Consider the following 72,089-nt stretch of genomic DNA (forward strand, 5'->3'; position numbering starts at 1 on the left):
TATCGTTAAAATAAAGTTATTTTCTCAGATGTGTGGGGCGTGATTCCTTGGTCACGTCTTTACTTTTGTTTACATATATTATACTTTAATCCTATAAAATGTATTTTTAACACTGTCAAGTATCAGCTTCCCTCACTATTATACCTTTATAGCTATATTAGGGGAGTATATAATCTTTAGGCAACTATTATACCTTTATAGCTATGTTAGTTAGGGGAGTATATAATCTTTAGCCACGTGATACGCAGTTCCTTAATCGCGTATCTACCATTATACACGTAATTTAATTTCATTAAATCCATGTTTCTATGTGAATTACATTATTTACATCCTACTCGAATCCATGATTGCGTATCAACTTTGGTCATGTATTGTGCTTTTCTGGTGTTAAATGAATAAATGTATTTTTTCCTAGTACCTTATATCGGATGTGATGCACTTTTTGTTCCACCTTTTGTCAAGAAAAGTTACATAACTTGTTTAAATAGCAATATATGGTTAATCAACTCAACAGTGTTAGAATTTATTTATTTATTTATTTTGTAAAAGACGTTTTTATGGTGACATACACCCAAACCAAAGTTATGTGTGATTTGTTTTATATGATAATAAATTAATAAAAATAACACGATACATCCAAAAATTTATATGATGTGTCCATGGTGACGAAGTACAACACGAGAAGAAAGTTCACAAGTCAAGTCACCAGAGAGTCGGTCCAATACAAATTACCCAACATGAGCACTAAACTAGCTGTAGATTCCACTCATGTTATGCTCAACTTCTGATCAACTCACATCGGCAGCCAATCAGGACCAACCATGACAGTTGATCTTGTGATTACATGGAGCTCATATATGTTTGGAGCATCTTCACTCAGTGATTAAAAAAACCCATTGGCATAATAATCTCTTTGTATGTGTTTAAATAAGTCAGTGGTTAATGATACTTAATTGGGGTTAGTGATAAGACCATGCGTAGTGGTAAGGGTGAATAATGTCCTCATCCTTGGGCGTTTTCCACCATGTGACAGTACAGTCAACAAGGGGCATTATTGGGCGTTTTTCTAAAATGGTTGTAGTGGGGATGTAGGCATTATTGTTAAAGGGTGTAAAGAATTAAATAAAAATAAAAAAAAAACAACAAAAAAAAAAAGCTATTTGACTAAAAAAGAAAGATTAAATGCTATTGGCCAAACAAAATTGTTCAAAGCGTGATTCAAAACATGCGGCCGGACATTTTTTGAAAGAAAACGCCCAAACACGCCGGCGGGGGTGGGGGCGGTGGCGTTTTTGGGCGTGTTTGGGGGGGGGGGGGGAGAAGACGCCCACTACGGGTAGTCTAATTGTTAAAATTCCATGCTTGATTGTCTTGTCATGTTAGTTCATTTCAGAAATGTACGAATATTGTTGTATATGCAAGTATACAACTGGAAAGTTGATACACAATAGTCCTTCACAAATGACATGATTTTTAGCATCAACTAAGACTGATTTAAAAATAAAGTTCACAATAGTCCAAGCCACTACACCTGGTCTAATGAGACTTTTTTAACCTAAATTAACAGGATTAAAGCATGATAAACAAGTAAATAGGTGTCGGATTACAGTTTGCTTGTAAAATAAAATGTTGCAGCTTGCACGATCACTTTTATCTCGTCTATGAGAAGTGTAACGTACTTGGCTCGAAAGGACATAATCAAACATCTAAATATCTGTAGGTCGTAACTTGCACGATCACACATGAATCATTGGCGTTTATGGTCGTAACTTTTAACAAAAAAACAATTTGTTCCATGCCTTCAAAACATGAATAATCAACATCGTCCTAGATTTTATGTTTTCAAAACCAAAAAATCATCCATTACAATATCCAGTTGCATCTTGGGAGCTACTCAAGTCACCAAATGCACAGCGTCTCAACACATACAATCATCCATCTACAATCAAACAATTTACCCGAATGAAAAACCGTAGGGAAACATGGAAATTCTTCATGCCGAAAGAGACCCAATCACAGCCCTAAACAAACAAAACTCAATGTCAAATAATATATGCCTTCGCAACAATCTCAATCATGTAAAAAACACATGACATTAAGTCGATTTATGAATATTATCATATCCTAAAAGGTCCAGGTAAGACGAGAATTAAAAGGTATAACAATCAAAGTGAATCCAGACTTGCTTCTAGTTATCATGCATTCTTGTAGCACGCCCGGATCCTTCCAACAAGTCATCATACATCGTCGTTCAGATCTGATTAAAAGTATTGCATCAGCAGCATAATTGTATAACTAAACTTAATGAAAAAACCCTACTTATACTCTGCTCAAGTGCTCAACATAGTGTCATCAAAATTCAAGACAATCAATAATTGTGTGTTTCTTAATGTCTAGTGTTCTACACAGCACATGAAACAACCAAATATCTTAAAAAAGCCCATTTTTTCACCTGAAAACCTACAGGGCCCCACCAATGCCCTACTAATTAAAAGAACCGGGTAAAACTCAGCTTGCGCAGGGCAGATGGCACTTCAGGGATTAACAAAATTTCAAAAATAAGCCAAATACGTTTTTTTACACAACTATGCCAAGAAAACTCACGAGCCCCACCAGTACCCTGCTAACCAATGGGACTAGGTAAAACGCAACTTGCACTGGACAAGTGGGCTTAAGGGTTTAACAAAATCTTGAAACAGTTAAAAAGAAATGTTAGATAATGTCGTTAATATAAATAACTGAACTACGACAGAATCATTTACAGACACTACTAACACCATGTAAGAATACAAATAGCATCACTTGTAACATTCAACGTTTCTTTCAACACATTTCAAGAACCACATAACATAAAATTGGAATTTGGGCATTGAATAAGATGACAGATACAAGCATAATAAATGTAGTAAACCAAACATACCTTCAAGAGTCCAACCACAGGTCCTGGGAGCCAAAAGCATTGATGTCAGCAACGCAGAGGCAGTAGCTGTGTGAAACGGTAGCATTGATTCCACAGACACACAGCTCATTTCAACCGGTGACCTAAATTAATCAATTTACATCCAAAGTAAGAGCCTCAATAAAGCATTTTACATAAACTCCACCATTCATTTGGAGGCATACCGCATAGGGCTGCAAATGAACCGAACGAACACGAACGAGACCTTGTTCGTGTTCGTTTGTTAAAGAATATATGTGTTCAAAGAACGGTTCATGAACACTTACCAAACGAGATTTTATGTTCGTGTTCGTCTGTTAAGGAAATAAACTTGTTCGTGTTCGTCTGTTAAGGAAATAAACTTGTTCGTGTTCGTTTGTGTTTGTTAGTTTTAGGCAACGAATGAAAACGAACGTTGATGAATAGAAATGAAAACAAACACACGTTCATGAATAGATCATATAATACACTAACACTTATTAAATATTTAATTTGTCAGGATTTTGTAATATTTAAATAAAATATAAAAACAAAAGACTAATGAACTATCGAACACAAACAAACACATTACCGAACGTTCACGAACATAAATGAACGAACACGACCTTTGTTCATTTAGCTAAACGAACGAAATCTCTTGTTCGTGTTCGTTTGTTTAATAAACGAACGAACACAAACAAACTTCCCGTCGAACGGTTCCGAAATGTTCGCCGAACGTTTGGTTCGTTTACGGTATGTAACTACTAAAAAAATCACTAGTTATCTTTGTATAACATAGTTAGTTTGAAATCAATTGTCAAGCAAAGCTATTTATTCTAACCCTAGGCAATCTAACCTAAAAACAATTGCAGAAACAGATCATAATCAGCAGTTAAATCAACGATGAATGTTTGAAACTGAAGATGTGAATACAAATTATGATATTACATTATTAACTGAAGGGATAAGCTGTAAAAACCTGAAAATGCGATGAGAAAGGGGTTTTTGTGAGGGGAAGCGGAAGGCCGAGCGTGTGGACGATGTGGCATTGGGCTTAGCCGCACCGGCGGAGATTCTAGAAGCAGCCGAGCGGACGGCGGAGGCGTGGCGGAAGACGGACCTAGCTGCGACGGCGGTTGCCATGTGTAGGGGTTTGGGTTGTGGTCACCGGGGTTTTTGGACTTTGGGGATGGAACTAGATACGTATTTGCCACCCTTGGGTTTCTCTGTTTTTCGGAATTATACCTTTGCTTTTTCATTATTTGTAAATATAGTCTTCTTTGACATTTGCTATGTTTATGTTAGTTAATTTTTTGAGTTAAACGTCTGATTGGTCCCTATGGTTTGCAAATTTTATAGAGTTGGTTGTTGTGATTTTGAAATTACACAGTTGTTTCAATTGTCTCAAGAGACTAGCATTTTTGGTAAGGAATTCTACGTCGAATTCCGACGCAGGTTGACTTGGCATCATTACAAATGGCAATGATGTTCCTGATCCTGAGCTCAGAGGAGCTGAAACCATGATCGTAGTATTCGTAGGAGTTGTAGCCTGTGAGCTAACAGTAGATCCCAGATTCACAGAACCTGGGGCCGTCATAGATTAGATGATTTTTCGCTCAAGAAGTTCAACTAGTGAAAGACTATGATCTTTTAAATCGGATGGTGCCAATTGAAGATCCAAAAAGTGGCCGGACACTGTAAACCACGCTTAGATCTTGTTAAGAACACGAGGATTCGAACCTGCAAGATGAACAAACCGTTAGGCTTGTCGCAGAAATGGGAGGGCCACTCTGCGACCACCCTCCGGCGTGAGGATAAGTATTTGCTAGAGAGAGAAAGTAGGGACGAAGGTTCAGAAAATCGTACTTGTAGTGTACTGGTGGGGGTATTTATATTAGTCAACTTGATGACGTCATTCGGTAGGACGCACCTTTTGAGGTTGCGTCCATTTGTGACTGAGCGGCGGAGCTTTTCGGGATATGCGTTCCTTATGTTTTCGTCCGGCCCTCGTGAGGAAGGTCCGGTCTCGGCTATGTATCTTCAGGTTTCTCTGTTTTTGTAAATTATGCCTTTGCTTTTTCATTATTTGTAAAATGTGTAGGAATCTATACTATATAATAAAAGAAACCACTTTAGGGACACTTGTCATTATATTAGGTCATCTCTTATAGATAATTAATATAATACAATGAAAAATCAAAAAAAAAAAAAAAGTTACGATATACATCGCATTATAATACACAATTATGGGTGAGGAATTGCGTATTTCCTTTTATCTTCTCAAAACCGAAAAAATAAAATTTTAATTAAGTTACACAAAATTCCAAATTTAATTGTAAGCCATACAATATAATATAAAACACTATTAACAATTACAAATGTTATATACAACTAGGTGATGCCCCGCTCGCGTTACGGGGTGGTAGCCGAATAATTCTCAACCAACTAAAAAAAATAGTACTATAGTTTTGCTAGAAAGAAAAAGTTAAAAGAATGTTAGGCAACTACTTAACACGATTTTTAGCTGTGGGCAAAGTCATATTTTTACTTTTACTTGGGGGAAAATCAAAATTTTTTTCCTGAGGGTAAAATCCTAACTTTTAGCTAGGGGAAAACTATATTTTTATTTTGTACTGGAGGCAAAAACGTAATTTTGAATTGAGAGTGATATCTTAATTTTGAACCGAGGGGAAAATCGTAACTTTTAGCTGGGGGCAAAAGCATAATTTTATTTTAAACCGGGGGCAAAGACGTAATTTTAAAATGGGGGCAAAACCGTAATTTTAAAGTGAGTATAAAATAATAAACTGGTGTAAAATCGTAATTTCTAGCCGGGGGAAAACAATATTTTATTTATTTATTTTATTAAACTAAAGTAGTTAAGAATAGAACCTATTTCAAAAATGTTTATAAGAGGTAAACAAAAATATTAATCAATGTTTATTGGTTCTATACTTTTATTTCCGTGTTCAATTCTCAACTTAAATACGGTAATCACTATGTTTACGTGACATTTATAAGAACCATTACCACAATCAACTCATTTATCGTATATCGAGTATATCCGTTAGTTTTTTTTAAAGATATTACTACACAAAATTACATTTATGCAACTCGTGTAATACACAAGGTTTTTAAAAAATATAAATTTTTATTATGTAGTATATAAAATTAGATTTATTCAATACATATAATACATAGGGTTTATAAAGATATAACTTTTTATTGTTTGGTATATAAAATTACATGTGCTCAACCCGTATAACACATGATGTTCTTAAAAATGTAACTTTTTTCATTATTTAATATATAGAATTAAATTAACTCAACCGGTACAATACATGGGGTTTTCAAAGATATAATTTTTTTATTATTTAATATATAAAATTATATTTATTCAACCCGTGTAATACACGGGGTTCTAACCTAGTTAGAAAATATAGTCTTCTTTAACATTTGGTTAGTTAATTTTTTGAGTTAAACGCCTGGTTAGTCACTGTGGTTTGCAAATTTTATAGAGGTGGTTGTTATGGTTTTGAAATTACACAGTTGGTTCCAATGGCTGTAAAAATTAAACACGGGTGGTCCTTAGTATGGATGCCAGTTAAATTTCTCAGTTAAATAGGTGTAAAATGTCAATTTTACCCCTGGTAGAAGAAAAAAGATATAAAAAATATAAATGCGATGATTTGTTTTCTTGAATAGTATAATTGGTACATTCTTGCTTAGATTATTTGATTTGTCTGTCGCTTTTTCTTGTTTTTAGGTATTGTGTAACCATGGTACCATTTGTTCATGTCAAGCTTATGAGATGCATTATTGTACATAGGCTTATTATTATTGACCAAGTAAATATTATTATGTAACCATGGTACCATTTGTTCATGTCAGGTTTATGAGATTTATTATTGTACATATACTTAATATTATTGACCAAGTACATATTGTAGTCACGATGCATGCTTGTGACTCATTGACATAACGATCTTGTTAGTGCACCATGATCACCATCTGTCAGACTTTAAAACTCGGACACGTAACTTATGTTGGGTTTACATATCATACAACCAAAAACTTTCAAAAACTTAGTCTTATATATAAGCTTCACCTGACAAAAAAATTGTAATTAGTGTATTTAAAGACTTTCTTAAAAATAATTTTAAAAATCCTTTTCAATATTTATATATTTTAAAAATGTCTCGTGATTGTAATATAACATGTTATATCACAACTATCGTTAACATGGTGATAGTTGATGCATACATGGTCTTATCTACCAAAATTGCGTTGTTCATTTGGGTAACTAAACTGGTAACGCCTACGTTTCCCCGTGTAATCATTCTGACATGATCTTAAAAGCATTATTATGAATGGTGTTTTTATATAAAAATTATGGATACTTGTGCGCACACTATATGTTGTAATACAAGAAAGTAAAAGAAACAAAAATATCTATTAAACATCATCGTTTTTTACTAAAGATGATAAACACATTAAGCTCTTGGTTTTAAATATTGTTAAAAGACCATAAACATTAAAACTTGCTATATATTACAAAACAAAAGGAATAATTGTCCAATTAATTACAAAATTACAAAAAAATGAAGATGGAAATTTGATCATAAAACATAATTCTTTCTATGTAATTTGCTTTAAACTAATTAAAAATAACTAGTGGTATACTCCCGCACGTTGCGGCGGACACTCGTTTTATTACGCGTGAGAAATTCGGTTGAAATCGATTTAGTTCGTTACGGTGGCGGAAACTGGTTTATTCCATGCGGGAAATTCGATTGAAATAGCCTAAGTTCATTATGGTATTGAGTTCATTACGGTGGCGGAAACTGGTTTATTACACGCGGGAAATTCAGTTGAAATCGATTAGGTTCATTATATAGTATTGATTATGGTATTAATTCTTATAATTTATAAAACTATAGAAAATAACACGCAAATTATTAGAAAGTTCATGTTTTGCTGTACAAATTTTCTAGTATCTCGCATAATTACCATTTTTAATTTAAAATAACAATCATATATTAATTTATAAAACTCGCATAATGTCTAACACTACAAACATGTACAAACAACCAAAGAAATGGTACAACTAAAAATAACATAAACCATAACTAAAACCACACTTACAACACTACATTACACTAACATGTTGCAAATTGATATATTATAAGTATAAATATATAATATGTCAAAGAACAAATGACTAAACTACTTTATTATTTTTTTCGATGAAGTATAAAATAAACACATACAATAAAAATATAAAATAACCCTTATTAGAGAATTTTTGGGTCATCTTGAAAAGGATCCCATAACAAAAAAGACATCAAGATAAGATTAGGCAACAAGATAGGAATCCAAGGGTTGATATCATTCCCTAGCTTCTTCCTTCTAAGCCTTTTCTTCACATACTCTCTCTTATCTTCATCACCCCATTTGGGTGGTTCTACACCCTTAGCAAGCACCACTGGTGGTGGTAGTTGATAGGGGCACTTTGACCTCCAAGAGCCTTGGTTAAGCCCACCACCTGCCCTTTTGAGGAAAAGCCCAATAGCCCATTGGAGTTGGTGGTGTTTGGGGCAGAACATTGGAGGGTATTCCCAGTTGTGGTAGCAGCAGGGGATTTGGGTTGAGATGAAGAGTTGAGAGTGGAGAGATGGGGTGGTTGTTGGGTGGGTTAGGATGTGAGTTAGAGCATTGTGTCTTTGTTCCCATGTGGTTTCTTCCATTTTGAAGGGGTTGGTTTGGATTGGATAGGTAAGTGAGTGAGTGAGTGAGTGGTCTATTATGGTTTAGGTAGGTGTGAAATTACTATAGTGGACATGGTGGATAGGAAAGCACAAATTATTTTGAGGGAAAAAAATAATAGTAGAAAATGTAAACAACTATTGTTTTTCAAGTCTTAATCGACAATCAAACTAAATACAAAACAGAAGAAAAGAATTTGTGAATAACTCTCACGTATATTAGTTAGTAAATGATGTAAAACTGATTACACTTCTTTTAACCTTAATCACAACTTTGATCAGGTTAATAGGTTATATAGGACATGATTTGGTTATAATTAGAGTACGAATCACGTTTATCCAACCTATCTATTATAATTTAAATATAACCCATTTATTATACTTCCAATTAACTTAACCAAATAAGCGTATTAATCCATAACCTGTAAATATAACCCATTTGTTATATTTCTAGCCAAATAAGCGTACTAATCCATAACCTGAATTAACCGGCCCAACCCGTTTCATATGCTAGAGGAAGGGAATTAAGTCCAACAGTTTTAACTTTTGTATATAGAAATACCTCAATATGAGACATGACCCATCTTTTACAAAACTGCAGCCCAAATAGCTAGTTGACTGTCTGGCAGTAGCCCAAATATCTAAGAACTTGAAGAATCAGCATAGTTGACTGTGTTTTTTTTTGAAGGGTTATTGGATTTTATCACCTTTAACTATTGGCCATTGGCCGCTGCCACCCTCAACTATCACTTTGACACCCGCCACCCCAAACTTAACACTTAGTGTGTTCTGTCACCAGATCACTAACTTTTGATCATGTTATTATACTTTTGGGGGGGTGTCCTAAGATCCCTAAAACCTTCCCAAGATCCCTATGACACAAAAATGTGTAATAACATGATCAAAAGTTAGTGATCAGTTAACGACGTGGTGACAGAACACACTAAGTGTTAAGTTGGGGGTGACAGGCGTCAAAGTAATAGTTGGAGGTGGCAGCGGCCAATAGTCAATAGTTAGGGGTGATAAAATCTAATAACTAGCGAAACCACCCGATCATATCCATCTCCACTAGGCATAAAATCTAATAACGGCAAATTTGGATCATTGACAGACATCTGGAGTATCATCGTGTAACTAGCGAAACCACCCGATCATATCCATCTCCACTAGGCATAATGCATATACAGTTATACACCAATTCAGAAGGAAACTCAATAAATATGGGAAAAACTGTCTTGTGGGAATCGAACTCAGGACCTATTGGTCCCAAAGTCTTATCACACCCCCAAGATGCCATTGGGCTATAAAGCCACAGACAGCATAGTTGACTGTCTGGCAGTAACTATATCCACAATAATGAATCTTCCTTTCTTTTTTCTCTCAGGTCTACAATTCTTATGGTATCTCCCCCAATTACTTGTGTATCTACCTGTTTTTAAATATTTGTTTGATCAAATGTACATGTTTGATAAAATGTGTTGAAGAACATATAACAGGATAAGTAGTATGTTACTTCTATCCATCTACATGTAATGCATTTTTCAAACAAAACCATAAAACTCCAATTACTGAAAATCAAACCCAACATAAGTATACCAAAAAATACATTAAACAACAGAAGCTAATTCACCTAACTCTAAAACTAAAGGGTAAAACCAAAGAGCCTGCAACTACTTCTACATGTCGAAACCGATTCTTGTGGCCCAATGTGAGATAGTTTCAGGCTCAGGCTTGGGTTCGGGTTTGGGTACAGACTCTTCTCTGTCAAAAGACTAGAAATCGTTTCTCGTTCATTGTGGCCATTATGCTGCCCCAAATATCCCTGACCGAAACCCAGATGCCGTGAATCATCAGCAACGATTATGGGACGAGAGTAAGTAGGCTGCAAGATTACATTCGGGAAATGTATAACCGGTAACGGCTGCATAGAGTTGTTACAAACTATTTCTTGACCTTGCAAGACCTCACTAGATCGTAAGGCTCGGTTTCTGAGATCGTTCCTTAATATGGATATCATTGAGTTTCTTGATCCAACGATTCCGTAAGGATAATGATCATAACTGAAAATTTCTTGACCTTGCAAGACCTTCGGAAATCTCGAAGATTTCTTGAAGTCTAATGATCCTCCTGCCCCATCTGTATAAAATAAAATAAAAAAGTTAAAGTTTGAACACTTTTTAGCATGTGAAACAACCCACAAATGATTCTCGAAATCGACCTTCGGGGACATGAAATTCAGGCCGAAGATCGGTCTTTATCCTTTTGGAAACGGGTGACGAAATGCTGTTGAAAGCCGAACCAGTAACGGAAGTATGCCCCTCGATTTCCCATGGTGAAACTCGGTTTTGCCTTGTGGCTTCCACACCATCCCACTTTACCTTTAAACATGAAAACACGAAGATTATTCGATGAAACCGAAATCAAAATGAATATGAATATTAACTTTGACCCACCGTCAGACACCTCCACTTTGATCCAGGCCAGTTAACAGGATCAATGTCGCTGACCCCAGTTATGATCCCTCTGCACCGTCTCTCCGTAGCATCTTCGGTTTCAAAACGCAGATTAAACCTCGTTCCCAGCGAGAATTTGTTTGTAAGAGACTTGCGAAACCGATGATACGGTACAATGAATTTTGACCCACTCCTACAAGATGTCAGAAAGTTATGATTCTGTGACATAATATGGTCATACGGGCCGTGTAATATGGGCGAAAAGTGGTCATATGATAGTCATACGGGCCATATGATAGGCCGATAAATGGTCATATGGGTCATATGAGAGTAAAATCATACAGCGTGTATGATGTATCTGACAAAGAAATAACTGATGTGACTACTAAATGACCCATCTGGCCTTTTTTGCCTAATTATACGACTTGTATGACCCATATAGCCCGTATGACCTTTTTCCCCTAGGCTACGGCTTGTATGACCCATACGAGCCGTATGACATGACAGGTAACCTGGTGTACACTTGTGAGGGTGGTGTATCTTTAACAACACCCTTTTGTGAATCGAATGCCGGAAACTGAAGCTTAAAAGTTGAAATACCTTGGATTGTAGCAGACGTTGAAGACGGTTTTCTGAGATATGGATTTGACAATGGTGTTGAAGTTGGAATCATTCAACTGTCTGGCGAAATTCGCTGGAAAATCATAAGAGGATTTCAGTTGAACGGCTCTACGCACACCCAATCTTAACACTCCATCGTCACCCCTGAGAAAAAGAACAGCATCCCCACACACAAGTTTCTTATGGTTTATGAAAGCACTCCAACCGGTAGTCAACAAATGCCGCCGCGGCTGCCCTCTATAAATATGCCGAAATTTCCATTCGGTCCCATGAAGATCTTTTGCTACAAGCTCTTGTGAAGGCCTTGGTTGACTATAATCCTACAAAAAAAAAAAAAAAAAATTTCTTAACTAATGTTTTACAATGCAGTACACATGAATTAGTGACATGTGTAATGTGAAATACCAAAGGGGGGAAACAATCTTCTGCAGCTCTGCGCGGAACCGAGAATCCGCCATGGGTGCTGGTATCAGAAGCTGTTAAGGTTTTGCAGAACATGTGTGGTGTTGTTGGTTTTTCATCTGTGCCTCCATTGTCATCTTCTTCAGCCTCTGTTTCACCCAATTTTTTCTCCAGCTGTTAAGACACAACCACAATTAAAACCTTATGTGTTTTGATCCCAAAAGCCGATTAGTTCATCACACATATGAGGCGTTAGTTATTTTAAAATAAATATATATATTAAACAATTATTTACACATAATATTTGAACTTAGCTTTGCTATCGGTGTAATTTACTAAATATGAAAATGATTTTAACTTGCTAACTAGTACCACTAATATACCAAGATATTTCCGTCCTCTCTAGTCAAATGTGTCCGTTCCATCGATGGTTTAATTTGTTTAAATACTTTGTTTAATGAGATTTGAAAAACTCAAAATCATTGCAATCGATGGTCTAATTTGTTCAAATTGGAAAAAACAAAGCACAAGTCCAGGGCAATAAAATATCATATTTCTAATATGAAACAAAAGGATATTACGCATTACACCGAGTCACCGAACAAACACGGTCTCATGCGCTTGTGATGCGCGCATTTTATCAAAAGAAAACTCACCTGAGAATCTGGAATTAGTGAAACTTGAGCAACCACTTGGTCGGATCCTTTCTCAGCCTAATTAGATAATATTTAATAATAATTTATTAATATAAACCAAGCAAAACCTTAAATAATTAGCTTTTTAAAGAAAATGAAAAGAAAATACTTTACATGAAGCTTAACGTCAACAACACGGCAAAAAACGTGAGAAGGGAGATTAACGCCGGTGATTAACGGAGAATCATAAATGCGGTGTTGTTCAAGGTGGCCTTGTGGCAGATAAACGACGGCGTTTCCTTTCTTCGGCAACGAAACCAGAGGTCCGGCACACGCATGCCATAACTCCAAAGAACACACAACCGGAGTAGAATGAGACGACGTCGTTTTCGTAAACAGAGACAAATTTACCGACGGAGATGCATACGAGGTCGTAACCTCGACTGTATCGTCGTTCAGATCAATCAAACCACACATCATCGTAGATGTTGGAAATGAAAGGGGGAAGAAACATAAATGGGTATGTATGTATAGAGAGAGTTTGAGGTGTAAAGCAATAGGTGGTGGTGTAAAGAGGGAGCGGCAAAGTGACTGCAAAATGTGCAGGTGGCGGTGCTGCAACAACAGCAGAAAGAGGAGAGAGAGAGAGAGATGAGAGAGCCCTGTAATTGCGGGAGGATGGTGGTGTGTCCCCTCCTTATTCTACAAAACTGTCTTGTATTTTGTTTCTTTTTTCACATACAATTTCTCAATAATTCATATCTTATAACACGATAATTACCTAATAGAATTATAAAACCGGGAGGTCAAAAACGTATATACCTAAAAAAATTCTATACGAAACTACATATCAGACACTAATGATCAAAAAGTTCGAGGGGTCCTCCCGGGCCCCTACAAAGTTGCGCCCCTGTCTAAAGTATAAAGGAAGATGACAAGCTAACATTTTGGTCTTTAGATGGATAGAAAGGATTTACACTTGTATGGATCTAACATCGGTTTTTCTTCTTGTGGGCTTGGAGAGCAATGTTCTTATGGTGGGTCAGGTTGTTTTCTAATATGTTTAATGCAAAGTGACCATACATGAGACGTGTTTACACTAATATGTTTAATGCAAAGTGACCATACATGAGACGTGTTTACACTAATAGTTTAAAATCAACTTCTAGGGTATTAACTTTTCATTTTGTCACGTTTGAAGGTATTAACTTCTAGGGTATTAACATAGTTAGTCCCTGTGGTTTGCACAAAATAACATCTTTAGGTATTAATAGTTAAACAAACAATTAACGTTAATACCTCCAAACGTTACAAAATGAAAAGTTAATACATCTAGGTGATTTTAAACTATTAATACCTAAGTATGTTACTTTATGCAAATCACAAGGACTACTATGTAATTAACTCTATACTTTTATTATTTTTCAAAAACTACGCCATTAAATCTAAAATGTTATTCTTTTCTACTATGTACGGTCACCATATGTGAAGTGTTTTCATTTTTAAGAAAAAGAAAAGTTCTACAAGGGAATGAAAAAGTAAAACTAAATAAAACAAGTAAAGATGAGGAAGAGTACAAATTTTATGATTATTAATGTGTTTTATCATAATTTCCATAGTTTATAATAAATCACAAAGATACTCTAAGGACATGTGGTGTGGCTTAGCGTCACCTCGCCACATCGACATGTATAGCGCTTCGGGACGCCATCGACCACCCCGTGGTTGTTAAAAGGGGGGCGCCAACCCTTGTTCGCCAACGTACTAACGAACCGAATTGAAGGGATCAAAGTGAATATAGTTTAAAGGGGGGCACTATAGTTTAAAGGGAGACTTTATACCACACCCTGCAAGTTAAAGGAAGGAGCTTTAAAGCCCCATGTGTGACGTGGAACTGAGGTGGCGTGATAAAGCCCCTAGAGGCTTTAGGCCATCCGTAGTCATAAAGCCCCTTGTGGATGCGACACGTGTCGTGCCACGTCACACGGGGGCTTTATGAGGCGTTATATCACTAGAGCCGTAGTCATAAAGCCCCTACCCATCATTACCTAATTCTTAATTTTCAATTTTATTAGAATATTATAAAAACCCTTAATAATTTTTGATTGGTCAACACTTCAAAAGCAAATCCCATACCGCCGTTAAAATTCTCGCGCCACACCCCCAATTTTCATTTATAGCGCCCAAAGTTTTGGTGTTTGAGCGTTTTGACGGCGCTATCTTCTGGCAAAGCGCCCCACTACGTATTGACTTATACCACACCCTGTAGCCTAATAATTTATTTAATTTTTTTTTTTGAACGGCAAATTTGGATCACTGACGGACCACTGGAGTATCATCGTGCCACCAGTAGAACCACCCGATCATATCCATCTCCACTAGGCAATAATGTCTATACACCAATTCAGGAGGAAACCCAATAAATCTGGGAAAACCCTCTTTGTGGGAATCGAACCCATAACCAAATGGTCATAAGCCTTATACCACCCTTAAGATACCACTAGGCTATAATTTCATGGTTTATTTAAAATTTTAAAATTTTAAAATTTTAATCTATACTATATAATAAAAGAAACCTGTTTTGGGACACTTGTCATTCTCTCATTTAATTGATTAAAATTATTAATAATACTAATAATAATAATATTTAATCTAAATTAATATAAATTTTTATTATTAATAATATTTAATCAAATCTAAAATTTAATCTAATACGAATTTTTATTATCAATAATATTTAATCAAATCTAATAAACGAATTCCAAAGTAATATATATTTATAAGCTCAGACGGTTTTTTTTCCCTCATGGCACATCTAGATAATTACATCTAAATTTTAAACAAGGCGGAGGCGGCGGAGCCGTTTAAACAGTCTCCGTCAGCCACACTATGTATCTCTCTTCTCATTCTCCTGAATTGTAACCAGAGGGTTTTAATGAGAGAAAGGAAAACCTCTTGATCTGGTGGGAGGTGGGAAGGAGGCAGTGGAGGAGAAAATTCTGTGAATCAGCTCGTTTTCTGATTTAAAATAGGGGGTTGGGGAAAGAAAGAGGTTGTTTACATGTGTAAACAACCGTCCAACCTGCCAATAACAATGCTCCACAATGATAAATCACTATTCATTTCTCTCATCTATTAATAGATATAAATATAAATATAAATATAAATTTGAATTTGAATTTATTCACATGCATTAGCACATTTGTTACGTAAACTGTTTAAAAGCATAACATTTAAAATTAAAGTTAGTCCATAGTTATTTAAATTTGAATTTTTCACTTTGCATGTTATCATCTTTAAAAAACTCATGTATAGTCGTGTTGAAAATCTACCAAATAATAAAAAATATATATCCTTAAAAAACCATGTGTATTACACGTGTTGAATAAATCTAATTTTACATAGCATATGATAAAAAGTTATATCTTTAAAAACTTCGTGTATTACACGGGTTATATAAATGTAACTTTGTATAGTAAATAATAAAAAAAATATATTTATAGTAAATAATAAAAAAATTATACCTGTTTTGGGACACTTGTCATTCTCTCATTTAATTGATTAAAATTATTAATAATACTAATAATAATAATATTTAATCTAAATTAATATAATTTTTTATTATTAATAATATTTAATCAAATCTAAAATTTAATCTAATACGAATTTTTATTATCAATAATATTTACCAAATCTAATAAAGGAATTCCAAAGTAATATATATTTATAAGCTGAGACGATTTTTTTTTCCCTCATGGCACATCTAGATAATTACATCTAAATTTTAAATTTGAATTTGAATTTATTCACATGCATTAGCACATTTGTTACGTAAACTGTTTAAAAGCATAACATTTAAAATTAAAGTTAGTCCATAGTTATTTAAATTTGAATTTTTCACTTTGCATGTTATCATCTTTAAAAAACTCATGTATAGTCGGGTTGAAAATCTACCAAATAATAAAAAATATATATCCTTGAAAAACCTTAAGTATTACACGTGTTGAATAAATCTAATTTTACATAGCATATGATAAAAAGTTATATCTTTAAAAACTTCGTGTATTACACGGGTTATATAAATGTAACTTTGTATAGTAAATAATAAAAAAAATATTTATAGTAAATAATAAAAAAATTATATTTTTAAAAACCCCGCGTTTTACACAAGTTGAATAAAAATATATTAAATTAACAGTTTAGATTTGAGGATAATATTTTATTAAAGTACGATAAGATTTAATATTAATTTATTATTTATTTATTTAATTAATATAAGATAAGTATAGATTTAAGAATATATTCAATGAATGATACGTGTCCAAAACTTGGTTTCTTTTATTATAGTTGCATGTTAGCATCTTTAAAAAACTCATGTATAGTCGGGTTGAAAATCTACCAAATAATAAAAAAATATATATATCCTTAAAAAACCCTGTGTATTACACGTGTTGAATAAATCTAATTTTACATAGCATATGATAAAAAAGTTATACCTTTAAAAATTTCGTGTATTACACGGGTTATATAAATGTAACTTTGTATAGTAAATAATAAAAAAATTTTACATTTTTCAACCCGTGCAATAAAGGAGGCTTTTAAAAAGATAATGTTTTATTATTTGGTATATAAAATTCATTTATTCAACCCGTGTAATACACGGGGTTATAACCTAGTATTTATTATAAGAAGTAGCACAGTGTAGGGTCAGTCATAGGGAAGGGAAGAATGATGATGCGAATGATAAATTTGACAGGCAACCCGGACAGATCGGGTTTCCCTTCCAATCCTATATCGATCTTTGACTTCAATTACATCAATTTATTTTATTTTTATCTTTTACGGAAAAATTTTAAATTGAAACTGGTACGACAAATATTTTTTCAATTTACATTTATATTTTTTAATTAAAAAAGTAGGAGGAGAAATTATTTACATATCTAAAAAACCGATGTAATCTTCAAAAAATTATTTTTTATTTGATTACATTTACTACTTGTTTATATATTTCTTACCAATTTATACAAATTGTTATTAGAATCAGTTGCGTGAAGAGTCCCGGTCGTATGAGCATATTCTGGTTTTGATTTTTATATTTTAGAATTACACATTTAAATCAGTCGTATGAGCATATTCTGGTTTTGATTCACGAGAGTTTTTAATAAGTCGATTTCAAATAGCTTACGAACAACTCTACTTGTTTACACTCTCTAATTAATATTATATCGTTTAAAACGAAAAGGTAAAAGTGATTAAAAAATGGTTCATTTTATTTTTCCAACCCTATTTTCTTTGATATTATAATTCTCTCCTTTGTAATATTTAGAAAAAGGTACATATGGATAGAGATCAAGGAGGAAGCCCTTTGAGTTATTGGAACTTTGAGAACTTCTACTTCACGTGCGAGTTTTGTCATCATTTTTTGCACAAAAGTAGATGAACATGTTACAAATACATCTGTAAGAAAATTTAATGAGCGGTGTTTTACGCCATATATAGTACTGTAAAAAGATGCTGACATCAGCATTTACCCCGTAGTAAAAGCCTTTTTTATCCGAATTTTTGAAGTTCTCACAACACGGGGGAGTTTTCATTTTACATTAACCTAGATACACATACCCATATACATATATACATATAGTTTATATGGGTTAGGTTCAATGAGGAACACTAGAAAAGTAGGGAACCGAGTGTAGGCCTGTAAATGAATTGAACGAACACGAACGGGGCATGTTCATGTTCGTTCATTTACCTTTAACCGAACAAACGATCGGACACGGACATTTAAATGAACAAATATTGTTGTTCGTATTCGTTCGTTAAGAAAATGAACATGATTCGTTCGCTAAAAGTATAGACGAACGGTTCACGAACATAAACGCACACATAATTGAACATAAAAGAACATAACAAATCAATAACGAACATAATTGAACAAAGCTTTGAATTGTATAGCAATAGTAGAAGAGAAGAAGAACATAAATATAGGTAAACCTTAATTGATGTTTCATATGATAGAAAAGATTGCTTTTAAATTGGAAAATATTAATCAAATATATTAATACCATATAAAAGGAAGTTTTGAAATCGGAAAGTGAAAGCTAGTTATGGGATGATAAAGAAAATTAAATAGATTTTTAAAAAAAATAGTAATAACTAACTTTAAAAGATGAACATAAACAAACGGATATAAACGAACACGAACAAACAAATTTAAATGAACGGACATAAATGAACGTAAATGAACGAAAATAAACGATCGTTCATGAAAGTAAATGAACAAACGGGACATTGTTCATGTTCGTTTGTTTATTTAAATGATCAAAAAAAATTGTTCATGTTCGTTAATCTATTAAATAAACGAACATGAACGAATTTCTTGCCGAACAATTCATGAACGGTTCACTGAATGTTCGATTCGTTTACAAACTAACCTAGGGGAACCAACTCAAACAAACTCCGTTGAAATCGGCTCGTCGAACCCTAACTAGAAACTCTAAACCAGAAGCCCAAAACCCTAAAGCTTAACTATAAGACTAAACTAAGCTAAATCGTAAAATCTAAATTATAAACCCTAAAACCTAAATCGTAAAGACTAAAACCTATAGCTAAATCCTAAACTTTAAAGTTAAACCCTAAATCCTAATGATAAACCCGAAAGCTAAACCTTAATATAAAACTCTAAATCTTAAAAGCTAAACTTTTATATATATATATATATAGATATATATGTGTGTGTGTGTGTGTTTGTGTGTGTGTATATATAAGGGAAGTGTAACACCTTGTAAAATTGTGTCCAGTAATGCACTGACACGTGTCCATATTCCTAATTATGCCTAATGTTGGCTAGGAGGGACTAATTTTCCAATTGTGGAAAGTATGAATGTGGATGGACTAAAGGTGTCAACATGTTGAAACTATGCCTCTGAGTTACCCTTTACGGTGTCCGTACTCTCAAATGAGCCACTTGTTGGACGAGAGGGACCATTTGTGAATTTATATGAAAGTGTAATATTGGAGGGACTAAAGGCATCAACATGTTAATTTATACCGCTGAGTGACCCTTTAACGGACCGGGAGCTTGATGCTATACGATCATACTCTCGGGTGTGCCAAACATTGGCCAAAAGAAGCTATTTATGCTAATATATGAAGTATGGAGGTTAAGGGACTAAATGTGCCAAGTTACAAAATTTATTTTGTTGGCCGAGACCTCTTACGGACCGCAAAGGGAGGTCTTTACGGTCCGTAAGGCCTCCCCAACTACGAATTTTTGCTTGCAGCCCACATAATGCTGCCAAAACCTCCAAATTCGATACCATGGGCTGCATGGCTTTTTAGGACACGTATATAGACACTTGTACTAATCTCTAGGTGACCCTTAACACCTGGAATCATCACATTAAACCTCCAACACTATAAATTGAAGTGTTTGCAACACTTTCAACTTGCACCAATTCTCAAATCCTTCTCTCTTCACTTCTGGAGGTTCCTGAGCTATAGGAACATCCTAATCAAGTTTATTTTCATATGAGGATCACTAGTAAGTGCTCCTTTCAGTTACATTTTCGTTTATTAGGCTTTTAAAGCCAAAAGTCAATCAATTTCGATAATTGCTTTGACTTTCGGTTTAGACCTTTATGGTCCAGCCATTGTTCGAGTCGAACATGGCTACGTGATCGTAATTAGGTATGTGTTAATCCCTCAAAAGGGCACCTCCTGAAAATCACGTTTACTAGGTCAATTAACGGGTCAAAGTTTATTGTTTTAAAAAGTCAAACGGGTCAGATTTGATAAATGTTATAATCTGATTATATATATATGTTATAAAATATGTTTTGACACTTAAACAAGTTGGTAATAATTATTAGAACATGTGTGAACATGTTCGGCTCGTCAATTCCAGTTTTAAGATCGGTTCGCAACCGAAAGTCGCGAAGTTTGACTTTTGCTTTGACTTTCGATTCTGTCCCGATTTAGCCAAGTTTGCTACTGATTTAAGGTTGCATTATGATCGTAAGTTAATGTAGCATAACCGTCTGAGGTTATATTACATGATCATAATCATATTCTGAGTTTTTGTACAACTTTCGATATTATGCCATACTTTGATCAAAATGCCCTTTTTGCAAGAAATAAGGTTTTAATCAATAACGGACTTGCAAATGATTTACGTACTGATATATTAATATAATTAATATATTTTGATGTTATTAGACTGATCATAAACTGAGTTTGCATATAAGATAGTAAATTATGTTTTAAATTGACCAAAGTGCCCTTTCGGCACATAGTATGGTTTTAAACATGATTTATCATATCAAACTTATTATCTACTGATATGATATCATAATTAAAATATTTTTAGGTATCAAATCAATTCATAATCTGAGTTTGTGTACAAGTCTTTAAATTATGTCATTAAATGACGAAAATGCCCTTTTCTTTAAATTATGTCATTAAATGACGAAAATGCCCTTTTGGCACATAAAATGATTTTAAATCATAAATATGATACAAAACTAATTATCTACTATAATGCTATTATAAATGACATATTTTGACACTAAGAATCTGCTCATAACTTCAGTTTTGATAAAAGATCGCAAATGTCGGTATTAAACGACCGAAACGCCCTTTTGACGCATAGTATGGTTTTAAACCATAACTATCAATCAAAACTTGATACCTACTGATATTATAACTTATTTAAAATGTTTTCACAGTAGTTACATGGTCTTAACTCAGATTCATAAACAAGTTCTCAAACTATGTACATAATGACTAAAATGTCCCTTCGGTGCATAGTTTGGTCTTAAATCATAAAACCCACATATGTTTGATTACTTACTGATATTATATCACAAATAAATTATTTTTACAAAATTAATATGTTCATAACATCAGTTTATACACAAGTTCCTTTAATACGTCGCTTAATGACTAACACACCCTTATGAAGCATAGTTTGATTTTAAAACCTTCATGGGCATATAAGTTGATATCCTACTGATATTACAACTTATTTAAAGTATATTGGCATATAGAACTTGTTCATGACTCATCCGGTTACCCGTTATCGCTTATACGCGTACAGTTAGGCTTATGTAACTAGTTTACTTAAGTTTACCGAAACGGGTCAAACCTTATCATTTTTACTTCAAATTCCAGAATGTTAATTGTTTTCCCATATTATACAAGTCTTAGTACTTGTTGGGTTTAAACTACATTTTATTCCGGTCATCGCTTAATCGAGCGTATCGTACCGTTTTCGATAATTTAAGTTAACCGGTCCAAGTCTATGACTTGAATAAGACCCGTTAACATTCTAATTGGTTAATTATACCATCATTCTAGACTAGGGCCATCCGGTAAATTGCTACCTACCTTAGTTATTTGTTTAACGGCTGAGCTATTTATAAACCTTGCATACTAAGACGAGCATTAGCTCAGGTAAATACTCTTAACATATTTTCCCTATACAGGCTTGGGATACGGTAAATTATTACCGCTTGGTCGGGTATGGGATCATATGCCGGATTGTGGCTACAAAATCTTCATATCCCGTTTTAATCTGTTTTGTCTGATAACTTAAACATTGGGGGTTAACGCGACCGTGTCCTGGATATCCTCGGCTCATTTAAGTTACTAATGGCCACGACCAAGCACGAGGTGTAGGCATACACCCGACAAATGCTTAATGCTATATTAAAATGTTTTTCTTACCCACAAGTTGGGGATAACTCCTTTGTGGGTTTAAGTGGCGTGTCGGTTAATCATGTCTCGGTGTTTTGTATTGGGCCCCATATGTATTGACAGGCAAGTAAAACTGTATATAAGTTCATTTTGAATTGTCCCAAGTTATTTATAAAATCACGTGCCTTGTGCACTTAAATCAATTTTGAAATATTTTCAAAATGCATCAGTTGATTGTATTTACCAGTGTAAACTGATGTATTTTCAAAAGATTAAGTTACAGGTGCAAAGACGTAAATAGGCTGGACGTTGCTCGATAATGCTAGAAGAGGAATGTGCAAATCCTTTGCATAAGCCTAGTAGTCTGATGATCTCCCTTTTATAGATTACAGTATGACAAAAAATGTAAAGTGTTACACTTTTCTCTATCATCTCTCCTCTCTCATCTGACACGTAAAAAAATGTGACAATTGTATTGTTACATAAAAAAATGTATTGGGTGTGGGGTGGGAATTGAGGGGTTTAGGTTTTTCATAATGTTGCATATGTGTAGTAAGAAATAGTAGTATTGAAAAAAATACGATACCTTAAATCGTTTTTATGTCATAAAAATATGCCCGAATATACTCGAATGAAAGATAAGAAAATTTGTGATCTTATGGTGCAATTTTTTTTAAATAATAACATATGAAGAAGATAGAAATGTTTACAAAATATATGTATTTTTTTTCTAACTTTACCATTACTTCATTAAAGTCCACTTCCCCTACTTTTTAGTGGTTTTGATGGAGTTTTTTAATTTCTCATTAAGAGGAGTTTTCTTATGATCCATTATATATATATATATATATATATATATATATATAGGGTTAGGTTCATTTGTGAACAACCCCCTTGATAGTGAACTGTGTGAACTAATCCTAGCCCTTGATTATCAATATACAAATGTAAATCAATGGCCAAGATTTGATAAGGATTGATGATGAAAATACACTAGTGTATTATACGATTTGATGATGTAAATCAATGGCCAGGATTTGTTCACTCAGTTCACAAATACACTAGTGTTCACTCTAGAACCCCACCCTGTATAGGGTAGGGTTATTATAGAAATGGTGTGTTTTGTGAGAAGTGTAGAAAGGAATCTACACCATTTGATCTATAATCTAATGGTTGAGATTATAAGGCTAGAGGGTGTGTGAGGGGCTTTATCAACGCCACGACAATGCCACGTCACACAGGGGCTTTAGGACCCCCCCTAACTTGCAGGGTGTGGGATAAAGCCCCTTAACGCTATAGCGCCCCCTCCTTTAACCAATCCCTCCTCGTTCTTCGCGATTGAAGCTCGTTAACATGGTGGAGCCATGCCTATAGCGCCCCGAGTTGAATTGCTAGGTGTGAACGATGGCGCCGAGTGGCGCTATAGGGACTGAGGTGGCCCTGGTGGCGCCTCCACACCTTCCGGCCTAATGAAAAAATGTAAATAGTGTTTGCCATTAAAATAATTATTTTTCTATATTAAGAGTATAAAGGTAAATTTAATATTTTTAAATTCAAAAATCCACATGCAATGCACGTGCAAGTTCCCCTCGTCTTTTTTTAAACGTCAATAACTTTTTATACGTAACTTTTTTTTTCAAAAAAAAAAAATACACCATAATAACGAGTGTTTTTTTATCTTTAATATGAGTACCATATTGCTATACTTATATAGAGAAAAAAAATTACGTTTCGATCGTATGTTTTACTCCATGGTGTTTTGTCTATGTTGTTATAATTGTATATAGTGTTTTAATTGTATAGTGATTCAAGGCGTTGTGTTTTACAGTAAAATACCATGAACGTATATAAGACACCATAACATTGCAAATACCATTTACCTTCAATCTTGTTTTCTATGGTGTTTTATTTTACAAGACACCATAATTTGTTTTGAATTCCTAAAATAAAACACCATAGAAAACAAGACTGAAAGATTGAATGTAAATGGTATTTGCAATGTTTTGGTGATGTATATATACATTCATGGTGTTTTACTGTAAAATACAACATCTTGAATCACTATACAATTAAAACAAAATAGAGAAAACAACATGGACTAAAACTTTCGATTGAAACGTAATTTTTTCTCTATATAAGTATAGCAATATGGTGCTTATATTAGAGATAAAAAAACACTCGTTATTATGGTTTATTTTTTTTAAAGTAAGTTATTGACGTTTAAAAAAATACGGGGGAACTTGCATGTGCATTGCATGTGGGTTTTTGAATTTTATCTTTAATTATGTTTATTTATTAAATTACTTAATTGCCCTCATCAAAATAAATTAAATAATGACATGCGTCCTCATCATGTTCTTTCTTATCCTTCTCACAAATTTCATCTTTTTTACAGGATCCTAAACATATATATATATATATATATATATATATATATATATATATATATATATATATATATATATATATATATATATATATATATATATATATATATATATGGGTTAAAATGAGAACCGTGAGAACTAGGCCATCCAAAAGGTTTTTCCGAATTTTTTTCTCAAAAGTCATAAAAAATCACTTGTTTCAGCATAAAAATAAAAAAATTAAAAAAATGCCGCATACCCACATTTACATGAGTCGTAAAAAGAATATTTATCTTCGTACAAGATTTACACCAGCGCGTAAAAAAACTTGCATCAGTCAAAATTACTGACTCGACAATTTTTTGTTACTTTTTTTTACAGATGTGTTTGTAATATTTTCATCTACGTTTGTGCAAAACAATTTTGGCCCAACTCGAGCGAGAATAAAAAGTTTTCACGGTTCTCACAACTCGTGGTGGTTCTCATTTGAACCGAGCCCTATATATATATATACAGGATTAGGTTCAAGAGGGAACACTAGTGTATTTGCGAACAGAGCGAACTAATCCTGGCCATACACGTGTGTAAATCAATGGCCAGGATTTGATGATGAAATGCACTAGTGTATTTGCGAACAGAGCGAACTAATCCTTGTCACACCCAACCAATGGCGGAAAACGTCTGAGTGAGACGAACGAGATTGCTCGAGACTTCATAACACTATTTGCGACAAAAATTATAACAAAAACTGATTTCATTTCAAATTGTCAAGTTACAATACAACGAAATCAAATTACAACAACTGTTTCAAATACGACAATAAGACAATAATCAAATACAACAACCTAACCTAGTATAACAAGGCGTGTATCTAAAGTATCCCTACTAAGTTTCATCATCTCAACTTCATCAACCTGCAATATGTTTAAAAATACATGGTTCAGTACAAAAGTATTGGCGAGTATACAAGTTTGGTACATAGCATAAGTATAAAATGATTTATTCGAATCCACATGGCGAACTTAGTTATCATGATTAACGTATAAACTGGCATGCGAATATTCAAGTCGATCCTCTGATTACCGCATGTATTAATTTAACATGACCACAACTCTACGGGCGATGTGTTACTCTATACATGTTAAATGGAGGCTCGTACGAAGTTAATGACAAGTTTATCACACAAAAGAATCATCCAGTAAACGAATCAACTATAACATATTAGCATGCATGTATTGGATTGTTTGTGCATTTGGATAAAAGTCTAAGTGTAACTGTGTAGGTTTAATAGTAAACATATTGCACCCAAAGTGTGAAAAGTAAAAAGGGTGTTCGAGTATACTCACAGTTTTGCTAAATCTTCTTTAGTAATTCCACGAGGGTTGAGTTGTTGGAGATTGAATAGAGGATTTGGATTAGGAATTAAAGTACATAAAAATATAGTATGAAAGTATGATTAAAACAGAAAGTATATTATGTCCAGGCACTCGTTAAGACACTGAGTTTTATGTGATTGCACGGATCCTGATTTGCCCATCAGAATCAGTAACGAGGACCGAGGAAACAGGATAAATGAAAAACCGGAACACAAACTGTTCGGGCGAAATTACAGTTCGCACGACATAAGGCCTTTCGCGTGAAAGGAATCACCCTTTCATGCGACAGGGTCTGTTTTGAACTGAACTTCGTCTTTGAACGTTTTTAACAATTAATTATGTTTGTGAGTCCAGTTAAGTTATATGTATAGTATAATAATAGTCTAAAGTGTTATAGAGTTCATATAAGTCATGCATGGAGTAACAACCTCGTTATAGTTCACCAAAGCACAAGTTAGTTAACTTAGTTAACTAACCGGTTGGTCATGAATACAGAATGTAAATAACAGAAATGTAAATAACCAAACAACCGAATAAGAACAACCCGGGTGCGCCGACGCAACATGGAAGGAAGTGAATCCAAGTGTTGGAGGCTGGGCGGGGTTAGTTTATTCTAGGTCTAAGAGATTGTTTGGGTGTTCGTTTTACAAGTGCAAGTGCGGTGGTGGAACTAGATTGGAAGCCAAGGCTTCCACGGTTCACACACTGTTTTTATCAGAATCGTTCATATCGAAAAATGAGGGTCGGATCAACATACAACACTTAGAAAATGTCGGAACAAGTGAAACCAGAGCCTTTCGTGCGACAAGACTGCCTTCCGTGCGACAGGTTCTGTTTCGAGATGAAAACAACTCGGTTTTGGTTAAACTGTTCATCTTATCGGCTGGAATCAACTCTAACACTAACCCACAACTATGAACCTAGCTTGTGAGCTCGGTGAGCCTCTGATTCGTCCAAGTTTATTAAAAGAAAGTTGTTTTATAAAAGTTTGAAATATAGTCTTCACTTATTCAGCTTGGTCCTCATCATTTTAGAGTTATTAGCAGATTGCTAAGGCAAATCTACATAACCAAGTGATTAGGGTCGGCTCAACCATTCCGGAGGCCCAAAGCGAATTAAAAACCTGAGGCCTTTTCATTAGAGAAAAAATTAACTTCGAGTATTAATTTATATAAACAAAAGTGTTCGCAGTTTTGGTTTCTCAAGGTTGAAATGCAACTAAATTTTAACATAATGGATCGTATATGTACAGTTAACATACGAAAACCATGAAAATATATAGTTGCGACATTATGTGTAAACCCAAATAAAAATGTATCTAGAGAATTCCTATTCCTAATATATATAATATGCAAAACGAGACGAAATGAGGGGCCTTGAGGAAAGTGGTGGCCCTAAGCCACCGCTTCACTTAAATGGGGCTAGAGCCGGCCCTGCAAGTGATGTAGTATGAAGAATGTAGGAAAGTTCAGAAAAGTAGAAGAAATTAGAAGAAAAGAGAGTGTTAGTGAGTTGCAAACTCACTTAGAAAGTTGCTGGAAAATGCTCAGCTGTAATGTTCGAGTTCAGGATTCTAGAGAGAATTTCGGAGTTGTGGAAGTGGAAAAATGAAGTGGTGGGTTTGTGCTTATAGTATGCAAACAGATTTGGGACGACAGGCATTTCGGGCGAGAGGCCCCTTTCGCACGATAGGATGCCTGTCGCATGAGAGGTGCCAGTTTGTGGGATTTTGGTCGGTTTCGCGTATAATTAACTCGTTTCAAGCGTTTTATACGTGCATGTGCAACGCATGAGTGTAATGTATAAATAAATGAATGTATAAATGAATTTTGTATGTATAAACAAGTATGAATTTGCATATAAATTGTATCAAATATGCACGTATAATGAATGTATAACAAGTATTTATGAATTATGAATAACACAAGTGTATAAAAGTATAAAAACATCGAGTTCCCATTATGTATCAAGTCTCGGATTACAACGGTTGAAATGAAAGGCGAACACAAAGAGAATACAAGTTCCTATAAACAGAAATACATTTAAACTTGCTAAATGATGAAAGTTACAAAAAGCGAGGCGTTACAATCCTAGCCATACACTTGTGTAAATCAATGGCCAGAATTTGTTCACTCAGTTCACAAATACACTAGTGTTCACTCTAGAACCTCACCCTATATAGGGGAGGGTTTAAATGAGAACACTAAATATTGTGAGAACCATGAGAACGAAAGAAAAAACTGTAACAACTTGGTAAAAACAAATCAAATTCAAAATTTCTTTTTATATAGCGTTGAATGAATTCAATAAAAATTCGTTTGAGACTTTGAGTGGTTTCCTTATTTCTCATTGAACCTTGCACTAGTATATATTGTAGCAGAGTTTCTATACTTTTATTTATAGAGTTGGATACCAATGGGGTAGTGGTCCATTGGCAAAGGTAAAGCCTTTAAAACACCTAAGTTGAGAAGGAAAAGGTATTGGGTTCAAGTCCCATAGATGACAGGGATTAAAGAAATTAACCGTTAAAAAAATTATAGAGTTGGATTGAAGTTACTTTAGTCTTTGACTGTTGTGCTCTTGTTCCTTGCTACTTTTTTTCCTTGTTTGTTTCAACCCCCGGCTGACTTTTGATTAATAAAGTGCTGTTAAAAAAACAATATAATTCATTTTAATCAATGAAAATAATAAGTCAGAATCAGACACGTTAAAACAAGGCGCGTGTGGATAAAACGTGAAGGTGAAAAAAGGATTGTACACTAGAGTACAAGTGGGTAAAAGGATGTGTCGCAGTCACTTTAGTTAATTTTGCAGACGAAGCCCTCGACTTTTTCGCCGGGGTTGTTGGCCCCCCTCACTTTTATCGCTGACATTATTATTAAAATATAATTGCTGGAAATCTGTAGGTCCATTTTTCATCTCACGTCACTGTTCCTTCAGCTGAACAATGTCTTACCACTTTCACTTCCTTTTATTTTATTTTTCTATTTATAATACTTTTTTATTGTAGTGTTTCGATAAGACTTTTATGTCATCTTTTAAACATACAAATTTTTAAGGGTGAACGTTGTGGGTGTGGGGTGCCCTTTATTCGCGTGGCAACATGGAAGTCGGGGAATGTTCACCGCACAAGTTGAGAGGAGGGAAGAGGAGAGAGAGAGAGAGGTGTATAGTAGGCCCTACTTTCTTCCAACCAATTATACATTTTTCCATTTAAAAAAAATGGTTTGGGTGAACCACCCATTGTGTTTAAGGGCAAGAGAGGAGTTGGAGAGAGAAATTGACATGACAATAAATCATTGGATAGGTGGAGAGTTTACCTCTCCTCAAGAGGTGAGGTGAATACCCCTCTCATCCTAATGTAAATATTGTGTGTTTGATTACACACTATAGTTCAGAACATATCATATACACGATTCATACTGCAACAAATCCATTTAGGAAATCAGATCAATAACTCTATTTAGTGTGAAATGATTTGAAAATTCAAATTTTGCAGTCTATAAACAAAATTAAGTAATTATACAATCCGGTTATGTCAACAAAGTGAACATCTTTACCTTTTGACGGTATGACATTTTAGAGTAAACTGCCATTTTGGTTCCTGAGGTTTGGTTACTTTTGCTGCTTTAGTCCAAAACTCAAACCTTTTGCATCTAGGTCCATGTGGTTTTAGTTTTATTACCATTTTGGTCCAAAAGTGAAATCAAGTAGGGGTGTTCATCGAATTGAATATCGAATTTTCGAATTATTCGAATCGAATTATTCGAATAATTTTTATTTTCCCTTGAATTCGTATTCGATTTGAATTCGATTAAAACTTGCCGAATTCGATTCGAATTCGTATGCGATTAAAATTCCAATTCGAATAAGTTCGATTTGATTTAGATTCTTTAAAAACATGTAAATAACTATCAAAATGAAATATAAATTTTAAAGCAGCCATAAAGCACGATATCACATTAAAAAGTTCCAAATAAAGTACTATAAGTCTAAAATTCAAAACGAGAAGTCGGGAATAACCACTTCACATTACAAGTTAATATTTAGGGTTAGAAATCTATTGATAGATTTGTTACTTAGGTTTTAGTTATGGGTCATGTAGTGGGTTTGGTAATGGGTAATTTTAATACTTGAATAAATTTTGAAAATAATTTATAGTATAGCCTAAAAGTTATATATGTTTTATATATAAAAATAATAATTAAAAATGTATAATTTTTATTCGAGTTTCGAATTGAATCGAATTTGAAATTATAAATTCGTATTCGATTTACTTGACTCGAATTGAATCGAATTCGAATTCTTATAATCGAATCGAATTTAAACGAATTTCGAATTTTTTCGAATTAAAAATGAATTCTGAACACCCCTAAAATCAGGTCATATTTGTCTTATAAAATCCTGCTATTTTGTCCTTTTCCTCAGGGGCAAAATGATCATTATATAGAAAATTTATATAATATATTTTCCTTTCTCTCCCATCTCAAACTCTGCACTATCTCCCTCTCTAATCACAGTAAAAAATTGTACAAACTCTCTGTGATGCCTCCAATCACAGTTCATAAACAACAACTAATTCAACTCCATAACATCGAGATCACAAATGCAACACAAATCCTAATCAAATAAACCATAAACAAACACGAATCCAGTAGATTTCACGACGTTCATAACCTAACCCTAACTGATTAACTAAAAAACACAAATTCAATAACAAACCGAAATCAGAACACTTACTCGTAATCGAGGCTTTCGATAGGGCAAGGATTGGAGCCGACGATGGCAATCTAACTGGTGGTGTTGGAGGCGGAATGACGAAGACGGAGGAACGGCGCCGTGCCGGATTCTTCGTTCGGCAACCCGTTGGTGACGTAAGCATAACCGTTCGTCATATACCTTCAAAAGCCTACAAAATTGACCTCATTTTCAACTAAATACCACTAATTAATATCCATATGCCTTCAAAACCTACAAAATTGACATCCACCACCGCTATCATCTCTACCATTATCATCCACCACCGTCTCCACTATTGAGCTTGTGATATTGTGATAGAGAAAGCGAAGAGAGAAAGACAGAGGGGTGTTTAAAGAGAGAGAGTGTAGAGTTTGAGATGGGAGAGAAAGAAAAATATATTATATAAATTTTCTATATAATGACCATTTTGCCCCTAAGGAAAAGGACAAAATAGCAGGATTTTATAAGACAAATATGAACTGATTTCACTTTTGGACTAAAATGGCAATAAAACTGAAATCACAGGGACCCAGATGTAAAAGATTTGAGTTTTGGATTAAAGTAATAAAAGTGACCAAACATCATGAACCAAAATGGCAGTTTACTCGACATTTTATTATGTAAAGTTATTAACCACAGAAATATACCCTTGAAAGATAAGTGTATATAAGTAGTGAGATCTCTCTCACCCTAAATATTATTATTTTTTTAATTCTATGAGCACGCGACAAATTAAATTGCAGCAATTGAAACGTATTCTGATTTATTTAACCAATATATAGTAGTTAAAAGAATGATTTTTTTTTTCATCCTTAAGATAACTCTATAAACTTACCTTTCATTTATGGTTCATCATGTTTGTAGGCTGAATTTGTATATTTAAAAAAATTTATTATGCTAAAACATAAATTTAAATAGTTGATCCATGAAGTTTGTTAAGGTGTTCAATGATTATAAGTACTCAACAGGACACTCTCGTGGTAAGTGATATGATCTATAAGTAAAAGGTTGGAAGTTCAAATCCTATAGAGTATATGTTGTGGTGTATTTATTCTAGAAACTTTTGAAGTAGACTGTGTATCCAACATGTTTTGGCGACAACGTTAGGAATTCTACGACATTCAACTTCAACAATGAAGTGAGAGACAATAGCCCGATGCTTGGAAGACCATACATAACAACTTAGCCCAAGAACACACAACACTCATAAATGGATCGACGAGTATCCAGACAACTACCCCATCAGCTTCAGAATATACTAGAATATACTGTGAGGCGAGATGTAGATGATACATATATTTGTAGGCTTGTAGCCCAGTAATACGGTCGAGGTCATTAAGGTGTGATTCTCAAGAATCATGCATATATAAAGCAAACATGGTGAACAACCTACGAGACGTCTAGTTTAGTGAACATTAAATACCGGATAGCACTAACAATATTTCGATACAATGTCCTCAATTGTGAGTAGGAACAACATGTCATATCATCGGCTAAGGTCCATAGAGTGTCACAAGAACAAGTATCAACAAAGATCAATCGAAGAAATTTCACATACCCAAACCAGATTGTTATTATCCCTTCGATTAATACCGATAGCAAATTACAAGAACAAATCACTCACAAAATTCCTCACAACAACTCGAACTGATTATCAACACGATAATCACTAACTGATTAACAGGAAACACTCAACCTAAACTCAGATTCAAGGTGAATCTGAGATATATGCGAAAACCCTAATCAGAACAGGAAAGAAATGAAAACAGATGTGAGAGAACAATAATGCAGTTAGGTGAGCACACACGATCCCAATGCACCCTTTTATATCTGGATATAACTGGAGAGACTTCATGTCTTCATACGCGAACAGAGTCTTCACTTAAGCCCATATGTCCAGCAAGCCCACTTTAGCCCAATATCATTTAGATCAATAAAGCAGCCCATCTCGCCATCAGCCCAACGATTTATATGCAGAGAATATAACACATATTAGAATGAACAATAAGGAAACTGATATGGATATATAATAAACTGTATTTATTATGTATGTGTAAGAACGAAATACACATTAAATTTTTTATATAAGTCATTGATATGAATGAGATGTATAATTTTAACACCCCCCCCCCCCCAGATCAATGACTGAAACGATCCTGCATGTTCAATTTTTCACACAAAAAATCATGTTGAGTATCCAACATACCTTTCATAAAAACATCAGCTATTTGATCTTCAGACTGAATACCAACTGGTTTAAGAATACCTTTTGATATCTTTTCTCTCAGGAAGAACAAGTCAAGCTCAAAGTGCTTCGTTCGATCATGAAACACTGGATTAGCAGCAATAGCTAAGGCTGCAGAGCTATCACAAAATAAACATACAGGAAGGTTTACGTTGACACTAAGTTCACTTAGGATATTAATAAGCCACAAAACCTCGCAAGCAACAGCACACAAAGCTCTATATTCGGCCTCAGCCGACGACCTAGAGACAATGCTTTGCTTTTTACTTTTCCAGGATACTAAATTGTTTCCAAAAAAACGCAAAATCCAGTAACAGATTTTCTAGACTCGGTAACAGATTTTCCCCAATCGGAGTCAGCATATGCTTTCATATCAAATGAAATATTCCTTTTAAACATAATACCTTTTCCAGGAGATTTTTTCAAATATCTTAATAACTTATATGCAATTTCCAAATGTCCAACAGTTGGACTGTGCATATATTGACTTGAAAAATGCACACCATAAGCTATATCTGGTCTTGTATGAGACAAGTAGATTAGCTTACCAACAAGTTTTTGATAGAAAGTAACATTTAACAGCAATTGATATTTTTCTTTGCAAATATTTGCAACCACATGATTCTGTTCAATAGGACAATTACTAGGCTTACACCCAAGCATCCCATATTCACTTAGTAACTCCATACAGTATTTCCGTTGTGATAAACAAATACCATTTTTATCTTTTATAACCTCAATACCCAAAAAGTACTTTAACTCACCCAAGTCTTCAATTAAAAAATTAGATTTAAAGCCTTTTTTATTTCGGTAATTTCATCTAGGCTATTTCCAGTTAAAACAATATCATCAACATAAACAAGAAGTACCACAACAGTACTATTATTATTTTTCACAAACATAGAATAATCGCACATACTTTGCACAAAACCAAAATCAATTAAAACTTTAACAAGCTTTTCATTCCACATTCTAGGAGCCTGTTTCAAACCATAAAGAGATTTCTTTAACTTGCAAACCCTAGACTCATCCTTAGAAGAATAACCTTCAGGAAAAGACATATAAACATCTTCATGAAGATCACCATATAGAAACGCATTGTTAATGTCAAGTTGAAATAGTTGCCAACCATCATTTTGAACAGCAAGTGATAAAACACATCTAATAATAACCACTTTTACAACCGGTGCAAAAGTTTCATCGAAATCAACACCCTCTTTTTGGCTATACCCTTTTGCAACTAACCTAGCCTTAAACCTCTCAATCTCACCGGAAGACTTGTATTTAATTTTATATATCCATTTACACCCAACTAGACTTCTGCCTTTAGGTAAATGAACTAAATCCCAAGTCCCATTCCTATTTAGTGCTTCAATTTCATCATTCATGGCTGTAACCCAATTAGGATCCTTGACAGCTTCATTGAATGATCTAGGTTCAACACTTTTATTTAGACAAGTAGCAAAACATTTATTTTCTATAGACAGGTTAGAATAGTTAACAACTTTTTCAATCCCATACTTAATTTTCCGTCTACAACATAATCCTCAAATCTCTTAGGCATGTTAGTAACCCTACCAGACCTCCTATTTACAGATCGAGACTCTAAAGCAGAACTTGTTCCCTCAGAATTTATCGCTTCTACACAATCTTCACTCACACCCTCAACCCTACCAGACTCACCATCTCTACTCCTAGGCTGCTGAAACTCAGCCATGCCTCTAGAAGGGACAGTTTGAGTCTCTGGTTGTTGAGACTGATGTGGTAAAGATTCATCAGCAGACGCATCCCTTTCCTCATCATAGGGTATTCCTGATTGTTGAGTCTCGATGTTATCATACAAGTCAAAAAAATTAAGTGTATTGACTTCAAGATGTGTGTTCATATCAAATGAATCAAAAACAACTTTTTCTTTAAAAGGAAACACATGTTCATAAAACTTAACGTCTCTGGAAAAAAACACAGTTTTACTATCCAAACTAAAAACTTTATAACCTTTTTTTTCATTCGAATATCCAATAAACACACATTTCTCAGCCCTACTACTTAACTTATTTGACTCATTTAGGACAGTACAAAAACAAAGACACCCAAACAATCTTAAATGATCTAGAAAGGGTTCAAATTTATACAACATCTCATATGGAGTTTTTCCATTCAGCACGGAAGCAGGAGTCCTATTAATTAAGTAAGCAGCAGTTAGAATGCATTCATCCCAAAACCTAACAGGCAAACCACTTTGAATAAGTAACGCTCTAGCAACATTAAGTAGGTGTCTGTGCTTTCTCTCCACAACACCATTCTGTTGTGGAGTATAAGCAACAAATGTTTGATGAATTATACCATTAAGTTTACAAAACGAACTCATTTTGTTATTCACAAACTCTAGTCCATTATCACTTCTTATACATTTTACCAACCTACCAAATTGTGTTTTAACAATTTTTACAACAGTTTGGAAATAATCAAACACTTCAACTTTATCCTTCATCAAACACACCCACACAGCCCTTGTGTAATCATCAACAATAGTGAGAAATATTTAAAACCTTCCCTACTAACCACCCTGTAGGGACCCCAAACATCTAAGTGAATTAAATCACCTAGTTGTTCTGTTTTATGATTACTCAAGGGAAATGGCTCTCTATGTTGCTTAGCCTTATGACATATTTCACAAGGAAAATCATCCTCACTTATAGTGACATTTAATTTACGAGACAATGGTTTCAAAGCTTGAAAAGAAGGATGACCTAATCTAGCATGCCACAAATTACACAAATTAACATTACTGCTACACACCTTAACAGATTTACAGGAATTTCCACAGAAGTACAGACCATCTAACTGTCTACCAGTCACCAGGATTTTCTTTGTTAACAAATCCTGAATATAACAAGTATTTTCATCAAAACCATCATATAGTTTATTATCTTTAGCAAGCTTATGCACAGAAATTAAATTGATAGAATACGCAGGTACAACAAAAACATCTTGTAAAACGACCCCTTGTGTAAGTTTTAAACTACCTATTTTAGTTACCAAAGCATCAGTTCCATTTGGGTGTTTAACCTTAATATTCAAATTTGAGACATCAACAAAATCAGAAAGCATTTCATGACTTTTAACCATATGTTGATTGGCACCTGAGTCAACTATCCACCCACTATCCCCTTTGTTATCAAACAAAGTTGCAAAATTATAAACAGGTTTATAAAACACATTGGAACAAAAAGAACTAGTTACACTACCTGACACATTGCAGCTCTGACCAGCAGCCTCATAAGTTCTATCAGATAACAAACTCAATAACCTAGACACTTGTTCAGCAGTCAAAGATGCAACACCAGACCCACTAGTATCATTAACAACACTAACAGTATTACTACTACTAGCAATTGCCTTCTTTCCTTGTCCCCCTCTTGGCTTCATCCAAGAGGGATATACAATAATTTCAAAACATTTTTCAACGGTATGACCCAACTTATTACAATTAGTACACATTAAAGATTGATTAGACACTTTATTAGTTCTCTTTGTTAAATCGGATTGACTAATTTTAGAAACAAACCCTACAGTTTGACTTTTCTTATCACCACCAGAGTTTCTATGAGATTCTTCTCTGGAAACAATGGCAAACGCCTCTTTCACAGTAGGAAGACTTTCTTTAGTCAATAGATTAGTTCTAACACTTTGGTAAACACTATCTAATCATTAAAAACTGCATAAGTTTTATCATCTGATTGAAGTTATTAAACGAAGTTGAAGCATTACAAGTACAGGAAGGCAACTGTAGTATTTGATCCAACTGTTTCCACATAATATTCAGTTTATGATAATACTCAGACACAGACAACCCATTTTGATTAAAACCATTAATCTTTTGATACAGGTTAAACACAACAGAACCATCAATCTTATCATAGGTCTCCTTTAAATCTTTCCACACTTCAGAAGCTAATTTTGAATAAACTTGACCCAAATATAGTTCCTCAGACACAGAATTTAAAATCCATGTTAAAACAACCGAATTACATCTTTCCCATTGAGCAGCAAGTACTTCATCATCAACAGGCTTATCAATAGAACCATCTACAAAACCTAGTTTATTTTTAACTCTTAAAGCAAGAAGCATAGCATTTGCCCAAACTGTGTAATTCTCAGTACCTTTTAGTTTTATATTTACAATAGTTAAATGTGTTGAATCACTAGCATGTAAATACAAAGGATTATCAGGTTCAAGTTTACTAATCAAAGTTTCACCAAACAGATTAACAAAATCAGCCATGTGTAACAAGATTAAACAGAACAAACCTCACAAGAAAAGATAAAACAAACACTAAGGAAAACAAACCAACAGCGGCAGATCTGTGCCAGGGGCCAGATGGTAGGTTCGTCACTCAAGGTGCCTACCCAAGTCTTTGCACAGAAGCCAACCCTAATAGAAACAACACTAGTTAAAAATGCAAGAAACAACAAGTATTGAGCACAACAACAAACAAGAGAAAACAATCAATAATCACACAAAACACAAAGCCACAGAGTGTACCCTCTCTGTATCCCCCCAATATCAGTAACCGGTCCTCACTACCCCGGTATCAACAACTACAACAAAAAACAATCACAAACAAAAAATAATAACGGAGAAAACAGATCGGAACAAACTCACAGATTTGCGCAGCAAACAAGACCGATCTTGTAACCTTCTAGGGTTACACAGATCTGATCAGAAAACCGAATAATAGCAACAATCTGTTGGTTTGCCTCACAACTTTCTAGAGTTGTAAAGACCAACAAGATTCTTCACCTTGATAAGCTGACAGGAACACCGGAAAGAAATCTACCAGCAATTTCCGGTCAAGAAGAAACCCAAACTCCCATATCCGAACCGGCAGAAGCTAGTACTACCAAGGTTCTATGCGACTGTATCACAATCGAGTAGATCTGAACCAGATCTAACCACAAAACACAGCGGACAATGGTCAGAAACCCTAAATCTTCAAAGATTACCCCAAGAGCCCTTATGGCTCTGATACCATGTCACAAGAACATATATCAACAAAGATCTATCGAAGAAATTTCACATACCCAAACCAGATTGTTATTATCCCTTCGATTAATACCGATAGCAAATTACAAGAACAAATCACTCACAAAATTCCTCACAACAACTCGAACTGATTATCAACACGATAATCACTAACTGATTAACAGGAAACACTCAACCTAAACTCAGATTCAAGGTGAATCTGAGATATATGTGAAAACCCTAATCAGAACAGGAACGAGATGAAAACAGATGTGAGAGAACAATAATGTAGTTTGGTGAGCACACACGATCCCAATGCACCCTTTTATATCTGGATATAACTGGAGAGATTTCATGTCTTCATACGCGAACAGAGTCTTCACTTAAGCCCATATGTCCAGCAAGCCCACTTTAGCCCAATATCATTTAGATCAATAAAGCAGCCTATCTCGCCATCAGCCCAACGATTTATATGCAGAGAATATAACACATATTAGAACGAACAATAACGAAACTGATATGGATATATAATAAACTGTATTTATTATGTATGTGTAAGAACGAAATACACATTAAATTTTTTATATAAGTCATTGATATGAATGGGATGTATAATTTTAACATAGAGATTAGAGAATGAGAGATGGAGAGAGAGGCTAAGAATGGATGGGAGAGGGTGAGATGATTGAACGAGATATCATTAGACTACCAAATGTGTTTTTGAGTTATGTGGGCAAGATTAAGCGGGTAAGTGGGTAAATAGAAATAATTTGAGCAAGCTAACGAGCAAGTCAACTTCGGTTTGAACTTGGTTCGTTTAAACCGAACCAATTTAGGGCGAACGTTTTTCAAACTAGCTTTGAGCTACGAGTTATTTAAACAACCATAGTGGTGACAGTTTCATCGAAATCGCAATGACAACGGTGTAAGCAGCTGAATAGACAACGGCACTTGGGATTCCGATAGAACTATGGTGACGCGTGACTTTACACGGGATCGGTGGCCTTTAATGAGATTACCACTTAAGAGTTGAGAAGTATAAAATTCTTAATCCATGTAAAAGAATGTAAAGTTGTAATGTAAAATTTGAACACAAGATGTTACAATTTTATATATTTGTAATTGTAGGCATGGGATCAAATACAAACTCTTGTTTTTGTAAGAACCATAAGAACCAATACATAAATGACAAGTGTTATTCAATTAAAAATTAGTTTAGGGGTAATTTAGACATTTTGACCCTATTTATTTATAATTAATTAAAATTAATTATCAAAATATCCCTAAATCCATGCATATTAATTCAAACCAAAATTTGAAATTTTGTAACATATTCAGATAAACAAACCTTCAGGAACCACAAAAAAAAACATAAGCACACCCACATAAACGACATTAGAACAATCAAAAAAGGAACTTCCATTATTAGCACTCCCGTTTCAATAAAAAAAGGAACTTCCATTATCAACGACCTTAGCATAATCAAAAAACGACATTAGCATAACGTAAGACCATCCACATTATCATCATTCTCGTTTCAATCAAAAAAGGAACTTCCATTATCAACGACATTAGCACAATAAAAAAACGACATTAGCACAATCAAATAACGACATTAGCACAATCAAAAAACGACATTAGCACAATCAAAAACGACATTAGCACAATCAAATAACGACATTAGCACTCTCTTAACACCACCGTCTGGGCATCCGACTGTAACACCAACAAAACAACATTAGCACAATAAAAATACGACATTCCAACGAATTTATTTCTAAATAGGCTCCCGATAACAACATAAAAGGAAAAAAATAACAACAGATACTATTACATAACTAGCACAATTTCATTTTTTTTAATTTTATAAACAACACATATTGTTCTATACTAGCACAATTTCATTTTTTTATTTTATAAACAACACATACTGTTACATACTAGCACAATTTTTTTATTTTTAATTTTATAAACACATACTAGCACAATTTCATAATTATTACATAATTAGCACAATTTCATTTTTTTTTATTTTATAAACAACACATACTGTTACATACTAGCACAATTTCATATTTTTGTTTAATTTTGTAAATAACACATACTATTACATAACTAGTAGAAAACAAATTTATTTATAAATATGCTCCCAATAACAACACAAAAGGAAAAAAAATAACAACACATAAGAATTACATAATAAAATAAGAGCATACGTATAGATTTAAAATTAACACAATACATTTTCATATTAGCACATTCCAACTACGTAACTAGCACAATTATAAAACATGTTTTTGTAACTTTTTAAAAAGTCATTTTAATAAATAAAAAAAAGTATATCAATATGGTACTTATATTAAAGATAAAAAAATACTTGATTTTATGGTATAATTTTTTTCCAAAATTAATGAAATATATAAAAGTTATTTTAGTTTAAAAAACTTGGTGGAATTAGTATTTTATAGGAAATGACTAAATGACTAAAATACCCTAACTTGATAGTATTAATTATTAATTATTGGGGTTTTATTTGTAATCAATATCAACCCTTAATTTAAACTATCAATGGCTCAGATCTGTTCTTATGGTTCTTACGGTTAGCATTGTTTGTACAGGATCTCAACCCTGTAATTGTAATTTTGTAGTATATAGGGGATTTTTTTTTTTTTTTTTTGCTTTAGAAAAGATAAATCAATTAAAAGCAGTAGTTATTTCACATTTCACCCTATTTACCTTTTTCACCAAGGGTGGACCAAGTACTTTGACCAACAACGAACACCATCTTAAATGTTAAATGGACATAAGTTACATAACTATAGATTATTTGAGCAACTTTTTTATTTTATATAATATATATATAAAGGCATACAAATTATTATAATATATATAAAGACATATAAATTATTAAATAAATAAAAATCTAAAGGGCTTGTATCCTCTAATGCCATGTGTAGTGAGGAGTTATGTAAATGTGGGTTATAAAACACGTGTCAAATGTGTAAGAAAAGGAGGTTATATAACTTGAGTGTGTCGTGAGGGTTATGTAGATGTGGGGTTATATATATATATATATATATATATATATAGTGGAGAGTTCAAATGAGAAGAAATTTTTTGTAAGAAGAAAAAAGAACAAATTTCAACCAATAAAAATGCTTTATTTTACTTCATTTAATATAAGTATTTAATGTTACTATAAGGGTACATTAGTAAATCTACATAGGTCATTAATTTGTAGTCTTCCTCTTTAATAGCTAATACATTAATTTTTTGTGACTTAATTTCAAAATATATATTTTTTCAAAAAAATTAAATAAAATAATTTAAAGTGTAGGATAAATTAGAAGTTGTGTAGGATAAATTACGAGTTGTGTAAGATAAATTTCAACGTGTAGGATGAATTTTGAAATATGTAGGACAACTTTTTGATGTGTGTAGGCAAAAAAAGTTAATGTGGAGGATAATAGTCTTTATGACTAATTAATTAGTCAAAAATGATAATAAATGAGATAAGTGAAAAACTATTTAATATTTTACAAAATTACCCTTTGTTCTTTTTCTTCTCAATTAAATTTTCTTCTTAAATGAACCTTCCCCTATATATATATATATATATATATATAGGGAGCCGCTAGAATGAGAACCACCTCGAGTTGTAAGAACCGCGAGAATTACACCCCACGGAGCGCCGTTCGCCATGATTTTTTTTTACAAGTAGATGTGTATATTATAAACACAGCCGTAAAAAATCATGGCGAACGGCGCTCCGTGGGGTGTAGTTTTTTACACCACAAGTTTGGTGAAAAAAAAAAAGAAAAAAGAAAAAAAATTAAAAAACACCAAACTTGTGGTGTAAAAAACTACACCCCACGGAGCGCCGTTCGCCATGATTTTTTACGGCTGTGTTTATAATATACACATCTACTTGTAAAAAAAAAATCATGACGAACGGCGCTCCGTGGGGTGTAGTTCTCGCGGTTCTTACAACTCGAGGTGGTTCTCATTCTAGCAGCCCCCTATATATATATATATATATATATATATATATATATATATATAAACGGGATCAGTAGAAAACGCTCAAAAGTGTGAGAACGGTGAGAACGCTTCCTGGCCTAACACGAGTCGCGACGCTTAGAGAAAGGCGGAGGGGCTTTTTTGTCCTTTCATATTTCTTTTTTTTAACGCGTGTCACTTCATCTTTCCATTTTTTTGGCGTTTAATAAATACGCGGCGTTTTTATTGTTTTTAGATCAGAATCATAGTTAATATTTTGGCGTTTTAAGTATTGTTTTGGCGTTTTTATTGTTTTTTAGATCAGGATGCAGGCTTTTAATATAAAAAACATCAGTAATTTTCTTGATTTTATTATATCAAGTGTTTTGCCATTTAGGATACAGGCCTATAATGTGACAGGCAATTATGGCGTTTTGAAAAGATAAATAAATTTCAATTTTCCATGTAGTGGCATTAATATAACTATAATGTTTGGCAATAGCTCAAAAGCGTGAGAACGGTGAGAACGCTTCTTGGCCTAACACGAGTCGCGACGCTTAGAGAAAGGCGGAGGGGCTTTTTTGTCCTTTCATATTTCTTTTTTTTAACGCGTGTCACTTCATCTTTCCATTTTTTTGGCGTTTAATAAATACGCGGCGTTTTTATTGTTTTTAGATCAGAATCATAGTAAATATTTTGGCGTTTTAAGTATTGTTTTGGCGTTTTTATTGTTTTTTAGATCAGGATGCAGGCTTTTAATATAAAAAACATCAGTAATTTTCTTGATTTTATTATATCAAGTGTTTTGCCATTTAGGATACAGGCCTATAATGTGACAGGCAATTATGGCGTTTTGAAAAGATAAATAAATTTCAATTTTCCATGTAGTGGCATTAATATAACTATAATGTTTGGCAATAATGATCCCGTCTCTTTGTTTTACTGTTTCTTTCAATTTTCATCTGTCAATTCGTGTTGATTTTTCCAGTAATACTTTGTTTGCGTTTTTGGCGTTTTATATAGCAACCTCATATTTTGCTAGCATTCGTTCTCACAGTTTTCAAACTATCAGGCGTTTTGGTGTTTGTAGTTTTTGGCGTTTTATACTCAATTCTTTTTAAAATAGTAGAGAATTAGATGATAAACAACAGAGAATTACATAACAAACACTAGAAAATGAAAAAAAATTAAAAATTATAATCTAATTTCTCATTCAAATCTTCACTGTCATCAGCCTCTTCTACTTTAACATTTTTGGCGTTTTGAACCTGTTTTTGAATGCCTTATGTAGATCCTTATTTTCCGACATAACGGCCGTCTTTAGAAGATGCTTATTTTTTGTGGCATCCTTTATGGTGGGTGGATATATACTTGTTTGATGACATGTTGAAGACCAACGCCTGCTCGAATGTATTGATCCCTTCATGCCATCAATATATCCATCAAGAACAAAGTGACATGATGTCATATCAGTGTCATCAGTCCTTTTATCTTGAATATTTGTCCATCTCATTCAGCAAAAGATTATAGAGATACCCAACTTAGAGAATAATCAATTCAGTGAAACTTCATTCAGATCAATACTCAATATAGCATAATCGAGGTTCTGCATCTGTGGCTTTTTTAAGTATTATTTTTGGCGTTTTTAAAGTGAATGGTTTCTAGGAAATATGGCGTTTGTTTCTGGTTTTGTGATAAGTTGTTTGTGCAGAGAAGTCTCTCTTTATAGGATGTTTTTGGCGCGTAGTTTAGGCGGGATTTTTTTATAATAAATGATATTAAAAAGTAGCCGTCTTTTCAGTTACTATGTATTTTTACTGTTTTTGTTCATCTTTTTATGAGTTTTTAGGGTAATAGACTTTCCATTTTGGCGTTTTTGAATTGGTTTAAGTAGTTTTTGGCATTTTTTTTTCATTTTTAGCTTTTATTAATTAATACTTCTGCAAATTACTTTCATTATAGTTTGGGAGTTTTTGGCGTTTTTACTCCATTTATGGCGTTTCATATGCATTATGATTGTTTGGCGTTTTATTAAGATAATGTATTTTTTTTATTCTAAGTTGAAAAATACATAGCAAACAACAGAAAAAGAAAATTAAAAAAATAAAAATAAAAACAATTCATCTTCAAAATCTTCACTGTCATCAGTCTCTTTCTTCTTTGAATCGTGTTCGCTGGTGGTTTGGCTTAGCCATGCTTGTGTTTTTGTGGCCGTTTGGAAAGACAAATTGACATGAGTTTTTTTTTTTTTTTTTGAATATGTATCTTCAAACAACTCATTAGTGTCATTCGTCTTTTCATGTCATTAAAATATTCATTAAGAACAAAACACAGAAAATGTCATAAGTCTGACCCGAGCATCTTTTTGTTTATGATTTGTCCATCTCATGCGGCAAAATATTATTTGAGTCACAACACCTCAGGGAAGAATGCATTATCCGAAACTTTGGCGTAGAACAATATTTGAATATACAAGAAATGATATTTGGCATTTTTGGTGTTTTACTGAGGAAATAGTGTATCTGAAAGAACCGTCAATTTTTTTGGAATCTTTGATGTTTGAGTGTTTTGGCGTTTTCTAAGATGAATGGTATATAGTAGAAAATATGGCCTTTTTTTAGTAGCTGTGTTTGATGTTTTGGGGATTTTGGCGTTTGTAAGTTGAATGGTATATAGTAGAAAATATGGCGTTTCAGGTTCTGGGGGTGTGTTTTTATGTCTGGGATGTTTTTGTTTATATAGCGATGTGTTTTGGTCCGTAATGGCATTTTATTCATCAGTACGGCGTTTTGGTATAGAGGTGTAAAGACGCTTTTACCCTTAATGAGGCGCGTCTACGTAATAAAATTGATGTTATTTACGAAAACGCCATCACACCAATCTAGTCTAGGGATGAGCATATGCCACAGAATACCGATCCCATACCGATCCCATACCGATCCCGATCCCGATCCCGAAATACCGATACCGAATTTTTTCGGTATCCTATACGGTATCCACTTTTTGGCGTTTTCGGTATCGGTACGGTACGGTATCGGTATAATGCCGATAACGACCCTCAAAATACCGATACCGTACTGTACCGATACTGAACCAACATGTTTCGGTATCGGTATCGGTACCTAGTTTGGGTGAAATTCGGGATCGGTATTAGGCGGTATCGGTATCGGTTCGGTATCGGATACCGCTTTGCTCATCCCTAATATAGTCCATAGATTGTTTTAATCGGACGATCCATAAGCGTTCTCACCATTCTTACACTTTCTACCGTTTTCTCCAAATCCCGACCCTATATATATGTGTGTGTGTGTGTGTGAGAGAGAGAGAGAGAGAGTTTTCATGTTTGGCGGAGTGATAATTTTCACAAGAATCTGATTTTGGGTTGTATAACGCCCCTGGGGGGTGTGGGGTAGGGTTGTTCAAATCGATCATCGCTCATCGCTCGAAAACGCTCGGAATATGCTCGCTCGGTTTGCAAACGAGCCAAGCATGAGCAAAGGTCCGCTCGGCTCAGTTTGGCTCGAATTAATTTTTATTAATTTATTACATATATAATTATATATGCACACACAAGTTACATGTATATTCATATTCTATACATACCGCTCTATTAGATTTGGACCACTATACTCAAACATACAATTATATTTATCCATACTAGCCTAATCAAACCAATAAAAATTTAACACCAAATTTAAAACTAAAACTCTAAGTCGTGAAGCGACAATATTTGACATCTTTCTCTCATCAATCGTCAGTTGTCAATTGTCTCTCGCCCTCACCATACGCAACAATGCGACAATTGTTCTTTGTTGTATATTCATCGTCTCACCTGCTTGAACCAGAGCCTCATCCTCGGACGATCCAACCTCAATCTTAGTGTCATCCTCGGACAGTTGGACCTTAGTCGTGACCCGATATCGGAGACATTGAAGGAAACATGCTAAATCTATGGTTGTCCAATTTACTTGTCGCTCGCTTCTCGCTCGCCGCTCGCTCGGAAAATTACACGCTCAAATATGCTCGTTCGGATTTCGCTCGGTTGTAAACGAGCCAAGCACGAGCAAACGTTCGGATCTGCTCGTGACCATCCCTAGTGTGGGGTGGCGCTATGGGGGCGTTATGTTACTTTTGGGCGCCATGTCATACCCGAGTACATATAGTTTAATGGTGTCAAAGAAAGAATATAGTAAGGTGTTGTCTCTTAAATGGTGAGAGTTCTATGCCTATGATGAGAATAATATATTTTTTTTGAACGGAAAGGAACGATGTGCCAACCATCGTGTCACCGGGCGTTGTGGTCAAGGTCGACTACGTGACCGCCGCCAACCCCTTGGCTCTCCCAGATGCGTGGAAACCCGACCTCCACCCGTCCGAAGGCACGACAGTGGAATAATCGGTAAAACCTAGCCTCCCCTCCAAGACGAACCGGCGCCACCCGTATTCGTCCTTCACCTGGATGCCGCTGAAAATAATGGGGATAGTGGGAGTCAAACTTGGATCACAAGAAGCACCAAATTTTTCCCCAACTATTCCACCTTTACCTCATTATATAATTTAAAAGTAAATTTAGTGGGTGTATGAGTTACCATTTAAAAAAAAACATGAATGACGTTTTTTTTATAACGTTTATCATTTTCTAAAACATGAATATATCCACCCCTTTTTCATCCATAAATCAAAGGATAAAAAAATATTTTAATCTAAATTCTATTAGTTCTCATTTAAAACCATGTTTTTATAAAGACAAATGTTGCTTTACTCTTAGTTCTAAATTATACCAACTAGATTTACCATCTGCGCAATGTAGTGGGGGAGTAAAACTGCACCGAATAGCACTAATGCCATATCACTGCCAGCGACTACCAATACTGAAGTTACGGTATGTTAATGCGAATAAATTAGACTGCAATGTAAAACAAATAAAATAATAATTAAGTCGATTTAGGACCCCTAACGAACTTGTCAAATGGGAAAAAGATAGACGACGTAAAAATGGTTAACCACACACGCACGGCTCACGTTGAGCCGTGTTAACTCGCAAAATCTAGTACGAAACATAAAACGAAATGTTAAAACGTTAAACCACACACACGTTACACCGTGTTAACTTACAAAACTTAAAACGAAAAATCTGCGAAATATGAAAAGTGTGGAGACCAAAGTTGAAAATGCAAAAGTTGTGAGATTAAATTGTAAGAGATAAAAACTTTTGGTGTTATAAATAGAAAAAACAAATAGTTTTAGGTTAAAAATAAAAAATCATTTTTTTTTAAAACCTCACAAAGCATAAGGTACATACCTTTATGCACATAAATGTTGTTAATTTATAGTTTGTTAATGTTAATATATATCTAATTTTATTCAATGCTAGAAATTAAATTTTGGTCTTCTCCCTAGTAATAAGCAAGCGCTTCTATCATCTATCCAAAGCTAAAAATCTGGAAGAAAAATAAAAAGACACCCGATGTTTTTAATGATACATTCCATACGTATAATATAGTTATGAGTATAAAGCAACATCTATACTATATAATAAAAGAAACCAACTTTGGGACACATGTCATTCATTGGAGCCATCTATTTTTTAGTTTTCTCATCTTTATCTCCTACTTAATTATAGATAATTAATCTTAATTAAAAGATAATTATAAAATTAAATTTAAACAATTCAGATAGGAGATAATATAATCTTTTGAAATATTTATTAGATTTCAAAATTATTTATCTTGACATTAACAAAATACGTACACTAAATATGAATTAATATAATGTAAAGAGTTAAATGTCATTTTAGTCCCTGTGGTTTGGGCTATTTTGTCAATTTAGTCCAAAAGTTTTATAATACACAGGATTTATAAAGATATAATAAGATATAACTTTTTATTTATTGGTATATAAAATTACATGTGCTCAACCCATACAATACATGAGCTTCTTAAAAATGTAACTTTTTTCATTATTAATATATAAAATAAAATTTACTTAACCCGTACAATACACAGAGTTCTTAAAGATATAACTTTTTAGTATTTAATATATAAAATTACATTTATTCAACCCATGTAATAAATGAGATTTTTAAAAATATATTTTTTATTACTTGGTATGTAAAATTACATTTATTCAACCTGTGTAATAAACGAGGTTTCAAAAATATATTTTTCTATTATTTGATATATAAAACTACATTTATTCAACCCGTGTATTACACGGGGTTCTAACCTAGTTGTTTTATAAAATAGAAGAATATAATAAAGGTATCTATTTTTTTAGTATGTTATAACTTCATAATTATGTCTCTTTTTTCGCTCATTATTATTAGACTTTAGTGCCATAAAATACATGTTTTTAAGTTTAATTATGTGTCACGTGAACTACATTTTTAATGTCATACGCAAATTTACTGTCTCGTATAAGATTCAAGGTCCATGTGACCAAAGGTTTAACTACGTGAGTTAATATTCATTCACACACCCCTTCCCTCTATCTCTCTCTATACATACATATATATAGAGTAATAGAGAGAGATATATATAGTAAAAAGGGATGTTAACGTAAGATTTATGGGTATGGGAATTATGAAAGCCTTACCTATAAGTATGGTTTTTGATAAACATAACACATCTAGAGAAATAGTAATTTCATAATTTCGATTTTAATAAAGAAGACCTGCAAAGTACGTACGATTATTGTTTTGCACCCAAAACAGCCTTAACCGTACGAATGCATGTAGCTTCATAGCTATGCCCATTTGTACATTTGCTTTTGTTTTTTTAATAAAGGCAAACCTCTGTTATCTCTTTTTCTTTTTCTGTTTGTCATCCTATGATCCTAGTGTTCTATTTCACATGACTAGAAAAATAGCAAGTTGTAACTTAAAAATAAATTTATTTTCGGATATTATCTATTTTTTTTTCATGTTTACATTTGATTTTATAACTTTTCTTTTTTATTTCTGTAGGTGAAAACAAGGAGTGAATGAGATCATTGTTCAACTTTGTACCACCATATCCAATGATATAAACCTCACAAAAACTAAAACAACATGATATTAAGACCCTTCACAATGGGTGGTATGTTAGTCGTTTGTGGTTGTGTGGCATTGAACGTTGACATACGTTTAAGAGAGGGGAGGATGTTTATGGAGGTAGGAAGCGAAAAGAGACGCTTGTGCAAGTGTTCCTTGTGGTCGACGTTGCACCCATCTATTGCAGATGCTCTAATAAGAATATATTAAGAGCACGGTGTTTTATTGATAGACAAGCGAGTAGACAAGGTTCAAGGACTTAATTGATGAGCCCAAATATTACATGAGTGCATGTGCTACACTCACATAGAGTTAAGACATGATGATAATCGAATCAGAAGAAATTTTCGGCTTGGCTTCACAATATCCTTTTGGTTTTTTTACGTTTTTACATTCGTTTTTAACTACTTTATCAGCAACACACAGTGAGAGATCAAATTCCAAAACAACACCTCGCTGAATAATCTTCATTGATACAAAACTTAGGGGCTGTTTGGCAACTTTTGAATGGTTAAGTGCTGAACCAATAAGAAATCTGAACCAGTAAGAGGCAAATATCTGACCAATTCAGATTAGAGGTCTTAACCATTCAGACTCAATGTAATGTTTAACCATTCAGAGGCAAATGTCTGAACCATTCAGACATCTGCTCGCGAAACAAACATTCTAAACTATTAAGTGTTGAACCAGTAAAAGATCTAAAGATCTGAACCATTAAAAGCTAAACAAATAGCCCCTTAATCGGTTAGGGGATCATTCCCCTCTACTTCCGCCATCGATCACAAATAATTACAATATTTTCCTTTCAAAACCCGCAAAATAAAAAGATTAGAATGCTCCGAAAGCCAAGTACAAGTTGTAATGTAAAAATATTTAGGGCTAAATGCAAGGAAAGTCTCTTCTATAAAGGCAACTAGGACATAAATCTTTTAAACAACGAACACATGCTGAATTTAATCCAATAAACTGAGACAAGATTGGGGTTCATTAACTCGTCACTTGACCAATGGGTTACATTAGACGTCTAACCAGACTCCCAAGATATAATTTCGGGTTACATTAGCTATTTAACCGAGATATATTAACCCGTGTGTTAGTAGTTACATCAATCCTTTTAAAAGAATTTATACTAAATTTAATTATCTTGACTAGACTAGGAGAATTCATTAAACAACATTTTGAAGACCAATCCTTACTCCGGCAAGGCTTGGGCAACTAGTCGACCAACGGGCCTTAATCCAGTGCTCTTCTCTGATGCTCGATGCAAATGCAACGGCATATTGTTAGTATCAAGAAAATGAAGCACGCAAACCATCATTAATGACGTTGCAAACATTGGAATCGGTCCGAAAAACCATGTTAACAACAATAATGCTAGATAAAGAGCCCTAAGCCCAAGTGACCAAAATCCCCCACCCCTAATTACAGCCAGTTCAACTGATTTTGTAGGCACATTGCTACTCGGTATACTTATTAAATATGTAGCATGAATCAATGATCTTGTGGATTCAACAAAACAAGCAAAGGCCAAGAGAAAACAAAGTAGTAGGCACATGTATTTCATTGAGATAGTCGACGAACTTGTGTCTCCATAGATCAACGTGCTTTCAAATACCGAGGAGCGGTTTGCTGCCCACGTGCCGATGATTGCACAAAGAGTTAGACATATTGATGATAAGACCATTGCTGCTGATATGTTGGAGGAAAGCACGCTTAGAGGTATCGAAAGGGCGTTTTTGTCCATCTAATGAGAAACGAAAAAACAAAACTTCCATGATTCAAGAAAAAGGGTGTTAAGGTACAAATTACAATATTGTGTAGAGATTGAAGAAATCTTGCCTGCATAACCTTGTCAACCCAAGCTTTCTTGTCATGGTTTTCAAAGCCAATAATGGTGGTATGAGGGCAATTTAGACATCTATAGAGAAGCCATAGGTGGTATCCAAACATGACTATAAGCCCACTTGGTACCAACACCAAATCAAGTTTCTCTTTTTGATAAATCATTGTGGAAACAAAGTTTTTACAAAATGCAAAGGTTTGAGTTCTTATAAAGATGGAAGAATCTTAAACGTTATCCACTTGGTGACGCCAAGGTTTTGATGCTATTTTAAGTTTGGGATTTGAAGGGTTGACTTCAAACAAATTGTCATGGATGAAAGCAAAAGACCTGGATATGAGTTGGATTTTGAGATGTTGCTTAATGGTCACTTTTAACATTCACCAATGCAATAGTTGAGGTTTCTTGAGATTGCAACTTTGGGGCATATGAATGATTTAGGGTCAGGAAAAGTCAACAGAATAAACTTCAACCGGGGACGTAATGATTTTGTTTTTTTACATTCGTTTTAAGGCTGGAGGGTGTGGTATAAAGCCCCAAGGGGCTTTATCACGACACCTCAACGCCACGTCACACAAACCCCTTCCTTTAACTTTCATGGTGTGGTTTAAAGCCCCTGTTTTAACTATAGCGCCCCCATCAACTTCGAAAAACCTCAAATGTCCTCGTTAACGTGCTGGCAGAAGGGCCATGCCCCCCCCCCCCCCAACCGCGGCGGTGTGGACGATGGCGTCCCAGGGCGCTATGGAGGGTGATGTGGCGGCCATGGTGCCCCCCATACCCACCGGCCTAACTATTCTACTGACGACAACTTGTACGAAAACAACACACTGAATAATCTACATAATACGAACTTAGTCAGACACGGGATTATTCTCCTCTAATTCCACCCATCGATGACAAAACAACTACAATATTTCCTTCGAACAAAATGAGAAACTCTACTTGCCGTACAAAAAGATTAGAATGTTGCAAAAGCAAAGCAAACTACAAGAATCCTGGAAATTACTCCAGTTGTAATACAAGAAATACTTAGGGCAAAATGCAAGAGAAGTGTCTTCTAGAAATGCAATTAGAAGATAACCCTTCTCAGATTATTCAAACATTTAGAAAGTCAAAACATCATGTTCTCTAAATACCAAGTAATCTATTATAACAAAAAGCCCTACAAAGATCAAGTGAAGTAACAAGCAATCATACCCTTGAAGAAGTCAAAAGCTCTTATAGCAGACTGAGTCAAAACAAGAACTCCGAATAGTGATAGCTGGGCACCAATTCAACGATTGATGGGAGTGTGCATACGCTCTACGATCTTGTTAACAGCATCACGAGACATTACCAATGTGTCATGTAGAAGGATGCTATACACATTCAAGCCCTGCAACAAACCCCAAACATTACAAATCATCTTAAAAACATCCATTCATGTAACTTCGACCCTTTATGTTGGTAGCTTACAATGGAGGGAAGAACATTGACATAATGTAAGTTTTGAGTAGCTAGCTTTAACTTTTCATCAATTGGACCTCCATCCACCAGCAGAAGCTTTTTGGTTTCTTCCATTTGCTTCACATAGCTCACGATATTCTTTGTTTTGTGAGTCAGGAGCTCTAAATCATCAAACACCAAAAGCTGCACATACCCATGTTCACATCACATATACCACAAATATACAATATATATGTAGGGGTGCTAAACGGGCTTTGTTCGCAGGAAGTTCAACCTGACCCAAACCTGGAAATTTTAGACGAATCCAAACACGACCCGAACCTGAAAATCGTGTCATACATATGAACCTGAACACAACCTAAATATACGTGGGTTGACCAGAACACGACCCATTCAGCCCGATTTTTTTTTATTTTTTTCCGCAAATTTATATTAAAATTTATTAAAAGGACACAAACGTATATAATACAATTACATTTAAATTATAAAATTTTATGTCAATTTCTCTTTTTAAGTTATAATTATAGCATAAAATACACATCCAAATTAATTTATGACATAAACATGTTGTAAAAAATATATAATATAATATAAATGGATCAACCTGCCAACCCGGCCGGGTTGACCCGAACCCGACCCGTTTAGCTAAACGCCTGAACAGGTTCGCGGGTTCAATCTGAAACTGCCCCGAACCCGTTTAGACTAAACCCAAACCTGCGAATTCCGTGTTAAGTTCGTGCCGTTTTTCGGGTCGTGTAAGAAATTCACACCCCTATATATGTGTGTGTAATACATTCGCAACAGAATTACAACAATTTTATTCTGATTGTTCATGTTAAGATCTATAAATTACGTCAATACGCGAAAGTCAAAATATTAATAAACTTGCCTTCCCTTCGGCTGCACGAGCAGATAGTGCAATTTTAAGCCCTAACCGCCTGACCTTTTTGTTGAGCTTAAAAGCATGGCTACGTGGCTTTGGACCATGCATAACAGCACCATGCCTAAACTGTATGTTTTCCACAATTTGTCCACATATTGGTTAATATTCGTACAAATCCCGCGTAAATCATACAATATTTATGTATTACCTGGGGTCCACGCAGTGTTCCATGTCTTGCTCGCCCTGTACCCTTTTGGCGCCATGGCTTTCTCCCTGTACCACTCACCTCACTGATTGTTTTTGTCGAATGGGTTCCCTGTCAAATGGGGTCCACACATTATTTGCAAAGAACATAGTTGATATATATATAGAATCCGGTTCAATTAAGAACCACTTTGAGTTGTGAGAACTTCTACTACCCGCGCAAGTTATGTCGCCATTTTTTGCACAAATATAGATGAAAATGTTACAAACACATCTGTAAGAAAAATTTTAAAAAGTGTCGAGCCGATATTTATTCTCTGTTTACACTGATGTCATTTTTTCACAAAACGATGATGTCACCAGTATAAAAAAATTACAGCGATGTAAATTTTCGCAAGCGACATTTTTTTGTTTTTCTATAACAGTTGATTTTTTTTTAAATGGGAAATTTGTTTTTTTTTTTTTTTGAAAAAACCTTTTGTAAGGCCTAGTTCTCACAACTCAAGGTGGTTCTCATTTTACCCTTTCCCTATATATATATATATATACACACACACACACACACACACACACCAAAACATAAGGGCCAAGGCTAGTTGTTTTGTAGGTTAGGATGGGAAGAAATTGTTATAGTATATTCAATGTGGTATAGTTAAAGATTGTAGATATTCTGAGATTAAGTTGTAATTTAGAGAAATATATAATACCTGTTGTCGTTTAGCAAGCTGCCATCTTACAACACGGTGAATAATATCCTTCCTAATGGGTACATCAAAAACGTCGCCTGCCAACACCATCATTCCTTTGTCTTCATTATGAAAATTTGTCACTGGGATCACCAGATCCTGTAATTGCCCTGCGTCCATGTTTCAGTTACATCAACATGAGTTGATTATCACATTTGTAGCAGTATTTAACTTTCTAATTGGTGATAATACAAAAATAAAAAGGAACTTCTATGAATAAGACACCAGGGGAAGGTTCAAATGAAAACCACTAGTTATTGTGAAAACTAGAAAACTAACTAAAACCCACTAAAAAGGAGGGGGGAAGACTTTTAATGAAGGAGGGGTAAAATTGGAACAAAAAATATATAACTTTTCAAACATTTCCCATTTCTCCATACGTTATCATTTTAAAACAAAAATGGCACCATAAGATCACAAATTTTCTTATCTTTCATTCAAGTATATTCGAGCATATTTTTTATGACATAAAAAAAGATTTATGGTGTCGTCTTGTTTTCAATACTATTATTATAGTAGTGCACATGTGCAATATAACATGTACTACAATGTGCATTACATGCTTAAAATTAGCTTTTTGATTCTAGTTTAGCTTTTAGGGTTAGTTTTTTTAGAGGTTTAGGATTACGATTAGGTTTTTGGGTGTGGGGGGGGGGGGGGGGGGAGGGGGGTTTAGGTTTTTGGGAGGTGGGGGTGGGGGGTTAGGTTTTTTTCGGGTTTATGTTTAGGGTTTAGTTTTAGGTTTTCGGGAGGGTGGGGGTGGGGGGTTTAGGTTTTTGGGGGAGGGGGGGGGGGTTAGGCTTTTGGTGGGAGGGTGAATTTAGGTTTTTGGGGGGTGGGGGGTGGGGGGTTTAGGTTTTTGGGGGTGTCGGTGGGGGGTGGGTTAAGTGGTTTAGGCTTTCCGTATTAGTGCACATGTGCAGTACAACCGAAAAAAAAAATTTTTTTTTTTTTTGAAAATTTTTTCCATATATAAAAAGTAGCGATTTTTCTAAAAAAATTGTAAAAAAAAAAAAATTTTGTATGTTTTTTAGGTTTTTTTAGGCTTTTTTAGTTAGTTTTCGAGTTTTCACAATAAAAGTGGTTTTCATTTGAACCATCCCCTAAGACACCATTCCACCATATATGCAAATGAAATGATAAAGACTAAATGAGTGAAGCTTCAATGATGTCAATATGGAGTTTTTACAGATGTTTTGCACAAGTAGTCACTAATAGACTACAAACGGATGGTAGTAGAAGAAAAACCATTAAAAATAACAAAAGAACGGAAGGTTCTTTTGGACTAGCGACAGAGCAATTGCATACTGCGAGTTAAACTTGGTAATTGTATTGTGTATATTGTGATTAACAAAGATGATTACAGGAGGTATAAATAGAAAACATAATTACATAGCACACCCTCTAATAATAACTAATTGTCTATTTATCTAATATTCCCCCGCAAGCTAAGGCCGAGGTTCGACCTGTAGCTTGGACCTTAAAAATAGAAACCGTTGTGAGGGTAACGCCTTGGTAAAGACATCAGCAATCTGATCCTGTGTAGATATAAATTGAACCACCAGCTGTTGTTGAGCAACCTTTTCGCGTACAAAGTGAAAGTCAATTTCAACATGCTTTGTTCTGGCATGAAACACTGGATTAGCAGATAAGTAGGTAGCTCCCAAGTTGTCACACCACAATGTAGGAGTAGTGGTGATAGGAACACACAAGTCACGAAGAAGTTTCTCAAGCCAAGTCAGTTCAGCAACAGTGTCGGCCAACGCCTTGTATTCAGATTCTGTGGATGACCGAGAGACAGTCTTCTGTTTACGAGCAGCCCAAGAAACAAGATTGTTACCTAGATAAATGGCAAATCCCCCGGTGGAGCGACGGTCATCCGGGCAGCCAGCCCAATCAGAATCAGAATATGCTGTAAGAGATGCATCGGTATAAGCATGAAGTAACGAGGCAGATTTATGATGCAGTAAAAGACCAAAATCAGATGTGCCCCGAAGATATCGCAGTATCCGTTTAACAGCTGACCAATGATTAACCGTGAGAGAATGCATAAACTGGCAGACTTTGTTGACTGCAAATGTCAGATCTAGGCGAGATAACGTAACATACTGAAGAGCCCCAACAATTTGTCGATACTGAACCGGGTTATCATATGGGGCGCTGTCACCAAGTGTTAGATTGGCAGAAGTGGTCATGGGTGAAGAAACCGGTTTGGCTTGAGAAAGCCCAGCCCGGCTTAGTAATTCCAAAATATATTTCTTTTGAGACAATAAGATATCTTTGCCATGTTGCACAATCTCAATCCCCAGAAAGTAGGACAACTTCCCTAAGTCTTGAACCGCAGAAGTGGTGCTAAGACGATGAACAATGTTATCAATGGCAGCAGGATAATTGCCAGTGAGGATAATATCATCCACATAAACCATCATATATAATAGAGTGTTCCCTACTGAATAAATAAACAAGGAGGGATCTGTTTTGGATCCTCTAAATCCAAGGGCAATTAGAGCAGATGACAGCCGATGAAACCACGCCCGTGGAGCCTGTTTAAGCCCATAAAGAGACTTATGAAGAAGACACACATGATCTGGTCTTTGAGGATCAATAAAACCAGATGGCTGTTGGAGATAAACAGTTTCTTTGAAATCACCATGCAAAAAGGCATTTTGTATATCCAATTGTCGAAGAGACCACCCTCTCGTGACAGCAATAGACAAGACAACACGAATGGTAGTAGCCTTGACAACCGGGCTAAATGTATCATGATAATCCACACCCGGTTGTTGGCGAAAACCTTTAGCTACAAGACGCGCTTTGTAACGCGTGACAGCTCCAGTTTGATCCTGTTTTAATTTGTATACCCATTTGCAATCCACAACATTCATATTTTGACTACGTGGAACTAAAGACCAAGTGCCATTTCGAACAAGCGCCGAGTATTCTTCAGCCATGGCTTTCCGCCAGTGAGGATCTTTGTTGGCAATAGCAAAGGACACGGGTTCAGTACCCGGGGAGATGGTTGTAGTGTAAGAGGAAGGATTGTACCGAGAAGGTTGTTTCGGATTGGGTCGCAAATTATGTGGGCGGGTTCGAGGTGGCGGTGGAGGAGGAGGAACAGGTATGGAGGATGAAACAGATGGAGGAGTGGAAGTAGTGTTTGTAGGTGAGGATGCTGAAGGGGGTGGCGGAGTTGAGTTGGATATGGGGGTTGATGTATGGGTTGGTGATGTAGGGGCTGGTGATGTGGAGTGGGCTGGTGTGGTGGATGTTTGGGCTTGGGCTGGTGGGTGTGAGTGGGCCGATGTGGTAGGTGTTTGGTCTGGTGATATAGGTGGAGTGGGATAAGAGGAATAATAAGGAGATTGTGGTGTTGGTTGGGCAGAAGATGGGGATGGTTGAAAAGGAAAGGCATGTTCATTAAAGCGAACATGACGAGCAATATAAAGCCGGTTAGAGTGGAGATCAAAGCACCGGTATCCGTAATGTGAGGTGCTATATCCGAGAAAACCACACGGAATGGATCGAAAATCCATTTTGTGAGAATTGTAGGCTCGAAGATGTGGGTAGCATTGGCACCCAAAAACCCGAAGAAAAGAGTAATCAGGTTTGCGATGGAAAAGATGTTCAAATGGAGACATATGTGAGTTGTAGCGAGAAGGCATCCGGTTAATTAAGTAAACTGCCGTGCCAAAAGCAAAGTGCCAGAATTTTTGTGGAACATGAGATTGAGCGAGTAAAGTAAGCCCAGTTTCAACGACGTGGCGATGACGACGCTCAACGACGCCATTCTGTTCACTTGTATGTGGACAAGAAAGTCTGTGGATAATACCATGTTCTAAAAAGAAAGGGGATAATTTTCGAAACTCACCTCCCCAGTCGGTTTGGACCGATTTAAGTTTTGTTTTAAACTGTCGTTCAGCCATGGTTATGAAGTGTTGGAAAGTGATAAACACATCAGATTTAAGTTTTAAGGGAAAGAACCACATGAATTTAGAATAATGATCAACACATAATAAAAAATAATGGTGACCATCATACGAAGAAACTGGTGCAGGGCCCCAAACATCACAAATAACCAAATCTAAGACATGTGAACTTTTATAATCAGATAAAGGTAATGAAAGTTTGGAAGATTTTCCCACAAAACAAGAATCACAAGCAAAACCAGAATTTTTGTCTGAAACAGGTAAAAAATACTTAGAAAGCATAGAATTTAAAGTTTGATGATGTGGATGACCAAGCCTTTGATGCCAAGTCTTGTACGAAGCACGAGCAGTGGAGAAAGCAACTTTGGGAACATCCTGAATCCGAGGAAGACAGAATGAGTAAAGACCATCATTGCTGGGACCCGTGAGGAGGGTAGTGCGTGTAAACTTGTCCTTCACAGAAAAGAAAGTAGAGTGAAATTCAAAGAAAACGTTATTATCATGACAAAATTGTTGAACGGAAAGGAGGTTTTGTTTAATTGTTGGAACATGAAGGATATTGTTTAGGGAAAAAGTTCGGTTTGGAGAATAATAACGAGAAGAACCAATATGAAGGATTGGGAGAGCCTTACCATCACCAACAAAAAGATTGTCCCCACCATTATATGGTTCAGAATACTCAAAGCTTGAAAGATCAGGTGTCACATGGTGAGTAGAACCGGTATCCGGACGCCAAGAGGTGGAAGCTTGTGAGCGGGCATCAGCATAATTGGCAGACGGTGAACGACCACGCATGGTAGACGGGTCTCGGTTGGGGCACTGAGAGAGGATGTGGCCAATTCCACATCGAATACATGTACCAAAAACTGTGTTCTGGGTAGATGCCCATGAAAACTGGTTGCGGTTGTTGCTGTTCTGATTACGGTGATTGTAGTTTGTATTGTTGTTGTAAGAACCTCGCCCCCGTCTGTTGTTTTGACCACGGCCCCTAGTATTTCCAGAACGGTTGGTGTAATATGCTTGAGGTTGAGGTAAAGCTGGTTGCAAGGACTGGGGCTGAATGCTCAGTTGGTTAACAAGTTGTTGTAAGGCTTGGATGGTGGGAGAGTGAGAGGGGCCGAGAGGAGATGTAGCGGGTACGGGGTTGTTGGTTGCGGCTGTGAATGCCTGGGCAGGAGGGACAGTGGGTAAAGATTTTTTGATCATAAAGTCATGGTCAGAAATCAGGGCATGTAATTCGTTAAAAGCAGTAGGGAATTGTCGAGTGAGAATGTTACTCTTAAGTGCATGGTCTATTTATCTAATACTGCGTAAATCTTTCTCGGCCGGTCCAAGGTAATATCAGCATTCATGAATATGATGTGTCCAATATCGTTATTCAAACATCATTTATTTACTAAAACCACTCACTACCAAACAAATAGATATACAAATAGTTCACTATTTCAGTTTAAGGTCCTTCTACCGATACGTTCACCACCCTCTGTTTTATCTGATGAGCAATCTTAGTTGTAGTTGTAAGAAAATAAATAAGTATACCAACAAAATAAAGAAGTATATAACATATGGCACATTGGCACTTGGGTAATAGCAAATATAAATTTAAAACACTTAAAAGAATTAGGGGGTTGATGTGATTTTATGCAGATACCTATAGCACGTTCAGGAGTTATAATTTGTTTTCTGGATAGTAGATCAGAGGGGAATGAGCCTTCACTTGATTCTGGACTTAGCATGGAAGTACAGAGCCCTCTAGTGCCCATCAAAGAAAATCCTACCTGCACATAAATATATGATTTATAATAAAAAATCTATTACTAAAGTCAAAAAAAACTGAAATTACAATAATATGGTCTGCAGCTAAAGCCAAATGAAACTTAAATAATACTGCATTAAACTAAACCAATCATTGAAGATAAAGCATATAACATACTGACAGAAATTACTTACCTTTCTAAGGATTGAACATTCCATAGAAGACTGTGTATCGGCATTTTCATGATCATGCAAGCCTATATGCCGAATCGGAAATTATAAGCCCCATAAATTTGAGTTAATAACATCATCAAGTGATCAGCACAAAGACTTTAACTAGTGAAATACGCATATCTTACCATTAGAAAGAATGTGGAAGGATCGACGCGCAACGTCCAGATTATTATTGCAATGGGGCTTATAACCCGAAACCACCGTGGGTAACAACTTCCTGGAACACCGCAAGGCCATGCTGGTAACAAAAACCTAGAAAGATTTATTGTAGTTCTTTAATAACCTGTAAACAAGTTAGAATATGGTGAGACCAAATCTACTAATTATCTCAAACTGTTCATATGTAGGTATCTTCTTATGTTTAGAGAGTATACACTATACACAAACGATAATAACAATAAAAAAGTTCATTTATTACAAATGCATATCAGTAATCCGCTCAATGAATTACCAATTTGACCTCAAAATAAACCACATTTTTCATTATTTTAGTAGAAGCTTATACATATGCATCTGAGTACTCCCAAAAGGTAGCTTTGAAGCCTGAATATGAAGCACTCTGCTTTTCATCTTCAAAATTGCTATACTTAAACTTTGCATAAAACTGGATACCTATAACAGACTATACATCAAGTAGAAATGAGATCGGTGCTGGTACCGTAGCGAACCGGTCCTTACCATATAGGTACTGAATACCGAAATTTAGCTAAAACCGAAGCCTAACCGTTTTCATGTCACATATTGTGCAAAAACATCAAGATCATTCAAAACTAAATAAAAACTTTCAATAATCGAAACAGAAAGCACTCGGTACAGAAAAATCACATATATAATTTTAGACAGAATAAAGAAACCTAATTAACAAACAACAAACCTAACAAATGTAGATTAGCAACAAGAAATTACAACAAAACTACTTAAAATGAGAAATCTAAAGCATTAAACCCTAAATTACTGTAGCATTATCGAGTGACTTAGGGTTTAGGGTTTAGTGCGATTGAAGCGTTAACCAGAAGGGACATTGAAGGTAACTTACAGTATGTTTATAATATAGATCGAAAACGGAGAGAGAGAGAGGTACCTGGTCCGGCAATGGCGGAAGGCCGAGCTGCCGCTATGGAGTGGTGGTGGCGATTGTTGTATTGTACGTACGGGAATATGAAATTGGTGGTTTCTGAGGGGTAAATGTGTCAAAGTGATATAATGATGATGAAAACCTCAAAAAGGATTAAGAGGTGGTGTTTGGGTCATGGGTTTGGGGTGTGTTTGGAAATATGATACAAGTATGTGAGAAATAATGAGGAAGTGTTGAAGTGGTTGGGAAAAGATTTGTGTTCCTTGTGATCCAGGTTCGACTCTCACTCTTCTTATTATTTTCTGCGGCATCTAGTGAAGGGTGAATACGGGTGGCGTTGGTTCGTCTTGGATGGAATGTGAGATTTATTATTCCACTGCCGTGCCTTCGGGCGGGTGGAGGTCGGGTTTTCGCGCATCTGGGAGAGCCAAGGGGCTGGCGGCGGTCGAGTGGTCGACCTTGACCACAGCGGCCGGTGTCATGGTGGTTGGCACGTTGTTCCTTGCCGTTCAAAAAAAAGTGGAAGATTTTACAATTTTACCCTTGTCGTTTTGGTGTTGACGTTCTTACCCTTTATTTCTAAAATTTTGACGTCTTAGTATGGCCAATTTAATCAATCTTGGCCCTTCTGTCATCTTGTCGTTACTGAGAACATTAGTGTATTATGAAATGACCTATTTACCCTTATGGTTATCTTAAAAACCCTAATTTTATCCCACCTCACCTAAAACTACAAACCTAACAACCCCCCCCCCCCTCCAAAAAAAAAGAGTTAAATGTCATTTTAATCCCTGTGGTTTGGGTCATTTTGCCAGTTTAGTCCAAAGGTTTCATTTTTAATCTGTGGGTCCAAAAAGGTTTCAAAGTTGCCATTTTAGTCCACTTGGTTAACTTCATCCATTTTTTCCAGTTAACGAGAAGGCCAATTCGGTCATTTTGTATGTAATTCTGTTAACTAAAAGGGCAATTCAGCCATATAAAATGACTGAATTGGCCTTCTCGTTAACAGAAAAAATTGATGAAGTTAACCCAGTGGACTAAAATGGCAACTGTGAAACCTTTTTGGATCCACAGGTTAAAAATGAAACCTTTGGACTAAAGTGAAAAAATGGCCCAAACCACATGGATTTAACTCAAAAAAAAAACAAAAAAAAAAACAAACAAACAAACAAATTCTAGGGTTTCATTTCCACTCCCAAACTCATTCACTATAATCAAACTCAATCCAACCCAATTTCACATAACAAAACCCTTATTCTCCCTCCTTCAACAATGCTGAGCTCACCAGACGCAGGCGCCATATTAGACTGGCTCCATAAAGAAATGGGTTACAGACCATTAAGACCATACATAGCATCAACCAAGGCATCAATGCCACCACCTTAATCAATCCGAATAGTTTGTAGAGGAAATATGATCCAGGGGCGTACCCACCCTAAGGTAAGGGTGGGCGGGCGCACCCCCTGAAAAAATATTTTTTAGTGTTATTTTTCGCCGGAAATTCTGACCGCACCCCTTGAAATTTTTCACCCGCACCCCTTAGAAATTTTCAACCGCCCCACTTAGAAAAAAAAATTATTAACCATATTTAATCCAATCAAAACCCAATCTGCAATCAATTTTTATTAACACAAGCCCAAACCCAACATAAAGAAATTTGAACTAAATAAAATAACTCAAACCCATCCACCCATTCCATTTCCAAATCCCGCCCCAAAAAAACTTCCAGCGACTTGACGCCACTGCTCACGACCTGGTGGCTTTTTTTACCGGAAAAACCAAAATTCTGGTTGGACCGACCCATATTACGTCAGAATTCCAATATAAAACTAGTATGGTTTATTTATTTATTTATTTATTTTGTTTTATGTGATGATTAGGAGAAAATATAGATGTGTAAGGGTTTAATCTTTTTATATTTTTTTGATTTTTTTGTTGTTCAAGACTTGTAGTTAAATGATTTTGTTGTTTTATTTATACTTTGTTTGTTTAAATGCTTAGTTACAAGTAATCAACATTTAATATTAGGGCTTGAATATTTAAAAATATAATTGAAAGTTATGGGCTATGGTTGAACATGATTGTTTATTTTGTTTAAGTGTTTAGTGTTGTTTTATGAACTTATGGAGCAAATTATATGTGTTAGGAACAATGAGTAAGGATGTAATGAACTTATGGCGTGTTTAGTATCTTTAGATGATATTTTGGATATATTTAAAAAAAAACAGGGCACAATTTTAAATACGTTTGTAATTTGTAATGACGTTTGACGTGTTTTTGATGATTTATAAATTTTAGTTTGATGTTCTTTTGTCTTACATGATCCGACCCGACCCACTATGAACCGATATTCTTATACAGCTAGGGGCCTAAAATCTTTGAAAATATTCCGCACCCCAGAAAAAAATTCATGGGTCCGCCACTGATATATGATCCCATTTGGAACTTTGTACTCTAAAAAGAAATAGGTCACCTACGGTTGACGGAAACCAACTGGTTCACCACCGGAGAATTCGAATTTCTTGAAATTAGAAGAGAAGGTGATATCCCACAAGGTGTTACTGTGCGTAACCGATTATGAATTTGAATTCAAACTTGACTTTAAATGTGAATGAGATAAGTATATTGAAGAAAGATTAGAGTTTTCAGAAACCATGAATCCTTTGGTTTCTTGTTGTTTCATAAACCATCATCGATGAACAACCATTTAACTGAACCCAATTTCTTCAGAAATAAGACGATGATGGTTTATGAAATCTTCAACTGCAGTTTTGAAAACTGCAGTATGTAGGTACATGCTTCTTTCAAAACTGCAGTTTTGAAAACGCAAAATCTATTTTGAAAATGCATAATCTATTTTGAAAACGCAACATCAAACAGACGTAAGTGAAAGTTTTTAGGGTGTATTCACAACTTGTCACATCGAATTTACACATGGTTTGCGCTAAAAGTACACGAAGTCATTTTGAAAACATTTATTTTATTAGCCTACGAGAAGGCTGACATGTAAATGCATATATAACTGACTTTAAGACTAAAAATATTAGGAGTGTGGGTTTTATCTCTTCAGGTTCTTTTTCCCCCATATAATCAGGGCAAGACTCATCGTATGTGGGTCGGGGTCCCGAGACCCCAATGTTATTTAAAAATATAATAGAGATGGTATGTTAAATTTTTCAAAGACCTTATGAAAATAATTAGATGGAACCCATAGCATGAAGGTTGAGCTTGTTGGTGTGCTAAATTCCTAGTTTTCTGTTTTATGTGCACGAGTTCAAGTCTCGCTATTCTTGTTTTTTTAAGTAAACTGCTAAAATGGTCCCTGAGATTTGGTCACTTTTTCCACTTTAGTCCAAAACTCAAACCTTCTGAATTTAGATCCATATGGTTTCAATTTTGTTGTCATTTTCATCCAAAACAAAATATGTTCAGAATTTTCAATTAACATCCATTTTTTTGTCTTTTCCTCCCTTTTAATAAAGGGTAAAATAGTCAGATTTTTTTAATTTCTTATAATAAAACTTTAAAAGACCATTTTCCCTTCATTAAAAGAGAGGAAAAAGACAAAAAAAATTGATGTTAACAGAAAAATTTGACCAGATTTTGATTTTGGATGAAAATAACAATAAAATTGAAACCACAGGGACATAGGTTCAAAAGTTTGAGTTTTGGACTAAGGTAACAAAACTGACCAAACCTCTTGAAACATTTTGACAGTTTACTCTGTTTTTTTTTAAATTTTATTTTAATCCAAACTGAAACTTAGGGTATTAAAACATAAAAGCATATATTTGTGTTGGTCGAAATACCTATGAGTGATATTCTTGAATACTGAAAAGTGAAAACCATATGCTCTTGTGTTGACCTTCTTATGTGTGCCTTAGCAAATTGTGTAGGTAATTTTGCTTTCATCTTTAGAGCTTTTTGGTATTGCCAAAGATGGTTTTGGGTTTAGAAAATTCTTATGTGTTAGGTTATTTTATTTTCATTTCAATGTGTATATCCTAGCATTAATAAATGCTCGAATGTCAATAAAATCTATTATATATAATAAATGTGATAAATTCTGCTGAGGTGTCAAGCTATGAGCCCCTCTAGGTTCAGCATTTTGGCGGGAAAAACTAGCGTCCCTTTTTTTCTTTCGTTTTACCCGAAAATATTGGATCCGACCCGTACAAATGGATACTATATAATATCTTTTATTCTCCTAACAAATCTTCTACAATCATATACATCCTCTCTCTTCAAGAACATATCTCACATCTCCCCATAAACCCTTTCTTCTTCAACCGATTCACTATCAATCCGTCCATATTCATCCTTATCAGGTAATCTGATTTTCAATGTATTTGTTAAAAACTTCCGTGAATATTTGGTAAAAACAGTTAATTTTTATTACCTGTATATTTCTCTAATTTCTTTATGATAAGGTTATTGATGAAGTTATCTTACTCATTGAATTGTTTTGATTTGTAAAAACTTACTGCATGTTACTATATTATATCGAATTAAAAACCCATATCGTTTTTAATGTGTTTTATGTTTTTTAGATTTTTCTTAAAATTCTTTGATTTATTGATGGTATAATTTTATACAATCTTAGTGATCAGTGATGAAATAAAAAAGATCCGGATCGTTTTTTTTATATATATTTTTTTTGTTTTTGTTTTCAAATTTCATTGAAATATTTTATATTAGTTTTGTTATGCATAATTTTTAGTTTTATATTATTTTTGTTATGCATAATTTTTACTGTCCAATATTTTGTTTTGTTTTGATATATTTATAGCGATTTATGTTAATGTTATTCAGTTTGTATTCACACGCAGATTTCTATGGCGTCCTTTTATACAATTTTTTCATCCGAGTTTCCTGAATATTTGGTATGTTTCCTGAATATTTGTTATGTTTATTACTCTGGTTTGCATTGATATTTATTTGTAGATAGATCGAGAGGATGTACATTTTTTTCTTCATATTGTTTTTAATATTTTTAACTTTTTATAGGAAATACCATATGAATATAGCAACAGGTTCCTAATGTATGCCGAGCCAAACAATCAAGCTGTTATCAAGTCTGTGAATGGTAAAGAATTTCAAGTTCTATTTACTAAGCATAGAGGTGGGTTTGTGTTCATGGATGGGTGGCAAGACATTGTGGCTAAACTATCACTTACTGACGGTTGTTTCCTCATGTTTAAGCAAATCGAGTTATATTCTTATTTGTTAACACCTTTTAAGGATATGCAACCACATCCAATATTTGGTCAAGATGTTCCTTTATTTATGTCCATGTCTACTGAGGAAACTGTAAGCAATGTTGAGTACTTCTGCCAACGCTTCACACAAGACTCCAATGACAATCTGGTTATTATTTAATTTACAATTATTTATATTTTTTAGAAATCAAATTTTATGCATTTAACCAAAGTGAATATATATGCAGGTCATTCCATCTGAATTCGTTGATGGAACAATACGTTTACCATCTATTCGCAAGTTAACATTCAAGGTCCATGTTAATTGGTGGGATAGTTTTGATGTCCTGATTGCTAAAGACCCTAATCTTAACGTTTATTTGATTTACGATGGATGGGACAATGTTGTTTCGTACGTACCTATATACCCTGAATATTACGTTGTCATGAGGTACATTTTTGAGAAAAATTTCCAGGTAGTTGTGTATGACTTGAATGGTTGTGAGGTTCTTGCGCCGAAGCGTGTTTACACGCCTGCTGCTGTAAACATACCTAAGCCTGTTCCGTCATTTATTGAGATACAAGATTCTGACGCTCACATTGATGATGAAAATGATGTTGATGAATCTGATCCTGATTATAATGAGTCAATTGGATATGATTCAGATGATGCTTCTTCCATCATAACTAACTCAGATAGCGATGGGATGGACAATGACGAGGAGGATGTTGAAGTTTCTGATTCTGGAGAAGATAGTAAGTTTGATCCGGACTACCATCCTATCGAGTTTGAATGGAAGTACGACAGGCATTTTGTAAGTGACGTTTAATCCGTGTTATTTTTACCATGGAATTTTCTAAGAAAACCGTTTCTTTTAATTTATGTAGCCGTCCATCGTACATATTAAGTAATAATATTTTATATTATTAATTGTTTGTAGCGTCGTAATTCGGACCTTGCTGAAGCATCCAGAATTGACATGACTATGGAGATGTGTGTTCAGAACCTGGCTGGAGAGGATACGATGATTTCTTTTCGTGCTGAAGCGCATGGTAGTGGTTTTCGATACGAGGCTTTGCAATGGCGTACCAAGTTTACGAAACCAAATGGTATAAATCATCCTGCCAAGTGTACGTTTGTTTATTCTCAAGTTCAAAAGAAGTTGATTCTCAAGAAAGTTGTCCATTAGTCCCATTTGCATGTTCTAAACATTATTAATATATTTTGATGTTCCGTTATTTTTAGTTTTTTGGATACTGTATAAGCTTTTTTTTTGCAAATCTATGTTATAAATGTGACACCTGTGTCACCGCGACCATCAAACAAATACCAAGCCGATGAAATATTGTATTTCATACTTGGGATCTTGTATAAATATGTGTATGTTTTGCACATATCAATTATTGTTCAATTTCAAACTCTACATTGCTTTCTAGAGCATTATACGCAAACTGGTGCGTAAACGTACTCAGTTTAATGCGACAAATACTCTGGAACATCAACATATACTCAACATACCTTAAATAACCTTTACATAACTTAGAAAAAAGTTTTGAAGGCTTGGGTATAGCAAAAAAAAGTTAATTCGCTTACAGGGACTAAACTTGACAAACTGCGAAAGTATGCCAATTTGAACTGTAACGAACATTCCGGAACATGTTCATAAGTTAAACATACCCTAAATATCCTCTACATAGCTTAGAAATAGGCTTTGAGGTGTTTGGTATGCTAAAACAAACTTTTGGATCATTCAGGGACTAAAAGTGTCAAAAAGTGCACAAGTTTGCACTTTCGCGCATAACTTACGTTCTGAATACATCCGAACATCCAAAAATTTATGTAAGCATCCTTATATTATGCCTTAGTGTTTGGCATGAGAAAAATCCATTCGTCGCGTCATTTGGATCGTCTTTCGCGCTTATGCGCATTCCGTCGTAATTAAGCGAACATCGCGATCGTACGGCCAAACGAACCGACATCCGGAATATTTTTGAGCATATTTCAAGTCCCCTACACTTTAACTTCATCTTAGAGCCTTGAAATGAGGTTAACGGGGCTTAAACGTGCCAAAAATGGGCCAAAATACGTGTTTCTGAAGTGCAGGGACCAAAATTGTAAATTCTGATCTGGGAACCTTAGGCGGGGCGCGTAAGGATTTACCAAATCTTTACGCGGGGCGCGTGAGACTGTCAGACAGATTCAATGTATCTATTTAATGCAGTTGGCCTTTCGTTCGATCAAGAGGCAATGCCCTTTCACCTAATCAAGAGCCAAGGGGCAATTTCTGACTTACCACAAGAATTTGACAAGTGTACGCTCGAGATCGCGGCACGATATTCGATAAACGATCCTAACGGTTCCACTTTTCCTATAAATACCCCCCCCCTTTTGTGTAAAAACCCACAAGAATGAGATCTAAAGCTCTAAGTTGGAACCATTGTTTCATACCTGAGCTATTTGATCTAGATTAGCACTCGGGGACCCTCCGTACCGTTGGTATTCCGTGATCTTTAGCATTATCTGGTTATTATACAAGGAACTCAAAGCAATCTCAGGTGAGTACATTGAACCCCTCTTTTACTGTTTTCCAAACTGTTTTGGGGTGAAACACATGTGCCTACTTGCTACTTTCATGCTTTCCTGTTTTCACATCATATACTTGCTATGTTCGATAGTACATATATAGTACATGATTTCATTGTGTTTATGCTATGTATGCCCATTGTGTGCGTACTTAGTACATTGCTTTACATCACATTTCATGCTACGTACGCCCATTGTGTGCATACGTAGTACATTGTTTCACATTGCATTTCTGTTGCATATGCTCATCCAGCATATGAACACGTTATACTACATTTTGAACCGTTGTACTCTACAATACATTTCATGCTACGTACGCCCATTGTGTGCATACGTAGTACATTGTTTCACATTGCATTTCTGTTGCATATGCTCATCCAGCATATGAACACATTATTCTACATTTTGAACCGTTGTACTCTACAATACATTTCATGCTACGTACGCCCATTGTGTGCATACGTAGTACATTGTTTCACATTGCATTTCTGTTGCATATGCTCATCCAGCATATGAACACATTACACTACATTTTGAACCGTTGTAACCATTTGACTATGTGAACCGTCTTACCCCTTTAATTTCATGAACCGTCTGTAACCATTGAACCGTGTAAACCAGTTGTATCCGTTGACATGGATTACATTTGACAATTGACATTTGACTATACATGAACATTTCTACCGTTGTTAAACATTTCATCTTGATGGTTTGGTTTGAGTAAGTGATTAAGTAACGAGGCGTGTGTAATATGATACAAGCATGGTGGATACGCCGCTGGTACTTCCTATATATAAGTGTTTGTATGGTATTACATATCGTAGCGTTATTTGAATCATTTCAATTTGAGACATATGACATTTTATACAAATAACACACTTTTCACGAGACATTGTTTTACAAACGACTTATCTTATACAAACTCATTTTACATGGTTATCCGTTTAAACATACAGTGTTCTCTTATTTATACATACCATTTGATCTTACCGTTTTTCAAATGATATACAAGACAAAGCAAAATACGAGGTTCATGACTAAACATTTTCTCAAACTCAAGTCATGAATTCCGTTTTCACAAAACCAATGTATCTCACAGGCATTTTTATGCTGACGTACCTATTTTCACATGTGTTTTCAAGAGATGATGCATAGGACTTATCAAGACATACTTAGGCGGACCTGTGCCTTAGTGACTTAAAATGAGACAAGAACTAGTTAATTTATGTTATGTACACTTTGATTCTTGTTTAGACAATGTAAACTTTCATGTTTGATTTATAAAACGAAACTTCATTTGCCATGGATTTGAAACAATTGATTCTGTTACAACACTCCCCGACGTTTCCGCCACGTTTTGTATGTTCTACGTGGTCGGGGTGTGATAGAAAAGATGGTATCAGAGCCAACGGTTATAGGGAATTAGGTTATTAGTAATGCTTTGACCTAGTCTATAACCTTCCTAGGACCCTAACGCGAGTTTACTTGCGTTTAGTCACAAAACAATACCGTCACCTATCCTTAGGCGACGACCACAACAAGAACATAAATTTCAAAACCGCTTTGAAAACCAATCATCTGTTCTAGGATGATTGATTACTAGGTTTTGAACCCTCTGTTATAAGGTTTTGAACCCCTTTGAATTTTCAAAACTCCCGTCAAAGTTTTGGGTCCTAACTAGTGTGAACACGTGCGAACTGGAAGAGTGAATGCCTGTACCCTGGGTTTTCTGTCTAAGGTTAGAGTGTTCGTACAAATCCACATAATCGGACCAGTCACTCTTACCTGGGAACTCTTGGGGTGAGTGTCCACTTATAGGCGAGCATGTCTTCGCGATACACTATGAGGATCTATTTGCTTTGATTCAGCCTTGGTGTTGTTTGTTTGCTTCATGATTCAAACAAGTGACCATCAACCGTGATTATGGTCAGTGATTGTAACATCCTATTCTTACCCAATACCATTTTATTTGTTTCCTTTCATGTTTTCCTCTTTTAGAATGCCTCCTCGACGCGAACACCAGATAGCAACTGCCGAGCTGGCAGAAATTATTGCGCAGCAGATGGCTGCTCAATTCCCAAATCTCTTTGCTCAATGGAACCAAGCCAACAACAACAACAATGGTACATGCAATTTCAAGAGCTTTAACTCGGCTAAACCACTCAAGTTTAGTGGTTCTGAGGGAGCAACTGGGCTTCTTCAATGGTTCGAGAGCATCGAGAATACCTTTCGCCATGTGCAGTGTCCGGAAAATCGCAAGGTCGAGTTTTCTTCGAGTGTGTTTCAGAAGAGGGCTCTTACATGGTGGAACGGGGTAATGAGAGATCGTGGTGCAGATGTTGCTCTAGCACAAACATGGGCTGAACTGAGAGCTCTTATGATGAGAGAGTTTTGTCCTCGTCATGAACAACGGGCGTTGGAGAAGGAGTTTGATGATTTGAAACAAGATAGTGGCGAACACAGGGCATATACTGATAGGTTTGAGAAGTTGAGTCTACTTTGCCTGACTATGGTCGCCCCACTCGACAAGGCTATCGAAAGGTACATCGACGGCATGCCTGACTCGGTACAAGACATTGTCACTGGTAGCAACCCTACCACACTCCGTCAGGCCATTGAGCTATCTGCAACCTTGACTGAATCGCAGATCAGAAAGCATAAACTTTTTCGAAAGGGTGACAAGAAGCCAATCGAGGAATCAAAGACCATGGATGAACAGACTGAATCTCCTAAGAAGTCAAAGAAGCGAAAGGCTTCTCAGAACTTCGCCATGGTCGCTCTCAATGGTCAAGCCGTCCCCAACCAACCAGCTCAACCCCCTGCTAGAAAACCATACAATGGAACTGCACCCTTGTGCAACCAATGTAGCCTCCATCATCACGCCAATGTACAGTGCCGCAAATGCCAAACTTGTGGACTCATAG

At 35.1% G+C, this 72,089-nt stretch overlaps 5 protein-coding genes across 7 annotated transcripts; all 5 read right to left on the reverse strand.

Annotated features, from left to right (window-relative positions):
- Nucleotides 1–1,711: 1,711 nt before the first annotated feature.
- LOC110870948 (protein NUCLEAR FUSION DEFECTIVE 6, mitochondrial) lies at nucleotides 1,712–4,147 on the reverse strand. 3 transcript variants are annotated; one of them, XM_022120001.2, is made up of 3 exons: nucleotides 3,897–4,147; nucleotides 2,921–3,042; nucleotides 1,712–1,939 (listed from the first exon to the last, which is right to left on the reverse strand). In XM_022120001.2, the coding sequence occupies exons 1-3, from the start codon at nucleotides 4,058–4,060 to the stop codon at nucleotides 1,932–1,934; spliced, it is 294 nt and encodes a 97-aa protein (XP_021975693.1). In that variant the 5' UTR covers nucleotides 4,061–4,147; the 3' UTR covers nucleotides 1,712–1,931. The 3 variants fall into 3 exon arrangements, with proteins under 3 accessions (XP_021975693.1, XP_021975691.1, XP_021975687.1); XM_022119999.2 differs by having other exon boundaries at nucleotides 1,712–2,021; XM_022119995.2 differs by having other exon boundaries at nucleotides 1,737–2,257.
- A 3,974-nt stretch (nucleotides 4,148–8,121) lies between these two features.
- Nucleotides 8,122–8,708, reverse strand: LOC110870935. The gene has a single exon (XM_022119990.2). The coding sequence runs from the start codon at nucleotides 8,662–8,664 to the stop codon at nucleotides 8,212–8,214; it is 453 nt and encodes a 150-aa protein (XP_021975682.1). The 5' UTR covers nucleotides 8,665–8,708; the 3' UTR covers nucleotides 8,122–8,211.
- A 1,517-nt stretch (nucleotides 8,709–10,225) lies between these two features.
- Nucleotides 10,226–13,542, reverse strand: LOC110870922 (auxin response factor 3). Its single transcript, XM_022119985.2, has 7 exons — nucleotides 12,968–13,542; nucleotides 12,815–12,871; nucleotides 12,162–12,332; nucleotides 11,736–12,076; nucleotides 11,136–11,328; nucleotides 10,901–11,060; nucleotides 10,226–10,818 (listed from the first exon to the last, which is right to left on the reverse strand). Exons 1-7 carry the CDS (start codon nucleotides 13,271–13,273, stop codon nucleotides 10,325–10,327), a joined length of 1,722 nt encoding a protein of 573 aa, XP_021975677.1. The 5' UTR covers nucleotides 13,274–13,542; the 3' UTR covers nucleotides 10,226–10,324.
- Nucleotides 13,543–50,143: 36,601 nt separating this feature from the next.
- LOC110937650 lies at nucleotides 50,144–51,476 on the reverse strand. Its single transcript, XM_022180106.2, has 2 exons — nucleotides 51,111–51,476; nucleotides 50,144–51,015 (listed from the first exon to the last, which is right to left on the reverse strand). The coding sequence occupies exons 1-2, from the start codon at nucleotides 51,276–51,278 to the stop codon at nucleotides 50,464–50,466; spliced, it is 720 nt and encodes a 239-aa protein (XP_022035798.1). The 5' UTR covers nucleotides 51,279–51,476; the 3' UTR covers nucleotides 50,144–50,463.
- A 580-nt stretch (nucleotides 51,477–52,056) lies between these two features.
- LOC110870908 (50S ribosomal protein L4) lies at nucleotides 52,057–61,544 on the reverse strand. The gene is made up of 9 exons (XM_022119979.2): nucleotides 61,390–61,544; nucleotides 60,434–60,591; nucleotides 60,270–60,331; nucleotides 59,971–60,097; nucleotides 54,355–54,503; nucleotides 53,652–53,759; nucleotides 53,450–53,569; nucleotides 52,570–52,743; nucleotides 52,057–52,489 (listed from the first exon to the last, which is right to left on the reverse strand). The coding sequence occupies exons 2-9, from the start codon at nucleotides 60,543–60,545 to the stop codon at nucleotides 52,388–52,390; spliced, it is 954 nt and encodes a 317-aa protein (XP_021975671.1). The 5' UTR covers nucleotides 60,546–60,591; nucleotides 61,390–61,544; the 3' UTR covers nucleotides 52,057–52,387.
- Between the last annotated feature and the right edge of the window lie 10,545 nt (nucleotides 61,545–72,089).

The sequence above is a fragment of the Helianthus annuus genome, chromosome 16 (assembly GCF_002127325.2).
Source record: "Helianthus annuus cultivar XRQ/B chromosome 16, HanXRQr2.0-SUNRISE, whole genome shotgun sequence".
Lineage (NCBI taxonomy): Eukaryota > Viridiplantae > Streptophyta > Magnoliopsida > Asterales > Asteraceae > Helianthus > Helianthus annuus.

Bases quoted from the DNA above. Each gene is read 5' to 3' on its own strand.
- LOC110937650 (XM_022180106.2), bottom strand. From the start codon at position 51,278: ATGATTTATCAAAAAGAGAAACTTGATTTGGTGTTGGTACCAAGTGGG. The intron at 51,016-51,110 runs GCAAGATTTCTT...GTTTCTCATTAG, and splicing joins GGGTTGACAAGGTTATGCAG to ATGGACAAAAACGCCCTTTC.
- LOC110870922 (XM_022119985.2), bottom strand. From the start codon at position 13,273: ATGATGTGTGGTTTGATTGATCTGAACGACGATACAGTCGAGGTTACG. The intron at 12,872-12,967 runs GTAAAGTATTTT...TTATCTAATTAG, and splicing joins TTGTTGACGTTAAGCTTCAT to GCTGAGAAAGGATCCGACCA. The intron at 12,333-12,814 runs GTGAGTTTTCTT...GTGTCTTAACAG, and splicing joins CACTAATTCCAGATTCTCAG to CTGGAGAAAAAATTGGGTGA.
- LOC110870948 (XM_022119995.2), bottom strand. From the start codon at position 4,060: ATGGCAACCGCCGTCGCAGCTAGGTCCGTCTTCCGCCACGCCTCCGCC. The intron at 3,043-3,896 runs GTTTTTACAGCT...TGATTAATTTAG, and splicing joins CTTTCTCATCGCATTTTCAG to GTCACCGGTTGAAATGAGCT. The intron at 2,258-2,920 runs GTATGTTTGGTT...ACTTTTAATCAG, and splicing joins CTGTGGTTGGACTCTTGAAG to ATCTGAACGACGATGTATGA.
- LOC110870908 (XM_022119979.2), bottom strand. From the start codon at position 60,545: ATGGCCTTGCGGTGTTCCAGGAAGTTGTTACCCACGGTGGTTTCGGGT. The intron at 54,504-59,970 runs GTATCTGCATAA...ACATGGACGCAG, and splicing joins AACTCCTGAACGTGCTATAG to GGCAATTACAGGATCTGGTG. The intron at 53,570-53,651 runs GTAATACATAAA...GAAAACATACAG, and splicing joins GAACACTGCGTGGACCCCAG to TTTAGGCATGGTGCTGTTAT.
- LOC110870935 (XM_022119990.2), bottom strand. From the start codon at position 8,664: ATGGAAGAAACCACATGGGAACAAAGACACAATGCTCTAACTCACATC.